Raw genomic sequence first — 72089 nt, forward strand, 5'->3', positions numbered from 1 at the left:
GGTATTGACCAAACAAAGCAGAATTTGCCTCAACGTGATCTGAAATACTGTTTCAAAGGTTTTGTTGAGCCCACATGATAGAAAATCACAGATAGGAGGGGTGAATATATTTATTGAAAAAAATTATATCTGTATATAAATGGGCCTATTCAGCTCAAACCCATGTTGTTCAAGGGTCAACTGTATTGTAATTTGAATGATTAATGATAAAAGATATTTGATGTTTTCCATCTCTCCTATTGCAGATCCACTTTTTGTACTGGTTATCTCTAGACTAGATACCTCTTTTATCTATATTCAAAATAGGTAGAATCTATTTTGAAGGGTGCAAGGTTCTCAATTTAGATATTATGTAAACCTATACAATAAATTAGTTAGATTCAGGACAATGAAATCTGGTTATTGAGACTTATTTGGCCCAGACCTCAGAGATTATGTAAACATGGATCTTGCTCCTTCCTAGCTAAATTGCAAATATATATAAATGATAGCAAAATGTTACTATAATGATGAATGGTCATCTTCTTTCCTTATGACTTTCACAAAGCTGATGAGGCTGCTGATTTTGGTGAAAGCGGCACAATTAGGTTCTGGGGTAATGTTTAGAAACATCTAGGCCAAGACAAAAAGAATTTCATAACACCATGGATAGAAATTTCATAAGACCATAGATTATTTTTAGGACATATGATGATAAAACATAGAGAACTGAAGGAGTGGTCAGTCTGACCTTTAACTCCTCAAAGTTCTGTTGGTATCCCAGCTTACCTCAGGGCCTGATTCCCACAGCTTCACCTCTACCCACACTGGTCTTCTACTAGACATTGTCCTCTGGGTGGTCCATAGGTATTTTAATTTGGCAAAGCTTGTTGCACAAGCTTCATGTCTGATTGTTTCAGCATCTGGGGTTTATGCTATACTCAGCTTGAAATAGGTAATTCAAATTGCCTTTGAGATCTAAATCTTGATTAAAAAAACAAAGCAAAACACCATAGAGGTTAAAGAAATGACCCCCTTAGTTGCTATATAGGGGAAAGATTATGCTGGATTTGACATTGCTCAGACTAATACTATTAACCATTAGAACAATGAAACCAACTTTCCTTTTCTGATTTTTATTCATCACTCTTTCTAGCCTTTACAGTGTGTTTTCCCCCAGATGTGGAATATTGGGCTCAATATTTAATGCAAAAATTCCTACCATGCTAAATAAACTTATCCAGAGCATGGGCTGTTGCTTATCATGTGGTAGATGTTCAAAAAGCTCTTCAAACGTCAATAAATAAATGGTTTTTAAATGAAGGAGTGTATGAATAATAACTAGAGAATCTGAAGTGTCCTTAAAAGTGCCTGGGAGCAGTTTTAGGTCTTTTGAAAATGGTGAAAGATGTAGCAACAAATTGTTCCCCCAAATGTGTAATGGGTTTCATACAATGATCAGTGCTCTGAAGAAAAAGATCAGGTAAATCATAGGTACATTTCAACACACTTAGGGTATTGTGAGAGGCTACTTTCCATCTTTCTCAAAGAAAGGCACTGTATGATATAATTAACATATTTTGGTATGTATCTCTCCCTTTGGTCTTGGTGGGCTGATAGGGCATGGAAAGTTCAGATTATGAGAGTTTAATTGCAGATTTTTATTTAAAATCCTGGAAAGGGCTTAGGATAAAACACAAACACTAGTTAATGAAGGAAGTATTCTATATTTCTCACTGTTACAAAAATAAAAGGAGACAAACAAAATTCAAAGCATGATTCTATGATATATTACTAAAATACAAGGGGAAAATACCAGACATTTTACTAGGAGGAGGCAAAATGAACTATGTTTGGATTATATTTGATGATGAATTATAATTAAACTCCTTTTCTGATTTTTTTGAGGTAGTACAATTTTATTTTACAGGAAGTTTCTAATTTTGAGAATGTAAAACCAGAAAGTAAGTAAAATTTACTTCAAAAATTTTATGTTCTCTTAGTTCTATATTGTTGAATGAAATGTTTTAGTGGTTTTCCTGTTAAAGTGCTTTTTAAAAATTGTCACGTACAAATCTATGTATGTTTTATCCTGCTACCATTTATCTGTTTATGCTGATGCATAGAAAACGTATGCTGTGACATTCCTGTAGACAAGGATGTGAAAATTAAATTTTCAGAAAAAGAAACATGTTTATACTAGGTTCAAATTAAAGTGAGAGCCTACTGAAAAACATTTCTATCAGTGACTTATTGATATTCTGAAGAATTCTTCCAATCCAAATAAAAATGTACTTTCAAAGAGATTTGGGTTATTTAGGTCAGCCTTGGCTTTACATTCAGCAGATCAAATCCCCAGAGGATGCGACACACACATGTAGCATACAGTAATGGGACTGGGGCAGGAAGTTGGTTTATTGGGAAATTTCCAGACTGGTTGCTGATGATACAGAAAAATGGGTTTCTTGCAACTCCACAATGGTCTGAGACTAAATTGTTAATATGTGAAATTTTCTTGGGATGCAGTTCTGGCCACCCCTGTCCACAGCCCTTGCTTACCCTGCCCCCACTCCCTCAAGCACTGTGTGTTTGTTTATTCTTTCCTCCCTTTCCTGCTCAAAGCTTTCTCCCACTAAGAATATAAAATGTGCCCATAGTAAGGTGGTAATTGCATGATTAATAGCTTAGAGCACCTGTCAGGCAAAAGTAGTTGTATTTTAGCCACAGTTAACTACTTAAAACTACAACAGTGTCATTTTAAACATGCTGGAGTGAAAAAGAAGTGTCCCCCCCAGTTTTCTTCTCAATCTTAAAATTCATCCCAATTATGTAGCTGTTTACTGTATCCACAGATAAGGAGCTCACTGATACCACATCAGAAACTTAAATAAAAATTACAGCTATTGGCTTATGATTGATTTATACTTCTACAGATTGGAGGATACCAACAGCTGGAGGTGTCAATGAGAATGAATGAAATGGAAAGTACTCAATGCTGACTGAATTAAGGATTTTTCAAACATAAACCAAGTCCATTAAAGTACTCCTCAGATTACAAACAGTTAAAATAAAATTGAGGACTCTTCTGAGTTCCTCAATATTTATTTATTTTTTTGGCCCACTACTCCCCTGAAGGGAATAACATCTCATGTTGTTATGCACCTAACTCACTTTATAATATTATAAATAGCTTTTTGGAACACTTGATATTTGCCAAGAAAAGTCATAAGCATTTTGCATTAAAAATTTTTTTAAATGGTTAAGAAAAGAAGAAAAATTACAGATGCAAGGTTTTGCTTAAAATTCTGAGCTTAAAAAAACAAAAGGTGAACCTTGCTTTAACTGAATGACTACTAAGAATATAAATAGTAGACTACACACAAGCTATAACAAAGTTAGCTATAAGACATGTGTGTTTTCACCAATACTTAAATTGATTAACATGGTTCAGTCAGCATACTTTTATTGTCTGTTTCTGTTTTAGACATTTTATTATGGAAAATTTACATTTTAGTAATACGAAGAGATAATGATCAAATCACTTCACCAAACTTGAACAGTTATCTATTTATAGTCCATCTTAGTTCATCTCTACCTATTTGCCTCTCCTCTCCCCGCAACTCACACTTTTTTTTTTTCAAATACATTTCTCTCTGCCCCCTCCCTGCCTCCCTCAACTCTTCCCCTTTGGTTTTGTCCATGAGTCCTTGCTATATGTTCCTTGACTTTCCCCTTCCCTTCCTTTTACCCCGCCCTCCTCCTTGCTTCCCTCTTGTCTCTGTTGGTTTCTTTTCCTTTCAGTGTTGCTGGTCTTATTTTCCTTGCATCTTTGTATTGTTGGTTAGGTTCCGCTTATAGGTGAGATCATATGGTATTTGTCTTTCGCCCCCTGGCTTATTTCACTTAGCATAATGCTCTCCAGTTCCATCCATGCTGTCACGAAGTTTAGTAGTTCTTTTTTCTTTCTACTGCGTAGTATTCCATTATGTACATGTACGATAATTTTCTGATCCAACCATCTACTGATGGGCATTTAGGTTGCTTCTAACACTTGGCTATTATAAATTGCACTTCTATGAACATTGGGGTGCATAGGTTCTGTAGTATTGGTATTTTGGGATTCCTAGGGTATAGTCCCAGCAGGGGAATCACTGGATCAAAAGGCAGTTCCATTTTCAGCTTTTTGAGGAAATTCCACACTGCTTTCCACAGTGGCTGCACCAGTCTGCATTCTCACCAACAGTGGACTAGGGTTCCTGTTTCTCCACAGCCTCACCAGCACCTGTTGTTTGTGGATCTGTTTATGATGGCCATTCTGACCGGTGTGAGGTGGTACCTCATGGTGGTTTTGATCTGCATTTCTATGATGGCTACTGAGGCTGAGCATCTTTTCAAATGCCTCTGGGCCCTCTGTATCTCCTCCGTGGAAAAGCATCTGCCCAGGTCCTTTGCCAATTTTTTGATTGGATCATTTGTCGTCTTGGCGTGGAGTCAAGTGAGTTCTTTATATATCTTGGAGATCAAACCTCTATCTGATGTATCATTAGCAAATATATTTTCCCATAAGGTTGGCTCCCTTTTCATTTTGCTGATGTTTTCTTTAGCCGTGCAGAAGCTTCTTATTTTGATGAGGTCCCACTTGTTTATGCTTTCCTTTATGACCCTTGCTTTAGGAGACATATCGGTGAAAAAATTGCTGTGTGGGATATCTGAGAGTTTCCTGCCAATGTTCTCCTCTAGGACTTTTATGGCATTGCGATTTATATTTAAGTCTTTTATTCATCTCAAGTTTATTTTTGAGTTTATTATGGTGTCAGCTGATGATCCAATTTCAATTTTTTGCATGTAGCCATCCAGCTCTCCCAACACCATTTGTTGAAGAGGCTATTATTGCTCCATTTTATGCTTCTGCCCCCTTTGTCAAATATTAGATGCCCATATAGACCTGGGCTTATTTCTGGGCTTTCTATTCTGTTCCACTGGTCTATGGGTCTGTTCTTGTGCCAGTACCAGATGGTTTTGAGTATAGTGGCATTGTAGTATAGTTTGATGTCCAGTACTGTGATCCCTCCTACTTTGTTTTTCTTTCTCAAAATTGCTGAGGCTATTTGGGGTCGTTTATGGTTCCATATACATTTTTGAAATGTCTGTTCTATTTCTGTGAAATACGTCATTGGTATCTTAATAGGGATCGCGTTGAATCTATAAATTGCTTTGGGTAGTATGGACATTTTAAGGATATTAATTCTTCCAATCCATGAGCACAGTATATGCTTCCATTTATTTGTGTCTTCCTTCATTTCTTTCTTCAATGTTGTATACTTTTCTGCATACAGGTCTTTTATCTCTTTGGTTAAATTTATTCCTAGGTACTTTATTTTTCTTGTTGCTATATCAAATGGTATTTTTTTTTTCTGATTTCTTCTTCTTCTCTTTCATTGCTGGTGTAAAAAAATGCCTTTGATTCCAGAATGTTGACTTTGTATCCTGCTGTTTTGCCAAATTCACTTATTAGGTTGAGGAGTTTTTTGGTAGAGTCTACAGGGTTTTCTATGTACACTATCATGTCATCTGCGAACAATGATAGCTTTACTTCCTCCTTCCCTATTTCGAAGCCTTTTATTTCTTTTGCTTGTCTGACTGCTGTGGCTAGGACTTCCAATAGGATGTTGAAAAGAAGAGGTGAAAGCGGACATCCTTGTCGTGTTCTCGATCTTAATGGGAAAGCTTTTAGTTTTTTCCCGTTGTGTATGATGTTGCCTATAGGTTTTTCATATATGGCCTTTATTACGTTGAGGAATGCTCCCATTTATTCCCATTTTGCTAAGTGTTTTGATCATAAATGGGTGCTGTACCTTCTCGAATGCTTTTTCTGCATCTATCGAGATGATCATGTGGTTTTTGTCTTTTCTTTTATTTATGTGATATATTATGTTTATTGACTTCCATATATTGTACCATCCTGCATCCCTGGGATGAATCCCACTTGATCATGGTAGATAATCTTTTTAATGTATTGCTGGATGTGATTTGCCAATATTTTGTTGAGGATTTTAGCATCTATGTTCATCAGCGAAATCTGCCTGTAGTTTTCTTTCTTTGTAGGGTCTTTATCTGGTTTTGGGATTAGGGTGATGCTGGCCTCATAAAAAGAGTGTGGGAGTCTTCCCTCCTCTTGGATGTTTTGGAATAGTCTGAGAAGGACAGGGGTTAGCTCTTCCTTAAATGTTTTGTAAAATTCTCCTGGGAAACCGTCCGGCCCTGGGCTTTTGTGTGCTGGGAGTTTCTTGATTACTGTTCCATTTCCCCAGCTGTTATCGGTCTGTTCAAGCTTTCTGTTTCTTCATCCTTCAGTGTTTGGAGATTATACTTTTCTAGAAATTTCTCCATTTCATCAAGGTTTTCAAATTTCTTGGCATATAATTGTTCAGAGTAGTTTCTGCCAATCCTTTGTATTTCTGTGGTATCAGTTGTTATTTTTCCTCTTTCATTTCAGATATTATTAATTTGGGTCCTCTCCCTTTTTTTCTTGATGAGTCTGCTTAAAGGTTTGTCAATTTTATTAATCTTTTCAAAGAACCAGCTTCTGGATTGGTTGATCCTCTGAATTGTTCTTTTCGTCTCTATGTCATTCAGTTCTGCTCTAATCTTGACTATTTCCTTCTGCTTGCTCTGGGATTTATTTGTTGTTGTTTCTCGAATGCTTGAAGTTGTAGTGTTAGGTCTCTTATCTGAAATGTTTCTATCTTTTTTAGGTAAGCCTGTATTGCTATGAACTTCCCTCTCAGGACCACCTTTGCTGTGTCCCAGAGGTTTTGGACTGTTGTCTGTGAATTTTCATTTGTTTCCAGAAATTTTTTGATGTCTTCTCTTATCTCATTATTGACCCATTCCTTGTTTAATAGTCTACTGTTCAGTCTCCATGAGTTTGCAAGTTTTTGAAGTTTCTCTTTGAGTTTGATTTCGAGTTTCAAGGCCTTGTGGTGTGAGAAAAAGTTTGGTATTATTTCAATTTTCCTGAATTTGCTGAGGCTTGCTTTGTGTCCTATCATGTGGTCTCTCTTTGAAAAACTGCCATAAGCATTTGAAAAGAATGTGTATTTTTCTTCTTTGGGATGTAAGGTTCTATATATGTCAGTTAAGTCTATTTGATTCAGTGCGTCATTCAGCGCCACAATATCCTTGTTGATGTTTTGTTTGGAAGATCTGTCCATTTTTGACAGTGGGGTGTTGCAATCCCCTACTATCATTGTGTTGCTATCTGTATCTTTTTTGAAGTCATCCAACAATTTCCTTATGTACTTGGGGGCTCCTATATTGGGAGCATATAAGTTTACAATGTTTATGTCTTCTTGATAGGTTCTTCTGTTAAGTATTATAAAGTGCCCCTCTGGGTCTCTTTTTATGGCCTTTGTTTTGAAATCTGCTTTGTCTGATACAAATATTGGTACCCACGCTTTTTTCTCTTGCCCATTTGCTTGGAATATTTTTTTTCCATCCCTTTACTCTCAATCTGTGTAGGTCTCTTGCTCTGAGGTGGGTCTCTTGTAGGCAGCATATGTGTGGGTCATGTTTTCTTATCCATTCAGCTATCCTGTGTCTTTTGATTGGGGCATTTAGTCCATTTACATTGAGAGTTATTACTGATAGAAATTCATTTTTTCTCTTTGTACCTGTGTTTTTCTCTTTCTCACTCATTTCCTTCATCTTCTTAAACCAGTTCCCTTAGCATATCTTGTAGTGCTGGTTTGGTAGAGATGTATTCTTTTAGCCTTCTCTTGTCTGGGAAACTCCTTATTTCCCCTTCTATTTTAATTGAGAGTCTTGCTGAGTAGAGCAGCCTTGGTTGTAGACCCTTGCTTTTCATGACTTGGAATATTTGTTGCCATTCCCTCCTGGCTTGTGTTTCTGTTGAGATGTCAGCTCCTAGCCCTATTGGGGCCCCCTTGTACGTTACTTTCTCATTCTCCCATGCTGCCTTGAGAATTCTCTGTCTTTGATAGTTGCCATTTTAATGATGATGTGTCTTGGAGTGAACCTCCTTGGGGCAGCTCTGTGACCCCTTTGGTCAGGGATCGACTATTTCTGTGGATCGCTCTGTACTCTCATGCTGGCTCCTTGAGCTCTCTCCTAGGCCCAGCAGGATCCCCCACCCGCCTGGGCTCATGCGTGCTTGCCCCAGCCCAGGGGGCTTATTTGTGATCTCACGTACTTGTCTGGCCCCCAGGCCGATGGGCACCCGGGCACTGGTCCGTTTAGGGTCTTCCATTGTGTGCTTTCCCCACTTTTGGCTCTTTGGGTACGTTGCTTGCCCTCGCCAAATGGAGACTACGGAAATGGGAGGAAGTCAGCTTCAGGACTCTCCGGTTAATACTGTCTCCAGTCTCTCCTCCAGGGACTCTGGGCAGCTCTGTGAGCCCTTCGGCCCAGGATCCACTATTTCTGTGGACTGCTCTGCCCTCGTGGGCCCCCACGGGTGGATTTACACCTGCCCTCGCTGATCTGCTCACTCCCTCACAGGCCCCATCAGTGCCAACCTGTGGGAGGCCTTGCCAGCCTGCACAAGCCCTTGCCAGCCCACGCAGGTCCACACACACGCTTGCCAACGCTCCCCGGCTACTCTGAGCAAGTGTGCGCGCCTGTACTGGGTGGTTTTGGGCTCTCTATTGTGTGCTTTTCAGCTTTTGGCTCTTCAGGGGTGTGGCCTCTTCCTGCACAATGGAGACTACAGAAAGGAGAAGGAGTCGGGACTCCCCGGTTCCTCCTCCTGTTCTTTCCCCAACGCCTCCTTCTCCAGTCTCTCCTCAAGGCTCTCCCAGCCAGTCTGCACTCAGCCCCCCAGCTCACATGCACAAGCTGTGTGCAGAGCACACAAAAGGCAGGTTAATTGATTCCCTTATGCCTGAGCGAGATGGTAGCTGCAGAGTGGGAGGTGCGTTATCATCAGGGCTCCACCTGCTGCCGTCTCAGTTCTCTTCACAAAGCTTTCCTCACCAATCTTTTCCCAGGCACCAGCCCACCCTGCTGCCACCTCTACCCAGAGATCAAGGAGGGCGGCTGCCACTGCAATTTTTGTGTTGGCCCTTTAAATGTCTCTTTGCATCCCCAGCCGCCTGTCTCTGGCAGAGAGCGCCCCTAAGCTTTTCGGGGTTGCGTTTTGTCTGTATTTTCCTGGTTTTAGCTGCTGTTGTTTAGAGGATCCTGTTTATGATTCAGACCCTGTTCTTCTCGGGGGGAGCTAACTGGCTGTTTTGATGTCCCTCTGGTGCTGGTGCCCGTGGGCACCCAGCCCACCCTCTCGAACCTCCACCGCACTTCTCACCCGCTGGGATGTGTGGGAGTTGAATCCACTGTCTGTTTGCAACTCCAAGGCTCCTCTCCCACTATCTTTCCATTGTTTTCCAGGTGATTACTCCACTATTTAGTCGCAATTCCAGTTTGGTCTTGCGGGGAGGAGGTCAGCGTGACTCCCATTCATTCCTCCGCCATCTTTCTCTCACTAGGTTTTTTTAAAGCAGATCCCAGACATATAGTTTCATGTTTCAATACATACTTTTAAAAAACAAGAACTTTTTAAAATAAGTAACCACAATACCACTACTGCACTAGCATGAAATGAGAAAAATCAGTTAATATCACCAAATATACAATGTTAAAATTTCTTTGATAACATCAGATAATTTTTATAGTTAATTTGAACCACAATCCAAACAAGATACATGTAATGCATTTGATTTATGCCTCTTAAGTTATATATCTCTTTTTCTATTTATTTGAAACTGTATTGCTTGTTCTAAGGAATTTTCCATATTGAAATTTTTTTCTGATTGCATTCTTTTATTTCTTTTAAAAACATATTCTTTTATCCTCTATGTTCCCTGTAAAATTTTAGTTAGATCTCGAGGCTTGATAAGATTCAAGTTTATCTATACATATATATATATATTTTTAAGTAGGTCATCAGTGACTATATACTTCCTGTTGCATTACATTGAAAGCCCATATATCTGGTTGTCTCTAATTTTGTAATTGAAACTGCTTAGTGGGTTCAGATAGTATCAGGCTGACCCATCCAGCACAAAATTACAAAACAGCCTTTTAATTAAAAGCTTTAACAGAAATTGATGTTTATTGCCCAGATCTATTGTTTTAAGGATTACACAATGGTTGTATTAAATTTGCTCATTCTTTCTGTATTTATTGAACATAATTATTTGAAAAAGAACATCTAACTATTTGATTATCTTGAGTTACATTCATGTAGAAATGGCCCAGTTTTTTTTTGGGGGGGGTGGTTAATGAATGTTAGTTTCTCCATATTGAATGGAAATTTTTAGGCCAAGGTTATACTTGTATTAACTGTGCTTTTTCATTTAGGGTCAGAAAAATACAGGACTATATATAGACCTTAGTTAGAAATAGAATTTATTCCTGTTGTTAAAGGCAGTACACATGTATCTAAATGATCTTATTTCTGTTAGATTAAAATACCATTATTTATTAAATATGGACTTAAATGTCTCTTTTATTCTTCTAGGTCAATCTGGAGATCTCTATCTGAAAGCAAAGGATTTGATTAGTAATTCATCAGATTACTCATGCAGATGAGTCTGTTTCCATGAAACTTCTTTTCCTATGCTACTGCCATAAGCGACAACAAGTGATTAATGAAAAACAAATTGAGTTGTCTTTAAATTTTATAGAAGAAATTTTTAAAAAGGGAATGTGATTCCATTCTAACTTTAAATTGCTAACACAAATCATTGACTGACCATGGTCAAAATGACCTCTTAGATGTCTTTTCAGATTTATGAATCTAGGAATAAATAAAAAAGAATTTAAAAATAGCTGGATTACAAAAGACTTTTCAACAGCATTTCAGATAGGTATTAGTTTCAGTTGTATAGTTTAGTGGTTAAACAATTGTATAATTTACATAACATTCCCCTCAATATTTCCAACTGGCACCATACATATTTATCACAATATTTTTTACTATATTTTCTATGCTTTATTTACTTCCCATAACTGTTCTTCTGTAACTACCAGTTTTTACCTCTTAGTCCCTTCATCTCTCTCACCCAGTGCCCCAACCCTCACTCCTCTGGCAATCACCAGTTCTTTCTCTGCATCTATGAGTCTGTTTCAATTTTGTGTGTTCATTTATTTTGTTCTTTAGATTCCACATGTAAGTGAGATAATATGGTATTTGTCTTTCTCTAACTGACTTATTTCACTTAGCAAAGTACTCTCTAGGTCCATCTATGCTGTCACAAATGGTAAAATATATATCATTCTTTTTTTTAATGGCTGAGTAATATTCCATTGTATATAGGCACCACAACTTTTTTATCCACTCACACTTTGATACACACTTGGGTTGCTTCCATAGGTTGGTTATTGTAAATAATGCTGCAATGAACATAAGGATGCCTGTATTGTTTTGGGTTTCTTTAAATAAATCCCTAGAAGTGAATCACTGAGTTGTAAGGTAGGTCTATTTTTAACTTTTGAGGGAACTCCATACTGTTTTCCATAGTGGCTGCACCAGTCTGCATTCTCACCAACTGTGTATGAGTGCTCCCCATTTTCCACATCCTTGCCAACACTGGCCATTTGTGGTTTTATTGATGATAGTCATTCTGACTAATGTGAGGTGATATCTCATTGTAGTTTTAATTTGTATGTCTCTGAATATTAGTGACATTGGGCATCTTTTCATATGTCTATTGACCAGCTGTACGTTCTCTTTAGAGAAGTATCTATTCAGATCCTCTGCTCATTTTTTAAATTGGATTGTTTGGGGTTTTTTTTTTTTTTTTGGCATTGAGTAGTATGAGTTCTTTATAAATTTTAGATATTAACCCCTTGTCAGATGTATCATTGGTGAATGTGTTCTCCCATTTAGTAGATTTTCTCTTCATTTTTTTTGTTTCCTTTGCTATGCAAACATTTTTTAGTTTGATGTAATCCCATTTGTTTTCTTTTGTTTCCCTTGCCTGAAGAGATATAGCAGAAAAATATTGGTCTCAGAAATGTCTGAGATTTTACTGCCATTTTGTCTTGTAGTATTTTTATGGTTTTGAGTCCTACATTTAAGTCTTTAATCCATTTTGAGTTTATTCTTGTATAAGGTATAACAAGGTGATCTACTTTCATTTTTTTGCATGTATCTGTCCAATTTTTGCAGCATAGTTTAGTGAATAGACTGTTTTTATTCCATTGTATGTTTTTGTCTTCTTTGTCAAATATAAATTGACCATATAGATGTAAGTTTATTTCTTGTGGCCTCTCTGTTGTGTTCCATTGATCTAAATGCCTGTTTCCATGCTAGGACGATGCTGTTTTGATTATTATGGACTTGTATTATAGTTTTAGATTCCGTGATTACATTATCCACAGTAGTAATAAAGGCAATTGATGATTTGTATTAATTACTTTTTGAAAGCTCGTGGATAATGTCTATCTTTTCCTTATAGGATATAGAGTGTCACTAATTATAAAACATTCACACTGGGAAAAATATCTGGATTATTCAGTCAATAATTCATTTTTTATGCAGTTTGTCAAACTTGAGGATATCTTTCCTCCTTTCTTTCTCTTCGGCAGAGCCTTGGAGTTGGATGTTCAAACTACTTTTTCCCTCTTTTCAAAGTCATATACCTGGATAGCTCTGAAAAGCTAGACCAAGGTGATGACCATCAGTGATTATATCTTCCAAGGGTATCTCCATTCTCATAAGACGCTATTCAGTTTACGCACAGAAGACTACAGATGTTTCTATCCTAACGTAATTCTTGATGATCAATTGACTTTTCTGTATTCAAACATTGAGAGTTTGTTTTCATTTGATGCTTTGATTATTTTTGCATAATTTAAAAGTAATTCTTCATTTCCATGCAGTTGAGTTCTTCACACATGTCCAGGGCCTTCTTTAGGTGTTGGGAGGACAAGACTGAGCAAATTTTGGTTCTTCCATTCAAGGATCTTGAATCTATCACAGCTCAATGTTCTCTCAACACAATCATTTTGTTAAAAACAATCGGTTGTTTCAGCAGCATTCTACCATATATGCTTGGGTGCTTATGTTGTTCATGGAAACAAATGGGAGCCTATAGGACACCTGGGACTGTCCATCACCGACTAGAACTTCCTAGAATGGACCACAGAGCTCTTGTCTCATATCATCCAGTTATAACAATGTGCAGAATTTGTTTTGATTTCAAATTTCTTATACTTAACTGTGAATTCTGCTGGCCAATCCTCTGCTTTACTTTAGAAAGGAAAACAGTCTATGACACAATCTGGCAGGAATCCAGCAAGCCTGAGAATGATTCCCACATCAGAATACTCTGTCAGCTAAAAGGTAATTGCTAAATTTAGTTCTGCTGACTTTGCATTTTCCCAAAGTAGTTTAAAGGGCAGGTAAAAAAATTGTATCTTTTCCCATTAAAATAAGCAGGGCATTATGGTCTACTCAAAAAGAGAGACAAATAAATAGAATATATATATTATTAATAGAATATAAGTGTGTATGTGTAGATACACAGAGACATACAGAAAGGGAGTAAAATCTAATTAAGTTGCCTGTTGAAGCAAAGAATTGAGTGCAAATAATATTTGAAAGTCTTTAATGTCTAAAATAATTTAAAATGTATTAAAAACTAGAACATAGAAATAAACCTATAAAATAACATGAATATATTAACAGTTGATATGTTTAGATTTTCTTTAAAAATTTAAGAGAAATAATATTGATTACTAATGAAAAAATTATACCATTTTATAATTTAAAAATTCCCAAAAGCAAGTTAGCAGCCAGGTATAAAAATTTATTAATAATAAATCACTTCAAAATTAAAATTACTTTAAGAAGGTAATGAATAAAATAAGTCACCAGAGTTTACAAAGATGAACAACAGAATAAAAAGTTGATTTAATTGGCATTGCCTTTTCAATGTTACTTGAATAAGAAATATTTGATTATATTAGTGCTTGATTATTTAAGAGTTTCTGATTTTTAACTAAAAAATATTTTTACTATCTTGGGAAAAAGGGAATTATAGTATATATTTATATCTGTTCACATTTTGCCTTTTGTTTTTTTAATAGAGCTTTTGGCTTTATAAAGTATGAAAATAATCATTTGCCCTTGAAATATTTCTATTTTATTAAACATTATATAACATTTTGGTAAATAATTTTAACTAAATTTTTTAGATGTTTACAATTTTCTCTATTTTAAATAAATACATAGGTGAAACTCTAGGGATTATTTAATTACACTATTTTATTTTGATTACAACACAGAAAATGTTTTAATAATATCATGTTTTGATTTGATTCTGTCTTCATCTCATGGATGCCCCTTATCTTCACTCACACTCTCAGGAGGTTGGTCAAACACCCGTCTATCCATTCATTTAATAAACACGTTACTTTTAGATTATTGTATACTGGTCTATGGATAAAGAAGGTATAACTTATAATAAATTACTTTTAGTTATAAGACTGGCCGTAAATCTCTTCAAGTATTGTAATTTCTAGACCTACTTTTCTGTGAACTTAAAAAAAAAATTTGTTAGTAATAGCAGATAATTCTATTGTAGCTATTCTGACAAAGCAGCAAAAAAATCTTAGACATTAGGTAAGGTGCTTAGGATTAGTGGTGTCAATTTTGTCAGAGAAGGAAGAAAGCCTTTACAGTTTTGATATTGCTCAGATTCTTGAGTGGCTGTGTGTTTCGGGGTCGTGTGTGTGTGTGTGTGTGTGTGTGTGTGTGTGTGTCTAAGAAGTTTAGCTGGCATTTCAGCAGTAGCAGCTGAGTCACAGGACATTTCCTAGGGATTAATGCTGTGCTAGGAAGAGTTGATGGCCTGAGACCAAGGCTGTTGATGCCGTTGTAAATTGAAGGAAGAAATTCAGTGGGGAGGGAAGGCCACAAGCAGTGGACTTGAATTTTATAGGGGGTAGTAGCTTCATTTGGAAGGCTTGTAGTATTTCTAAGCAATTAGTGCCCTCCATATTAACCCCTAATATTTCTTTCTCATTTTAAGCACTACTTTTTAACTGTTAATTGCATAATTACTTCAGAGTGGTTTACTATCTATGCCTGAGGATACACAGTCTGTGAAGTTCAGTGAGATGAAGATCTCAAGGTGCATTATTGCTGTCATCCACAGCCCACAATTTTATTGAACACTAATAATGAAATTTTAAATACAGTCTCAATGAAACAGAAGAAAATATATAGAGAAATAAATGGTAGGAGTGACATTAATTCCTAGTGAATGTGTTGCAAACTCCAAGACCAAAAAAAAAAAAAAAAGCCTTTCTTTCCATTTCAATTTCAAAATGGTATTTCTACATGATGCATATTAACAGCATTGCTATTATAAAGAATATTGGGACCTGATGAAAGAAACCCCCACAGGAAATATCGAGTGAAGGATTTGAGCCTGGAGTTTTAATTTATGAAGAAATTCACATAGCTTGATAACGTGACTGTTTTATCAGTTAAGACAAAACTTATCAGAACAAGTTGAGTGCCAGAAGAATAACATTTTTAGTTTATCTAGTCCAGTTCCTTCTCCTAAAAAGAATTTTATCTAAAAATATATCTGTGCTATTAACATAGACTACATCTGTAAAATAAATGTAAGGTAAATTGTGTGCTCAGGACTTTACATCTGAAAAGTTTACAAAGTTTAGGTATCAAGGAAAATTAATCTATCATTCATATTAATTGTCAGCATCATAAGCAGGAAAAATATTCATAATGTTCATTTTAGTAAATTAAAATCAATTTTAAAGTCTTTACATAACCTTTGTCTTAATTTTATGGGAATAAATCCCTTGAAACACAATCTTTTAAATCTATAAATTGGAATTTATCTAAAATCAAGTTATGATTTAAGAAGTAAAGATAATTTTGAAAACAGGGTTTTCATATTTTATACCAGAAACTACAAAAAATAAAAACAAAGCAAAAATAAAAAAAAACAAAACAAAACAAAACAACAAAACAGAACATGTTTGGAGATTTAGAGACTTTTTCAAACAATGTGCCTGCAGTAGACTTTTCCATAAAACAGAATATATGCAAACAAATCATGTTAGTAAAAGAAGTATAACCTGAATAAGGTCAGGTTAATTATGAAAGGAGTATTAATTCCACATACACTGCTGCAAAATTATTTTAAAAATAAATCTTTACATATGGTTTTGATGAAATTCATTATAGTAAACTGGTAGGGGGAAAATGTTGGGACCTTCTAGTTTAAGATTTGAGTTACCATTGGTTTGAAACCTTCTTTCCTGACTTCTAGTCAATATTATGATTGGGCCAACTTCTTCAAAGTAAGCAAATAAATATTTTTGCTTAATTTTTCCAGACATTATTAATTCTTTTTCTTTATTGTATTGATACCTCATTTTCAAGAAGGCAAATGTATAAAGACAAGTTTATTTACTGTTCTGTTTAATTTTCAGGAACCATAATTTAATTTAAAAATTGTTTCCCAAGAGCATGTAACTTAAGTCTGGTTAGAGTGGACTACTTAAAGAATGATAGAGAGAAGTCCTATTTCACACCTGAACGTCTGCTTATGATGTGGGAATAAATTCTCCAAGTGAAGGCTGCCTGCTAAGCGAACCTCTTTTATTTCCAAGGAAGCCTTTCTGAATTGAATGAGAATACTCAGAGTTCTAGTTTTTCAAACAAGTGAATCTTGGGGTGAATTCAGTCCTCTAAGGGGAGTCCTTAAGCAGAATATATTACCTGAGTATGGTCAGAAGTGTCTCTGTTAGAATAACCTAGAAGCTGATTAGAAATATTGTTTTTGTTTTGGTTTGTTTGCTTAACCTTATTTTTCCCTGCATCTGCTTTTGAGGAGCAGTTGGAGTCTGAATGTTTCTGTTGTATAGTGTATTTTTATACACACTCTTATCTGTGACCCACTTATGTAGTTTATATGTGCTCTTACAATCTGTTGCTGCAAGCAAACCACCCTAAACGAATGACATCAAACAACATTTTATTAGCCTCATGGGTGTTGGGGGTCAGAAATTCAGTCACAGCAGTGTTTCACGATGTCTGAGTCTTCATATGGGAAGACTTGAATGACTGGGGAGGACTTAACTATCTGGGGGCTAGAATCGTCTAGAGGCGTCTTCACTTACATGTCTGGTACCTGTTCTAGGATCATGGAAGGCTGTGTGCAGCTGGGATGGTCAACTGGAAAATCAATATGTGGCTTCCTCATTTGACTTAAGCTTCTCCCAGGTGATGGGCTAGATTTTAAGAGGGGAGGAGGTGAGAAGAAACCTCACAGGTCACACAGGGAAGTGTCTGAAGAAGAAAATCTGAAAGAAGAGTGAAAAGCTTCTTCTGACCTGTACTTGGAGTTCAGAAATTCTGTGGAAAGCAAGTCAGTAAGGCCAGGTCAATTCAATAAGAGAAAAATTAACTCCATTTCTTGATAGAGGAGTGCCAAGGTCACATTGCAGAATATGTTCTATAAAACATCTTTGAAAAAATACAGCTGCATCTTATCTAATTCAACTATTGCAACTTTGTTCCTACTTAGGACCAATTTGCTTCTGTCTTTATAAATGTTTTCTTGTAATATTTGGGAGATTACAAATAAATGAAAATGTATAAGACCACAAAACAAATGGCTTATCTTCATAAAATGCTATTTTCCTTGTGGCTCTTCCTTAGTCCAAAACCCTCAAAGTTTCCTATAGAAGATGTCATAAACTGGTAGCTCTATAACTGAACTTATTCTGAGAAAAAGCTTATGTGGGCCATTTATATTTTAAAAATTAGGAAATTTTGCATTAAGTTCCATATATTTACACTCTTTTGAAAAACAGGAAGGACTTGGACATCCTGGACTCTGAGTCCAAGGAGATTTCAGTTGTGAGGGCTGAGCTGCAGGGCTGAGCTTTAGCCGTGGCGGCCCTTCAGTTCAGCTCACCGCAGACCTCCTGTTGTCTCCCTGACAAAACCCGCTTCATTTAGTTACATTACATGTTTAACTTTTGCATTTGTAACACTGGTTTAGTAGGTTATGTCCAAATTTCTCTACCTGGAATTGAAGGGCCATTAAAATTTGGCCTTCTTACTCTTCCAGTCCTACCTCCTCCTACATTATGTTCAGAATTACATATTACAGGCCCATCTCAACTCTAAATGTAATTAAATATATTCTACTTATTTGACATTATAGGCCAGTGTTCATAGCAGTGTCATTACATTTTAACTTTCTTTTTTCTTCTACCTTTCCAAACTATATCCATTTTCCAAACTTCCACTGACTGGGCCCTGCCTCTTCTACAAGTACTCTGGGTCTCAGTGACCTCTTTTTGTGATAACCTCTGAATCAACCATTTCACGACCTTCCATTGTTATGCACAGGATGTAATGCATTGTGCAAGCTCCTCAGCTGCTTCCAGATTCTAGAGTACAAGTGACCGCTTTATTATTCTTTTCCAGCACCCAGAAGAATAATTAGAGAAGTTGCTCTCTAAAACTCATGTTAAAAGGTTCAAAAAAAGGAAGAGATAGAAAGGAATAAAGGAGAGGAAGAAAGAAAATTTTTTTTTCTAAATACAGAAACTAATAATAATAATAAAGCTGCAAAATTCTGCTTCTAAAATCTTGGCCTTGTGATGGAAGTTATTGCTTCAAAGAGCCAGACTACAAAACCAGCTCATTTTAAAATTTAAGCATTTTCTAGAATCCTGTAGTGCGGTTACTCTGGTTTTAAATATTTAGTAGTTGGAGTAAAAACTCTGAGACTGAACTGTGGATTTACCATATCTTTTAGCATTTGCTATGATGGGGATTTGGAGAAAAACTTGCACTTATTTTTTATGGGTCATGAAGGGTAAACATTACATACCCCTTCCTCCCTGACAGAGTGTGGGAATAAGGAATAATGGAAAATTAAGGTAATAACTGCAAGTAAAAAGGTACAAAATTGGAAGAAAATGTCACTGGCCTATTGTGGCCAGGTGACTTCTGTGGGTCTCAGTATCATCATCTGTAAACTATTCAGCTGGGATTAAGGAATCCATGAAGTCCAATTGTTTTTTAGCACACACTATTCTGGATTAAATAAATAGATCCCCTTTTTGCAGGTACTGAAAAGGATATGCTACTACTTTTTGAAAAATTTCTATTAGCTGCAAGTAAATAGATGCCACATTCCAAAGCTTTTACTAAGGCATGCACGGAACAATTGCAACATAATTCAGGGTGAGATGACATAATAATGAAGCTCAAAATGCCAGGGATTGAAAGTTTCATTTAACAGAAAATAGGTGAGGTGATAACTTCATGGACTCATAGAATTCTGGAGTCAAAAGTAGCTTTAGTGTCTGTGTGCTGCCCTTTTATTATTACCAATAGGGAAACTGAGTCCCAGGGCGGTTTCATGTCCTGTGCAGGTACACAGCTGTTCACAGGCATTCTTTATTTTTATTTTGTTAAATTTCTATTTTCTATTGACCTCTTTTGAGTATGAATAACATTTTTAAGAAAACAGTCACTTATGATCTAGTCAATATAGTGCCATAATGAACTAAAGAAAAACATAAGTATTATTCAATAAATTATACTCACACTTCGTAAATCCTATAATTTCTTATAACCTATATATAACATTAATCTCTTTTCATAGATTTACATTAAGATGATTTTCTTTTGAGTAATAACATGCATCTTCTTTAAGGAGAAAAACTATAAGATGTTTCCTATCAGGTAATGTGAATTATCAACATTTATATGGTGCTTTGTGAAAATCATCTTGTTATTCAGCTGTGTAATATGCTAAGTAGTATACAAGGCTTACTTAGCCTTGTAGCTATTTTGTATTTAGTTATTATAGGTTGTTTTGTAATTGATATGCTTATGTCTCTGTGAATTAGAATGTAAATGAAAAAATCAAATGACGAGTTAATAAACCATTTTGATTATGCAAAACATCATGTACTATAGCCTTTTGATAAGTAACTCTGAGCTGTTATAATTAATATACTGAAATTTTCTCTGACAAGACCTGTGCTAAGTGCTTTAGAACTATCTGGCAACCTTCAGCGTGGGGTACATGCCTTTTTCTTTTTTTGTTTTTTACATTTGCTATAAAAATGTACAGTGTGAATTCTGATATATCCCTTTAAAAATTGCATTAATTAGCCCAGAAGTTCCAGCAATTAAGAATGTCTGAAACTTGGGCCTCCCTAATAATAATAATAACAACATTAATAGCCAAATAGTTGCTATTCACCCTGTAACAAAATACAAATTATGTGTCAATAGGACCAACTCAGGCATTCTACTGATTTTTGATATTTTTCTGACACCTATGGCATTCTCTTTAATCATTCTGATAATTTTATTAGAAAATTTAGAGCTGACCTTTCATGGTGCAGTAGATAGATCAATGGGCCGAGTGTACATGTAACATATGAATTGTGAGGGGCTGATGTGGTGAGGAAAGGGAGTTCGAGTTCAATCCAGCCTAATTTCTGAGGCCGTCACAGGCCCTCCGATGAACTAAACAGTGGACCGTAGCTTTTGACCAACCACAGTTTCCGCCGGCCGTTCAAACGGTCCGAAGCGGTGGATCGGCGCTCCCAAGGCCGCTGCAACGCGGCGGCGGGAGGCCTGATCCCCGTCCGGCCGGGGGCTTCTCTTGCAGGGCGCGGTTGAGAGCTCTGGAACAGACGGCTCTGTTTGTATGTGTTCGGTCATTTCCTTAATCTCCTTCTGCCTCGGTTTTTATCATCTGAAAAATCAGTTTATAAAGCACCTGTACCTAGTGGCTGTCGTAAGAATTAAGGGAGATCCTTCATTAATGCATGTAGCTTCATGGCTGGCATTGAGAAGATGCTTTTAAAAAATTCAATTGTTCTCACTGAGGCTCTTCTCTTCTCCACCGCCCCCCTCTCCTTCTCTTATTCTTTGCAAGGGCTTTGTGACACTTTCACAAGCATAGGTGGCAGATTATCTCTGAAACATGCAGTCTCATTCTCCTAAATTTAGATGAGGCCCCAGATACAGTATCTAAGTGCAGCTCTGGCTGGCAAAAATAAGGCTGGTGTATAGTAAGAACCTCCCCAGACATACACTGTATCAAGAGAACTCAATCCTTCCTTAGGTTTTTAGTAAGAAATAAATAAATAAATAAATAAATAAATAAATAAATAGATAAATAAAATAGAAATAAAAATAAAATCGTCCCTTAGAAACAAAGAAAAAAAATGTAGAAAGTTTGTAGAAGAAAAGGGTTAAAGATCTTCAATCTTCACTCTAACACTCTTCTTTCTGGACATTTTAATTGGCCAAGATATATCCTTCTAGTGTGGCGATCGTTCAGGTGTGCTGTGCAGTTTGTCACCAGGATCAGTTGAAGCAGGAACTAACGCTCAGTGACAGACAGGCAGGGGCTCTCTAAATTAGGAATCTATATTTGGGAGTTGAGGGGTGGTCTTATCTGTCTTTAATCTCTCTCTTTTTATTCAGAGTAGGCATGCAATTGAACTTTACTTAAACACTTTTTTCTGTATGACAACACTTGAGTGTAACAGTATTATTAAATATTAGGAATTGTTACTTAAATTATTAATTTATTAACTCACTGTGACAGGAAAAGTAGAAGCAGTTAACCCTTTGAGAGAGAGGGCGAAGCGGGCGTCATTTCGCAGAGAAGTAGGTCCGACGTGAACCGGGAAACTGGCCCGGTGGAGGACGAGAGAATGGACCTTGGCACAGACGGGGCCCCTTGTCACGTGAGCGGGTGACTTAGAGCAGTGCTTCTCCAGGCGTGGCCGGGGGACTGTCTGTATGAGTATCCCTCAGAGTGTTTGTTAAAAATGCAGATTTCTGAACCACACTTTTGTCCAACTCAATTGTGTCTAGAGCCCAGGAATTGGTATTCCGTAAAAGTTCCCGGAAGATACTTAGTCTATGAACCAGGAGACGTGAGGCTCTCTGCGATCAGACAAATGGGGGACACGTGTCTGCAGACCCGATGCCCCCTGCATTTTTATTTTACAAGCCTGAAATGTCTCAGGCCTGGTCTGGAAAGACAGCAGCCTCCTGAAAACATTGAGGTTGAGTTTTGTTTCATATTAAGAGACTGATGTTTATTCATTTTTGAACTTTTAAAAACAATATGAAAATAGAAATCATGAAAATAATGAATAATATTGTTACAGAGTAAATCTTTTCATATGGCTGGCCATTTTACTGAATATCATTAACATGGAATAAAGTTCATAAGATATAAAACATATTAATAATTGTCATATGACCATACCTACAAAATATATTTTGAAGAGTAAAAACATTCAGAATTGCCCTGACTATGTGACTCAGTTGGTTGGGAGTCATCCCCTAAAGCAAAAAGTCACTAGTTCAGTTCCAGTCAGGGCACATGCCTGGGTTGTGGGTTTAGTCCCTGGTCAGGGCATGTACAAGAGGCAACTGATGTTTCTTTCACATTGATGTTTCTCTCCCTCTCTTTCTCCCTCCCTTATCCTCTCTTTAAAAATAAATTTTAAAAAACTTTTTAAAGCATTCAGATTAAATAAATTAATTATTAACTCAATTCCTAATCAGGAGACACTCAACCAGGTGAGTCTCCTTACTGTTCTCAAAATGTGAGGAAAGATCCTAGACATAGAAGAAGGTACAGGGAACCAAGCGGCGGGGGCAGTGGGAGACGTTTATGGAATGCTTTCTCAAATACCAGCTTTGCTCCATGAATATTTCTGACTACTTGGCCTGGGATAAACTTGCTGGAAAACCAGGCTTGCAAGAGAAGTGCTGATGAGGAGGGTTTGAAGCAGAGCAGACTGCTGCAAAATAGTGTACCAACCATAAAGAACATCTTGGGGTAACTTGACTCCCAGCATTTATTTTTGTATCCTTGGTCTTGTTTGTTCTTTTCTGGCAGCACTCAAGCTGATGGCTCAAACCTTTTGTAGCATATTGAAAAGGGTATAAAATATGCAGTAATACAGACTTTGGGCTAATATATTTTCAAAAGTGGTGCATGCCTCATTTCTCACGTAAATTCTTAGGTTGCATTCAGCCTTCAGAACGTCATTCATATTCATGATAGAAAAGAGGGATAACTTTTATTACTTTCACTGTTGGCGATGTTAAGCACTGTCAAAACACACCCACCCAGAACTGCACCAAAACATTTTCTTCCTGAGCTTCTTCCTTTCAGTGGAAAAAGTGTTACTGAGTGACAATTTTTTAAAAATGCATATGTATATACATATATATACACACACATGCATACATATAGTATATACATATACATATATACATCCAAAATAACCTTAGAGTCCCTTCTGTGGAAGATATTAAAGTACAAAGGATTGGATCACTCCACATCCATTTCAACTAATTTCTTTTTTTTCTATAAGGACTGTAGGATAAGCATTTGAATTCTCAGTCTCTGCTGTCATTCAGGGTGGTCATGGGATCCAATTCTGACCAATGAGATGTTATCAGAAATGTTTAGGGAAGCTTTCTTTTCTGAAAACAAAAACAAAACAAAACAAAAAGGAAAAACAAAGCATCATGAGGAGAAAGCTTTGTCCTTCGTCCTTCCAGCCTGGAGCTGACACATGATGCCTGCAGAGGCAGCAGCTCTCTCTCGCCTGTAAGGGCAGCGAGCATCATTGATGGTAGAGCTAACAATCACATGGAGCCTGAGTCATCAATGACATTCCTGAATGACTGCCCCAACACCAGACTGCCTATACCTAGAATTCTTGTGTGAAAACAGAAGCCTCATACCTGTGTAAGCCACTATAGGTGGGTTTTCTGTTCCTTAAAGATGAATGTAGTCCTAACTGATACAGCTTATTTTTAGAACTGTCCCTTTTTTGATGATGAACTCTAAATGCTATAAGATATTACATACCAAATTGTACTCACAGAGTTGGATGGTGTCTAGACACAGATCTGATAATACAACCTAGATTAGCCTCCTTTAGTTCTTATGCAGTGGAATCAACATCTAGAGTTGAGAATTAGTCATTTAATCTTTATGCTGAAAATCAGATTAATAACAAATAAACTATGAGCTATATATAGATTTAAAACTCTCTCCAGTGCAACCTACCATGTTGGGCAATGTGTATAGACTGGAGCAAAGCGGGGCTGCTTTTTGGTGAGTTTAACTGAGGTCACGACGCTAGGTGACTGGGGCAGAACTTCAAGGTTATACTGTGATCTGTTAACCAGCTGGAAAGGTAGATCCCTTATTAAGTTTTATCAAACAAATTTTGGGTGGTTCTAAATAACCTATAAAGAAAGGGGGGAAGGGGCCCAAATCACAGATTGTTTAAATACTACCTGCAAGTGCCAACCAAAAAATAGTTTTTATGTATTGTGTGATAATATAAAGATGAACTAATTATGTTGTGCATTGTTCTTATTTTCCAGTATTTTCTTATCCATTATGTCTCATTAGCTACTATATTACAATAGTTATCTATTGCGGCATAACAAATTACTCCCAAATTTAGGGCTTAAAACAATAAATATGCATTATCTCACAGTTTCTGTGAGTTAGGAGTTTGGGAGTGGTATGGCAAGCAATCTTGTCTCAAGGTCTCTCATAGTATGCAATCAAAATGCCATCTCAAGGCTACCTGTGGCTGAAGGATCTGTTTCTAAACTCCCTATCATGACTGCAGGCAGGAGGCCTCAGCAGCTTGATGATAGGTGGTTGGCACATCAGTCCCTAACCGCATTGGCCTTTCCTGGGGTAACTGGAGTGTCCTTAAAACATGTCATTTGGTTTCCTCCGGAGTGAGTGATCCAAGACAGAATAAGGAACAAGTCATAGTGCCTTTTAAGATATATTCTCAGAAGTCATACATCATTATTTCTACCTTAGTCTATTTGTTAGAACCAAGTTATGAAATCCAGCTCGTACTAAGGGGAGGGGCATAATGGATCCCTTTTAAAGAGAGCAGGGTAAAACAATTTATGGGTATATTTTCAAACCACCAGACTTACCTAATAATATTTTGAGGTTATAGATGGAGGAGTTTTCCTGCAAGAGGAAGATTATAACTCATTTTACAGATGGAAAAAATAGAGAGATCTATTTGTTAGCTAGAAGGAGAATGTAATCTCTCTCTCTCTTTTTAACAGAAGACTAAAGGATGGCTTTAGGTGGCATTAAAGGAACATTGAATGGTAGTACAAAATCTGCATCTTTGGCTCTGGTTGAAACAAAGTTAAAATCAGACTAGATTTTCTGATTTCAGTGTACAAAGTACTTCTTTCTCTCTCTCTTTTCCCTCTTCACGCAAGCAAAAGAGGTTAAGCAACTTTCCATTTTAATTTTTAGTTTACTCACAGAAAGGTAAATGACTGATTCTAACAAATATATTTTATAAATGAGCTATATTGTCTAGCCAAATTAGAACTCCAAACACAAGTGGATATTTTTTCCCTCTTGATAACCTTAAAAGGTTAATAGGAATTATTTTGGCATTTAGCATTATTCTCATTTTTAAATGAATTACAGAATTCAAAAAATGTCTAGTAAATACTTCATGGTAACTCACATAGTGCCAAGCAAAAAGTACTAATTGACACCTTTAAAATGTAACACAAACCTGGAAATGTCTTCTAAAAACCCATACACTCTGCCCAGGGGTAAAATAAAATCCACTCACTCAGTACTAGCTTCAGTCACTTCAGTTCCTCTGTCACTTTCTACTTCTTGTCTCTTGGTCTTTGGTTAGAACTTGTGGGACTTTTCCTGGGTTTTAGACTTCATAATAACCAAACTTGCTTTACTTTTATTTAAGTCATCTCCTGACTTCAGATACATTGTTTTATACTCTCTGTGCCTCAATTTTCTTATGTATTAACTGATGATAAAAGCTTCTTATGGTTGTTATAAATATTAAATGAAACAGTAAATCCCAGAAGATGTTCAATGAACATTCATGTTTTATCTCTAAACTCCTCGTAATCCTGTTGTAGGCCTTCCTCACAGAAGAAAACTTGAAATATCTTTTATTTCTCTGTTCTTAAGTTGATCAAATACCCTTTGCTACAGTCCTGAAGTATCCTTAGTAGAAACTGTGTTTGATACCAAGTACATGGATTTTCAAAAAAGAAGTTGACAGAAGCTTACAGTGACAAATACAAAACATAATAAAAAATATCCTGTGCTAAGACTCCAGATATTACCAAACTCCAAATGCATATTGGTTTGAGTATAAATGTATATTTACTTGTTAGAGTTTCAAAAATCGATGCCCAACATTCACCTGGTAATGAAGGGTAGGCACTAAGGGAATAGAAAACAGACTGCTTCTTAAACCATTTCCAGACCCTAACTCTCTTTCCACCAACCTTCTTCTGGGTTTGGACCAAGTGTAGAGGTTGAATAAGGACGGATGGGGAATGAGTCCACTATGTATATACAATACGTATACATACCTATATACATATGTTCATCTTTGTAGACAAAGGTGAAACCACTGAGGAGAATTAATCCATGTACTTTTGTAACGTGGTAATTCCTGTAATTGAGAAAATAAATCTTTTTCCAATTATTTTGGTAGGTTTGTGGAGTTTTCTTTAATGTTAACATCAATTTTCTTCTCCTTTTCTAATGTTAAAAAGGGTGACCTTTGAATGTTGGTGTTTACTTCACTATCGAAGACATGTTAAGCTTACTGCCAAGCAATGATAGGACATTTCTCCCCAGATAATACTATGTTTAAGTGGATTTGCACTTATTTCCCAATAATTTTAATGCCATGAGCACTCTTTTGTTTTTCATAATTCTTTATTGCGTTTGTTTTCAGCTGCTACAGGGAAGTGTTTCTATAGAACATAAAGAGTTTTCTGTATTGAGACATTTCCTGACCTATGAGAAGCATAAGTCATTCATTTCCTTCAAAGAAGGATGAGTTTTTATGTAAATTTTTTCTCTAAAATTAGCAATTTGTCGTGAGATATGGAAAATTTTATACTGTTATAAAGTGTATATTCTTTGTCAACTTTCTAATAATATTAAAATCCTGAGATCACATCAATCACTTTCCTTTGCTATTGAGCTATTGCTAAACAGAGATTTCATGGAAAGGACATGTTTAAGAAGGTATGGAAAATTTCTAGGACAATGGTGTACATCAGTAAGTCATTGTATTAGGGACTTGAAAACACTATAAGCCCTCTTTGCAGTTCTTTTTTCCACACTGTTTTTTGGGAACAGTGCAAGCTAAATTCTATGACTTTATTTGATTATTATTTTTTATAAAGATTTTTTTTTAAGAGAGAGGGGAAGGGAGGGAGAAAGAGAGGGAGAGATACATCAATGTGTGGTTTCCTCTCACATGTCCCCCACTGAAGACCGGCCTGCAACTCAAGCATGTGTCCTGACTGGGAATTGAACTGAAGGCCCTTTGGTTCACAGGCTAGCCCTCAATCCACTGAGCCACACCAGCCATGGCTGATTATTATTTTTCAAAATATAATATATATATTTAGTGGCAAATAACTATCTTCAACAATAATTTTTCTTTAGGTAGGCATGAATGTAAGAGTTTCAAGATACCTCCATTCATGGCCCTCTCTTCCCAAAGAAATTAACATGTTACCATCTAAGTTTCTCTAACAGTCTTCTTAACAGTAGTTTTTTGTTTGTTTATTTCTATTGCCTAAGAAATAAGAGCTATGCTAAGTAGGAAGAGGAGATGGAAATGACTATTTAAACATTACTTCTGTTTCCTGAATTACTGCACTTTGACCTTCCTGTTTCCCACGCCTTCTCAGGTTTTAATAACTAGTTAAATATCAAGGAGCTGTGGGAAAAAACAACTGAATCTCCATGAATGCCAGAAGGAGTTCTAGATGAAAATGAAGCTATACATTTTTCGCACCAACAAATAACTTAATAAGAAACAGAGTCAAGAGAAATAAATTACGAGACTTAGAGCTGCCACAGTCAGTGGTAGCTCAACTTTTTCTACTTTTTCTTTGATATTTTTCTGAGGTTCTAGAGTTTATACAAAGTAATGAAAGGAGATACTTAGTTTAAGGTCCTTAAACTTATTTTTAAAATAATGAATTTCTGTGCTCCAACTCCTCATTTTATCAGAGTGTAGAGGAGTGAGATGATTTGCTCATGTTCACACGACTAGTCATAAGGCAGAGAATTACAGCGTGGCAGTCACTTATCTGCAGACCAGGGCTGGTTTTTTAAACCAGATTTTCCTGACATTTTTTGCTTATTTCTTGTGTATATAAAATTGTAAGTCCTAGATACAAGGGTTGTATTTTTTTCCATGTAATTTCCTATACCCATCCTCCTTGTACTGCTGGTAATCCAATAGATACTTAATAAAAAATAATGTTTTAGTGGCTTTAAAGTTCCTATTGTCTACATTTTTTGGTCAGCTGGGAATGTACCCAAAAAGAGAATGTTAGGAACAGTTCTAGAAACTTCTTCAAAATTTCAGAGCAGTCCTGGCTGGTGTGGCTCAGTGGAACGAGTTCCAGCCTGTCAACCAGTGTCTCAGGCTCGAGTCCTAGTCAGGGCACAGGTCTGGTTTGCGGGCCAGGTCCCCAGTAGGGGGCATGAGAGGCAACTACACATTGATATTTCTCCCCTCTTTCTCCCTCCCTTCCTCTCTCTCTAAAAATAAAATAACTTTAAAAAAAATTTCAGAGCAGAGGATCTTACACAAGAAGTAAGAAAGATGTTGTTTCTGTGGCCTTTTCCCTTAAACCAAAACAGCCCCAATTTGCATCTCTGATTTGTGTAATCCTGGCAGCTTACAGTTGGGTTTGCAGTAACTCTGCCTTAAAGGCTGACTGCAATCTATCAGGATCAATGAGCAAAGACCATTCTTGGATCTCCATACAGAAGTGGAAAGAGATGGCTATGAAGTTGCAACTTTTTTGGTGCCATGGAAAAATAGATCCTGTGTGGTACCTTATTAAAAGACCAGAATTATATACTTCAAAATCTGCTTGAGAAGGAGAACAAGCTAGAGGCTTGAATTAGGACTTGAGTGGGTGATTTGTATTTGTATAGTGGGATAAGACTTTCATAAAGAATTTTGTTAGACATGCTTCTAACTTACACTGAATAGCTGTTCAAATATCTGCTAATCCCCTTAGTGGGTCCATTTTCCTTCCTTACCTTACCTGATGCAATCTTTCTCTTCTGTGAATAACATTTGATTTGTACCTCTCACATGGCCCACATTAACTTTCTCCGCCACATGTATTTTTTGACCAATTGTCCAGCTCATGTGTATCTATTAAGCATATTAGAGACCGGGTTTGAGATGTGCAAAACACCTATCACACCTCAAAGAACTGACTTTCTAGTGGTGATGACAGGCTCAGAAACAGATGACTGTTTCTTTTTAATCACTTGTTTTAAGCAATGAGTGTCACAAGGCAGGTAAAATGTCATATTTTCCTTTGCATCTCCCACAAATTAGGTGCTCAACAAATGTGTGTTGAATAAATAGACGAATGATTTATAAGCCTTCTAAGAGAATATCCTTATTCTATTTCATTAATTAATTCACTCATTGACTATTTTTATTGTGCCCAGCCCCATTTTAAGTGTGGGTCCAGCCTTAGTTTCTTTCAATTTCTATCACTGAAAAAAAATTGTAATTATATATAAAAATATCTCACATCAACATGGCAATGTTCCACCAATTGTTTCTACAATCAGTACTTTATTTTTGTAAATGAATTACTTTCAAATTGTCCTCTTACTTTGCTGTAGTTCCAAGGAAACAGTAAAAGAAACATCTGAAATAAACCTGTTTGTTTTCCTGTTTTTGCATTGAGTGATTCTGGTTTATAATCCTCTTAGTTTTATTACTGTCCATTGAGTTATTAAATGTTAATGGATCACTGTGATCTCCTAAATTATCACTGTGCTCTCCTAAGAATACTTTTTAGGTCCTATATAGAGAGTTTACTTTTACATAGAACAGAATGGAGATACAGCTTTGGGCTTTCAATAGTCTTAACATTTAAAGCTAATTTTTTATTTTTGTTTTAACCATGAAAATAACTCTCTCCATTTTATCCAGTCCCTAGTGCATTTTCTATTCAAGTGGCTAGGAACAAATTCACATTACACACACTGGGTTTTTCTGTTCTTCTTGGCAGAGCAGGTTTGATTACACCAGCCTGCATTCTAAATACATTTTTTAAGTTATAGAATTTTTCCCAATTATAGGAGTGATATATCTTCATTGTAGAAAACTTGGAAAATACAGAGAAAACATAGAGAAATCTAAGAAAATTTAGAGTGGTGTTTATAAATTTTATAAACTTATGTTCTGATTTTCATTTAATTATGTATTTTGACCATAAAATATATTTCTAAAGCCCCAACATTGATAAATATTCAGTTGCTAAGTGAAGAGTCATAAAACTAAGAAGCTCAGAGAAAATTGTTAATGCAAAATACATAAAACCATCTAAAGTTTCACTTAATGGTGTTCATTACAACTTTCTTTTAAAATAAACAAAGGTATTAATTTTTAAAAAACAAACTCTATTCCCTCTGCTGAAGAAATGATGTGAAATAGACATCAGGCGATCAAGCTTTTTTGATCTGAATACTTGTTAAAAGGTCACTAGAGAGGAAACTTTTTAAAATCAGAAATTAGGAACAAAAAAAGGGAAATTATTTTACTAAGCTCTATCACATTATTTTTCAACTTCCTTTTCATTAGTGGGATAAAGAGAGTGCAATTTGGACAGTTAGGCACTCATCTGAATTTAGTTAGTTTTCCTAAGCCTAAGTTTTTCCTATGTAAAAGGAAAGAATAAAATTGAAAGAGATTTAAATTTCCTTATAGCAAAATATATGCGAAAAAAAGATATACATGTATGTATATTATAAATATTTCAATATTTACATATAAAGAGATATATAAAAGAATATAAATAACAGAGAATGTATGTATAAGGGCATATATATGTATATGTATCCTATGAATCTGAGCATGTCTACCTGATGCTTATCCTCCCTATTGAGAACTATATTGAACTTGCAAATCAAAACCCTGAATTTTATTGGTCTTAATTTAGCTGTCAATACAAGATAACTGGTAATTATGCTGACTTCTAAAAGTCTAATGAGAAAGAATATTGGATTAAGTTAATAGAATGCTTGATCCTCATCATAGCTCCGTTACTAATAAATTTTCTTTTCTTGAATAAGCCACTTAACTTCTCTGGTTTTTCTTATTTTTAAAATAGGTTAGTAGACTTGATGTCCAATAAGTTTCATTTCAGCTCATAAAATATGATTGTAGGACTAATCCACAGTTCAATAATTCATTGATGCTATTTTCCAAAAATTATTTTATCATTCTAATAGTTAAGCAAAGTGTCAAAACATGAAGTACATTTAATCCAACATTTTTAACAAAATTTTACAATATTTAAGGAATGTGAACAAAATAATCTATAAGATATGTGTATTTATACTGTATATAAAATATACAGTGAATATATATACTATATACATATAAAATATTTAAATTATATTTATATATAATTGTCATTTTATGGAGAAAAATAATAAGTAAACGAAACAATAAGTGTAGCTCTTCTAATTTCTTAATTCTTAATCCTATTTTTAGCATCATTATATTTGAAAGATTAGATAGATTTTTACCAAATCAACTCCTCATCCATTTACTCAGATGTTCATTTCATATTATCATTTCAAGTAATTCATATGGAGTACCAGGTATCAACAATGCTATACACACTAAGGAACCTGTATGGTTCCTACCTTCATTTTGGAATCTATTGGAAAAGAGGGACACTGACAATGATAACACAGAAATACAGATCTGAAATTGTGATGAAAGTCAAGAAGGTAAAAGAATCAGGAACTAATTTTAATTTGGGAGTCAGGCAAAATCTCTCTGGAAAAAAAAAAATGACATTTACGATAGATCTCCAGGACTGAGGAGGAATTAACCAGGTCAGGAAAATAAGAATTAGTAGTTCGGGAAGGGGGAGCAGCATGTACAAAAACACTGAGAAAGACAATAGTCCTGGAGATTTGGAATCCAAAGGTCTGCACCTTGTGTGCCTGACGGGAGCCTTATAACCTAGTTAAGTATTTGGATTTTATTTTAAAAACGCTGGAAAATTTGCAATAGCTTAAGCAAGACAGTAACATCATTCGATTCGCATCTTTTAAAGAGAACTCTGACAATATATTGTGAGTCAACTGAAGAAGGGCAAAAGTGAAAAGAAAACCAATTAAAGAGTTGGCAATATTTTCAATTAGAGAAAATTAAGGTGGTAACAGTGGACGTGGAAAGAAAAAACCCCAGAAACAGATTTAAAATACATTTTGGAGAATAGACCAAACTCAGTAATGGAATAAATACACGTAAACAAAGGAGAGGTAAGTGGCAAAGGCGGTAATCAGATTCAAGGGCTGTGCAGCACGGTGGATAAAGACGGCTGTCACTGAGTTGAAGAAAACCAGATGAGAATTATCTTTAAGGCTCTAGAGTTCAGTCTTGACAATGCTTCGAAAACACAGTTAGATATGTGAGTATGAAGCTTGGAAGAGAGCCCTGGATAAATAAATTAGCAATCATCATCATATAAATAGTATGGAAGCTGTATGTGTGTGTGTAGATAAGAATTATAGTGAATTTAAATGAGGAGCCAGAGCTAGTTCTATAGGAATTTAAGCATTCAATCTTGAGAGAAAAAGAAATTTCATCATATAGGAGTTAGAGAGAGAACAGTCAAAAAATGTGAAAGAAAAACCAGGAAACATGGCATCACAGAAGCAGAGAAAAAAAAATGTTCCCTGAAGTTCATCATGATCAATATTGCTGACTATCAAGGAGTAATGGAGTTTGAAAATGGATCATAAGACCACAAAAGCAATTTAAAGGAATAGTAGAGACAAAAGTTCATTGATGAGTATATGAGGTGGGTTGAAAGGATGTGAAATTAAAGGAATTAAATTAAAGAAAGCATACATAGTTAACTTTTGAGAGAAACGTGCCCAGGAAAGGGAGTGGAAACAGTGGTAAATAAAATGGTGAATTAATGATTAATGAGATCAGAGCATGTTTACATGTTATTGGGAAAGGTCCTTTAAAAAGATGATCAAAATCAATAGAGAGGGAAGATGAATAATAATGTAGAAAGCAAGTTGTGTCACTCTCCTGACCTGAACAAAATACATATACCTCAACCAGGGGTGAGGGGGGCGGGGGATAATAGGGGAAAGAATGAAAGGGACAAGCAATAGAACATGAATAGAGGGCTCATGGGTAGGGACAGTGGGAGGGATTGACTTTGGGAGTGGTGGGGAGACAGGGTAGGGGTGAGCACTGGGGAAAAAGGTGGAACAACTGTAACTGAACAACAATAAAAAATATATGTATTCCTCAGCTTGCTCTACAAAAACCTTCTTTGAAAGTCCCTGATTAAGTCCGTGGCCTTATCACATTATTTTTTTCTTCCTCTTCCTTGGCCTCAAACTAAGAGTTATTCCAGGAATTCCAGCTTTAGAATTTTTGTACAAGCTGTATGCTTTTGCAGGAATCCTCTTCACTCTGCTATTTGCCTGGCTGACTCTTCTCTGTCACTCATGTCTCAGTGGGGATGTCCTTCCTGACCATCCCCTGAATCCAAAACCATCGTCAAACTTTTACATGTCTGGTTCCTTCTTACCATTCAGGGCTCAGTTTCAGTATCCTCAAGGAAATCCCTGATCACCCTAAGAAAATTGGTAAAATCATCCCAACATACCCACACAATTACCCTGTTAATTCTTAGAATAACACATCACATTTTCTTATTTATATACTTGTTTATATGTTTATGATATGTTAATCGCTCAGAAAATGAAGACCCTGTGAAAGCAAGGATCTTAGCTTATTTATTAATGCCATATCCCCGGAATGTGAGATATTGGTTGGTATATAGTATGTGCTCAATAAAAGTTTGTAGACTGACCAATAAATTAAAAAGCAATTTAATGTCTAACAACTAGACATTAAAAGGTACATTATTATAAATTTTAATCAAATTCAGAACAAATATACAGGTAACAAACAGAAAATTGTGAATAAAATTATTATTCTAAAATATTCTAGAGGATTTTTAATAGATGATACTATTTTTCTTTTTTAATTAAAAATTTTTTTTTATTGTTCAAATACATTTGTCTCTATTTTCCTGTTACCACTTTCCCTTGTACCACCCAGCCTCACCTCCCACCCTCAATCCTTCCCCACTTTGGCTTTGTCCACGGGTCCTTTATATGTGTTCCTTGACTTGACCCTTCCCCTTCTTTTCCCTATTACCCTCTTCCTCCTCCCCTCTCGTTACTGTCTGTTTGTTTATTCTTTCATGTAGCTGGTCATATTTTTATTGCTTGTTTGTTTGCTGATTAGGTTCCACTTATAGGTAAGATCATATTTGTCTTTCATTCCCCGGCTTATTTCACTTAGTATAATGCTCTCTGGTTCCATCCATGCTGCTGCAAGGGTAACAGCTATTTCTTTCTTTCTGTGTGTAGTATTCCACTGTGTAAATGTACCACAGTTTTTTGGTCCACTTATGTATTGATGGGCACTTAAGTTGCTTCCAGGACTTGGCTATTGTAAATTGTGCTGCTATGAACCCTGGGGTGCATAGGTTCTTTTGGATTGGTGTTTCCAAATTCTTAGGGTATAGTCCCAGCAGTGGAATTGCTGGGTCAAAAGGCAGTTACATTTTTAGCTTTTTGAGGAAATTCCAAATTGTTTTCCACAGTGGCTGCACCAGTCTGCTTTCCCACCAACAGTGCACCAGGGTTCCTTTTTCTCCACAACCTCAGCAGCACTTGTTTGTCGCTATGTTTACAGTGGCTATTCTGACCGGTGTGAAGTGGTATCTTGTGGTGGTTTTAATCTGCATTTCTCTGATGGCCCGTGATGCTGAGCATCCTGCCATGTGTCTCTGGGCCCTCTATATATCCTCCTTGGAGAAATGTCTGTTCAGATCCTTTGCCCATTTTTAATTGGATTGTTTGTGTTCCTGGAGTGGCGTCATGTGAGTTCTTTATGTATTTTAGAGATTAAACCCCTGTCTGAGGTATCATTGGCAAATACATTTTCCCATACGGTTGGTTCTCTTTTTATTTTGCTGATGTTTTCTTTAGCTGTGCAGAAGCTTTTTATTTTGATGATGTCCCACTTGTTTATTCTTTCATTTATGTCCCTTGCTATATCTCTCGTAATAATATTTAATTCTATCTTTCATTCCTCAGGTATATACTTCCTAATAACAAAAGATAGCTTTTCAGAAACACTTTACTATTGGAAAGTAGCCAATCTAATATATAAAGTTGGCTATAGGTAATAACCCATTTGGTAAATAAAACATATGTATGAAATTAAGAATGTGTTTAGAGTCAGCAAGCATTTATTAAGCCATACATTTCCCTAGTCCAAAGATTTTCAACTGCAGTGCGGCAAGAATTTTTAAAACATGAAATACCTGACTATTTAGTCAGGGGCACTGAGCTCTTTTCCTCTAGATTGTCCAAAAAAAAAAAAAATAAAGACAACAGCCCAAACAATAGTGGCCTTCCATTGTGAATGAATCAAAATTATACCTATATTTTTGTCATAGCAGCAAAAAATATAATATATCTTTCATGTGCTACAGAATTTTAGGAATTAGTTTATGTGTGCCATGAGCTAAAAAAGATTGACAATCTCTCCCTTAAGCACATGGGATTCAAAAATTAGTAAAATAGATTAGAGTGATCTCTATTAATTCAAAGATGAGAGAAGAATAATGGCAGAAAAGTTAACAGTACTGTGCTTTTAAAAACACTTATAGAGTTTAAACAAATAATAGTGGGTCAGTTTTTTTTAACACCTCTGGGACACGAAATCTCACTCATCTGAATTTATACAGTATAAAAATGTTTTCTTTTCTCCTAGGGGCAAATCATTAATATGAAGGTCAGTTACCTGGAGTATACCCCTTTTTTCTCAAATTAAGTGAGAGTCCTTTTCACAAAAAAGGAAGAAAGAGAAGGCTCTATGTGGTGCCAGTGTTTCAATGAGGTGATTAAGCTTTGGCTGTAATAGGAGGAGGTTGCCATTAGAAAAGAAGCATAACAAAAAAAAAAATACTGTGCTCAATGATTGTGCAATGTCAGCTTATTATTTCTGGAAGGCACTAGAGATTAGAAAATGGCTCTTCCTGAGTTGTAAGAGGTGACTAAAACTAAGTAACTCAAAAGCACCAAAAAGGAATACTGGAGAAAATAATACAAAAATAAATAGCAATACAAGTTATGTTGAACCAAGCATGACCTTTGAAAAAGGAAGAAAAATTTTGCATTACTAAGAATATCTTATCCAAGTTTTCTATGAAAAATGAAAATAATCTCAATATTTTCTCATTTTAGCAAACAGGTATGGCTTGCTCTGACAAAACATCCCATTTTTCTACTTATGTTCTACAATATTATGGAGAGATAGAACATCAGGTTTATACTGATTGTGCAAAGTCATTTCCCCTCTTTTTAAACCTAATTGTATTTATTTTTTAAATTTTTGTTGAATTTATCCAGGTGACATTGGTTAACAAAATTGTATAGGTTTCAGGTGTACAATTCAATAATACATCATCTATATATTGTATTGTGTGTTCATCACCCAAACTCAAGTTTCCTTTCATCACCATTTATCTCCCCCGTTACCCTCTTTTACCCCTTGCTACCCCGTTCCTGCTGGTAATCACCATATTATTGCCTGTGTCTATGAGTTTTTTTCTCTTAATCCCTTACTCTTCTACCCAGCACATCAAAGCCCCCCCTCGCCCGCCCTTGTCCCCCAACAGCTGTCAGTCTGTTCTCTGTATCTATGAGTCTCCTTTTCTCTGTTTATTTTGTTCATTAGATTTCACATGTTAAGTACAATCATATGGTATTTATCTATCTCTTACTGGCTTAGGTCACTTAGCATAATACTCCCTAGGTCTATCCATGCTGTCACAAAGGGTAAGATTGCCTTTTTTATGGCCGAGTCGTATTCCATACTGTAAATGTACCACAGCTTTTTTATTCACCCATCTTCTTATGAGCACCTGGGCTGCTTCCAAATCTTGGCTATTGTAAATAACACTGCAATGAATATAGGGTTGCATACATGCTTTCAAATCAGTGTTTTAGGTTTCTTCAGATATATTCCCAGAAGTGCAATCTCTGGGTAATAAGACAATTCTATTTTTAATATTTTAAGAAAACTTCATACTGTTCTTCCACAGTGGATACACCAATCTGCATTATCACCAACAGCGAACTAAGGTTCCTCTTTCTCCACATCCTCTCCAATACTTGCTGTTTGTTGATTTATTCATGGTAACCATTCTGACAGATGTGAGGTTATACATCTCATTGTGGTTTTAATTTGTATTTGTGATGATTAGTGACATGGGCATCTTTTCATATACCTAGTCATATGACATACCTATGTCATGTACCTATCTGTATGACTTCTTTGGAGAAGTATCTATTTAGGTCCTTTGCTCATTATTTAATTGGATGTTTGTATTTTTTTGGTGTTGAGTTTTATTAGTCCTTTATAATTTTTGGATATTAACCTTTTATCGGATATAACAATGGTGAATATTCCATTTGGTGGGTTGACTTTCCATTCTGTTAGCTTTCTTTGCTGTAGAAAACTTTTTAGTTTAATGTAGTCCTATTTGTTTATTTTTTCTTCCATTTCCTTTGCCTGTGGAGACGAATCAGAAGCAAAATTGCTATAAGAAATTGTCTGAGATTTTACTGCTTATGATTTCTTCTAGTATTTTTATGGTGTAAAGTCTTATACTAAAGTTTTTAAGTCATTTTGAGTTTATTCTTGCCTATGGTGTGAGAAAGTGGTCTAATTTTATTTTTTTGCATGTATCTGTCCAGTTTTTCCAACATCATTTATTGAATAGATTATCTTTATCCTATTGTATGTTCTTGCCTCCTTTGTTGAATATTAATTGACCATAAAGGCGTAGTTTTATTTCTGGTCTCTCTATTTTATTCCATTGCCCGAATATGTTGGTTTTATTGCCAGTACTATGCTGTTTTCATTACTGTGGCCCTGTAGTGTAGTTTGATACCTGGTGGTATAATTCCTCCAACTTTGTTCTTCTTTCTCAAGATTGCTGTGGCTATTTGGGATCTTTCATGATTCCATATTAATTTTGGGGGTATTTGTTCTAGTTCTGTGAAATATGCAATTGGTTACTTGATAGGAATTGTCTGGAATCTATAGGTTGCTTTGAGTAGTATGGATGTTTCAATGATATTAGTTCTTCTTATCCATAAATATGGTATGGAACTTCCATTTAATTTTGTCATCTTCAGTATCTTTCTTCAGTGCCTTATAATTTCCTGAGTATAGGTCTTTTACATCCTTTCTTAAATTAATTCCAAGGTATTATTTTTTTTTGATGCACTTGTAAGTGGTATTATTTTCCTAGTTTATATTTCTAATAGTTCATTACTGGTATATAAAAATGCAACTGATTTCTGGATATTAATTTTGTATCCTGCTACTTTACTGAATTCTTGTATCACTTATGTGACTTTTTTTGGTATAATCTTTAGGTTTCTCTATATACAGTATCATGTCATCTGCAGTAATGAGACTTTTACTTCTTCCTTGCCAGTTTTGGTGCCTTTTACTTTTTTCTTCTCTGATTGCCATGGCTAAAATTTCTAGTACTATGTTGAATAAGAGTGTGAAAGTGGACATCTCTGCCTTGTTCCTGATCTTAAGGAAAACACTTTTGGTTTTGGCTCATTGAGTATGAAGTTTGTAATGGGTTTCTGTCATGAAAGACCTTTATTATGTTTGGGTATGTTCTCTCTAATCCCACTTTGGTGGGAGTTTATATAATAAATGGATGCCGGATTTTATCAAAAGCTTTTTCTGCATCTATTGATATGATCATTTAGCTTATATTCTTCATTTTGTTTATGTGGTATATCATATTTATTGTTTTATAAACATTGTTCCAACCTTGTATCCTTGGGAAAAGTCCACTTGATCATGGTTTATGATCTTTTTAATGTATTTAATGTATTGCTGGCTCGTATTTTGTTTAGGATTTTGGCATCTATGTTCATCTGGGCTATTGGCCTATAATTTTCTTTCTTTGTAGTGTCTTTATCTAGTTTTGGAATTAAGATCATGCTGGCCTCAAAAAATGACCTTTGGAGTCTTCCCTCCTTTAAAGCTTTTGGAATAGTTTACGAAGGGCAGGTATTAGCTCTTCCTTGAATGTTTGGTGAAATTTACCTGTGAAGCCATCCAGTCCAGGGCTCTCGTTTGTTGGGAGTTTTTTAATTACTGCTTCAATTTCACTAATTTTAATCTGTCTATTCAGAATCTCTGATTTACCCTGATTTAGTTTTGGAAGATAGCTTGTTTCTAGGAATTTGTCAATTTTGTCCAGGTTATCTTATTTGTAGGCATATAGTTGTTTGTAACATTTTCTTACAATCCTTTGTATTACTGTGGAGTTGTTGCTATTTCTCCTCTTTCATTTCTGATATCATTTATATGGGTTCCCGTTCCTTTTTTCTTGATGACACTGGTTAAAACTTTGTTAATTTGTTTAACTTGTAAAAAAACCATCCCTTGGTTACATTAATCTTTGTATCAGTTTTTACTCTATTTCATTTATTTCTGTTCTCATTTTTATTATTTATTTTGTTCTACTCACTTTGGGCTTTGTTTGTTGTTCTTTTTCTATTTCCTTTGATTGTAAATTTAGATTGTTTATCTGAAATTTTTCTTGTTTCTTGAGGTATCCTGTAATGCTATGTATTTCCCTCACAGGACTGTTCTTGCTGTGACCCATACAATTTGGTTTGTTGTGTTCTCATTTTCATTTATTTCAAAGTATCTCCCTTCATCTCTTTTTTAACCCATTTATTTTTAAGTAACACATTATTTAGCTTGCATGTGTTTGTCAATTTTTCATGTGACCAATTTCTAGTTTCATACTATTATGATCAGAGAAGATGCTTGATATGATTTCAATCTTCTTAAATTCATTGAAATCTTATGCATATTTTATGTTCTAACAAATGAGTCCATCCTATAAAATATTCCAGGTGCACTTGAAAATATGTACAGTATGTTGCTTTGTGATGAAATGCTCTGAAGATATGAAATCCATCTGATCTAGCTGGTCATTTAAAGCTACTGTTTCAGTGTTTCTGTCTATAAAATATATCCATTGATGTCAATGGGATATTAAAATCCCCTACTATGAGTGCACTACTGTTGATCTCTTCCTTTATGTGCATCAAGATTTGCCTTACATAGTTAGGTGCTTCTATGTTGTGTGCATAAATGTTTACAAAGTTTATATCCTCTTATTAGATTGCTCCTTTTATCCTTATGTAGTGCCTTCTTTTTCTCTTTCAATAGCCTTTGTTTTAAAGTCTATTTTGTCTGATATAAATATTGCTAACCTAACTTTTTAAAAATTTTTTTTGCATGAAATACCTTTTCCAAACCCTTATTCTTGGTCTGTGTGTATATTTCATTCTGATGTTGCTCTCTTGTGGACAGTACATATATGGGTCTTGTTTTGTTATCCATTCAGCTACCCTTTGTCTTTTTATTGAAGCAGGAGTCCAAAGGGTGGAGTTATTTCATTCCTTTCCTTTGATCCTATAAGGAGGAGAATGTCCCCCCCCCCCCCCCGAATAAAGATGGTATCTGTGGTGCAGGAGAGGGAGTCAACCCAGGGGTCCTAATGGCTGTTTATGGTTCTCTCCCCAGAGCCACAAACACCAGTCTCTTTTTACACAACTTCCTCCACCAAAGCCCAGGTGAATAGCTGCTAACAAAATTTTGTGTATTGGCTGTTTACAAATGTGCCTGTGTCTCTAGCTGATTCCTGTCCCTCTGTGCAGACTGAATTCCTGCTAATTTTCATAGCTAAGTATTATATGGACACTTCTCCCAGGATCAGAGCCTTTAAACTGGGTAGCCTGGCTTGAGGTTAAGATCCAAGCTTCTTAGGGGGAATACCCCACAGCTGAGATATCCTTCCAGAACCTCAGCTGCTGCCTGTGGGAACAAGGCCAGCTGTTTTCACATTTCCATCCTTCCTACCAGTCTGCACGTGGCTTCTTTTGTAAATCCTTGGTTATAAGACTTCTGTTCAGCTAATTTTCAGTTGGTTATTCAGATTCATTTCTCTATATTTCAGCTATAATTCTAGTTTAGTCCTGGAAGGATGTGAATGTAATATCTACCTAGTCCACCTCCATCTTAACTCTCCCTCAAAGTCTTTCTTTTTACAAATTTATCTATGAGAGAGAGGAAAGAGGAACAGAGAGAGAGAGAGAGAGAGAGAGAGAGGAGAGACATTCCTGTCATTCTATTTATGTATGCATTCATTCATTATATGAACTCTGACTGGAAATCAGACCTGCAACTTTGGTGTAGAGGGATGGCATTCTAACCAACTGAGCCACATGTCTAGGGACCCTAAAAGTTTTTCTTAAATACCAAGAATAAAAGCCAAAAATAATTATTGGAAATGTTTTCATACCTGAGTTTTTTTTCTTTCAAAGTTTTTTTGGGGGGCTTACAGTCTCTCTCAAACAATTGGAAAGCACTATTGTAAATATGCCTCATTCAAATATATATGAGGAAACATATTATTTACCTTTGAAAGTTGCCATATCTATTTAGATGTCATTTATCAGCTGTAGTAGAAAGAATGAGGCAGAGAGAGGGGCAGAAGTAAATCTGAGTCCAGAGGTTTCTGAAAGAAAAAGAAGTATTCCTCTGTTACTTCATATAAAGTTAATATAACAGAATACAACTATTTTTAACAATTAGTATAAAACTTAGCATATAAGGTGTAAATATTCAAAATGTTTTAAAATTCTTAAGAGTAAGATATCTCTTAAAATAATCAGTAGTCACCCTGGCTGGTATGGCTCAGTGGATTGAATTCCAGCCTGTGAACCAAAGGGTCACTGGTTTGATTCCCAGTCAGGGAAAAAACCCAGGTTGTGGGCCAGGTCCCCAGTAGTGAATGCATGAGAGGCAACCATACATACTTTGATGTTTCTGTCCCTGTCTTTCTCCTACCCCTCTGTCTAAAAATAAATAAATGAAATCTTTTTTTAAATTTATTTTTCTATTTATTTTTTCAAATATATTTGTCTGTGCCTACCCCCCACCACTTTCCCTTGCCCCCTCCCTCCTTCCCTCCTTCAGCTCTTCCCCTTTGGTTTTGTCCATGAGTCTTTGCTATATGTTCCTTGACTTTCCCCTTCCCTTCCTTTTCCCCTTCCCCCCTCCCTCCTTCCCTCTTGTCTCTGTTGGTTTCTTTTCCTTTCAGTGTTGCTGGTCTTATTTCCTTTGCATCTTTGTATTGTTGGTTAGGTTCCATTTAGAGGTGAGATCATATGGTATTTGTCTTTCGCCCCCTGGCTTATTTCACTTAGCATGATGCTCTCCAGTTCCATCTATGCTGTCGCGAAGTTTAGTAGTTCTTTTTTTCTTTCTGCTGCGTAGTATTCCATTATGTAAATGTACGATAATTTTCTGATCCAACCATCTACTGATGGGCATTTAGGTTGCTTCCAACACTTGGCTCTTGTAAATTGCACTTCTATGAACATTAGGGTGCATAGGTTCTTTAGTATTGGCGTTTTTTTGTTCTTAGGGTATAGTCCCAGCAGGTGAATCACTGGATCAAAAGGCAGTTCCATTTTCAGCTTTTTGAGGAAATTCCACACTGCTTTCCACAGTGGCTGCACCAGTCTGCATTCCCACCAACAGTGGACTAGGGTTCCTGTTTCTCCACAGCCTCGCCAGCACCTGTTGTTTGTGGATCTGTTTATGATGGCCATTCTGTCTGGTGTGAGGTGGTACCTCATGGTGGTTTTGATCTGCATTTCTATGATGGCTAGTGAGGCTGAGCATCCCTTCAAATGCCTCTGGGCCCTCTGTATCTCCTCCTTGGAAAAGCGTCTGCCCAGATCCTTTGCCAATTTTTTGATTGGATCATTTGTCGTCTTGGCGTGGAGTCAAGTGAGTTCTTTATATATCTTGGAGATCAAACCTCTATCTGATGTATCATTAGCGAATATATTTTCCCATAAGTTTGGCTCCCTTTTCATTTTGCTGATGTTTTCTTTAGCCATGCAGAAGCTTCTTATTTTGATGAGGTCCCACTTGTTTATTCTTTCCTTTATGTCCCTTGCTTTAGGAGACATATCAGTGAAAAAATTGCTGCGTGGGATATCTGAGAGTTTCCTGCCAATATTCTCCTCTAGGAATTTTATGGTGTTGCGACTTATATTTAAGTCTTTTACCCATCTTGAGTTTATTTTTGGGTATGGTGTCAGCTGATTGATGATCCAATTCCAATTTTTTGCATGTAGCCGTCCAGCTCTCCCAACACCATTTGTTGAAGAGGCTATTATTGCTCCATCTTATGCTTCTGCCCCCTTTCTCGAATATTAGATGCCCATAGAGACCTGGGCTTATTTCTGGGCTTTCTATTCTGTTCCACTGGTCTATGGATCTGTTCTTGTGCCAGTACCAGATTTTTTTGAGTATAGTAGCTTTGTAGTATAGTTTGATGTCCGGTATTGTGATCCGTCCTACTTTGTTTTTCTTTCTCAAAATTGCTGAGGCTATTTGGGGTCGTTTATGGTTCCAGCCCACCCTCTCGAGCCTCCACTGCACTTCTCACCCGTTGGGATGTCTGAGAGTCGAATCCACTGTCTGTCTGCGGCTCCAAGGCTCCTCCCCCTCTATTGTTCCATTGTTTTCCAGGTGATTACTCCACTATTTAGTCACAATTCCAGTTTGGTCTTGGGAGGAAGAGGTCAGCGTGACTCCCATTCACTCCTCCACCTTCTTTATCCCCAATAAAATCTTTTAAAAAATAATCAGTAGTCAATATTCAGAAATCAATGACATTTTTGTACACTAACAATAAACCATCAGAAAGAGAAACTAAGGAAAAAAACTCATTTACTATAGGAATAACAACAACAACAACAAAAAAATAAAGTACCTAGGAATAAATTTAACCAAGGAGGTAAAAGGATAGTTTTACTCGGAAAACTATAGAACACTGAAGAAGGAATTTGAGAAATATACAAATAAATGGAAGCATATACTGTATTCATGGATTGCAAGAATTAACATCATTAAAATGGCCATACTACCCAAATCAATCTGTAGATTCAATGCAAGTCCTATTAAAACACCAATGACATATTTCACAGATCTAGAACAAATATTTCAAAAATTTATATGGAACCAAAAAGGACCCCTGATAAACTCAGCAATCTTGAGAGAGAAGACCAAAGTTGGAGGTATCATAATACCTGATATCAAACTATACTATAAAACCACTATAATCAAAACATTCTGGTGCTGGCATAAGAACAGACACATAGATCAATGGAACAGAATAGAGAGCCTAGAAATAAACCCATTTCTCTATGGTCAATTAATATTTAACAAAAAGGGCATGAACAAACAATGGAGTAAAAATACCCTCTTCAATAAATATTGTTGGGAGAGCTGGACTGATACATGCAAAAAAATAAAACTAGACCTTCAACTTATACCATACACCAGAATAAACTCAAAATGGGTAAAAGACTTAAATATAATCTGTAATACCATAAAAGTCCTAGTGGAAAACATAAGCAGTAAAATTTCAAATATCTCACATAGCAATATTTTTGCCCATATAGTTCCTAGAGCAAGGGAAATAAAGAAAAAAAATAAACAAATGGACTACATCAAATTAAAAAGCTTCTGCACAACTAAAGAAACCATCATCAAAATGAAAAGGGAACCAATTGTATGAGAGGACATATTTGCCAATGATACATCAGACAAGGGTTTAATCTGCAAAATGTATAAAGAACTGGATATGACTCAACACCAGGAAGACAAACAATCCAATTAAAAAATGGTCAAAGGATCTGAATAAGCACCTCTCCAAGGAGGACATACAGAGGGCCCATAGACATATGAGGAAATGCTCAGCATCACTAGCCATCAGAGAAATGCAAATTGAAACAACAATGAGATATCATTTCACACCAGTCAGAATGGCTATCATTAATAAATTAACAAACAACAACTGCTGGTGAGGATGTGGAGGGAATCCTAGTTCACTGTTGGTGAGAATGAAGACTAGTGCAGCCACTGTGGAAAACAGTATGGAATTTCCTTTAAAAATTAAAAATGAAACTGCCTTTTTGAACCAGCAATTCTATTGTTGGGAATATAACCTGAGAATCCAGAAACACCAGTTCAAAAAAACTAATACACCCCTGTATTCATAGGAGCACCATATACAATAGCCAAATGCAGGAAACAGCCTAAGTGCTCATCAATATATGAATGGATTCAAAAACTGCGGTACATTTACACAATGGAATGCAGCAGAAAGAAGGAATTCCCACCCTTTGCTACAGCATGGGTGAAACTGGAGACTACTACGCTAAGTGAAATAAACCAGCCAGTGAAAGACAAATAGCATATGATCTCACTTATAAGCGGAATCTAATGAACAAAATAAAGCAATGAGCAAAACAGAACCAGAGACATGAAAACATGGAACAGAGTCACAGCTGCCAGAGGAAAATGGGAGGCGGGGAATGGTGGAAAGGAGGAGAAGGGATTAGTCAAAGAACATGTATGAATGACCCATGGACATGGACAATGGTGTGGGGATGGACTGTGGGACTGGGGGTGGGGGGTGGAGGAGGAGAAAGGGGGAAAATTGCAACAACTGTAATAGAATAAACAAGAATTTAAAAAAATAAAAATATCCAGTAAAAGAAGTATAAATATAATTTGCCAACATTAAGCTAGTGAGAAATATTTCTAAATCTTCCAAGGAAACTTTGAGTCATTAATGAATGCAGGGCTAATTCTTTTATCAACATTTTTGCCATAATAAACCATATTAAACAGTGGCATTTATAATCTAAAACATAGTAAGCTGTGGCTGCATTTTGTTTTGCTCACTGTGTATCTTCTGGAGACCAAGAGGCTACTTTACAAAAGTATATTTAAAAACAAAATACCTTGTTCTTTTTACTATTTCACATTGAGCTGGAGCAAATCATTTATAGAAGGCTCAGGACTTAACCCATTTTGCTGCATTTTGAAGTAAAAAAAAGTAAAAAAATACCTTGCTTTGGTATGTCTGGCCCATTTTAATGTATTTTACAAGTTTGAACCCAAAAATGTGGCATGCTTTCAAGTTATTGTTTAAATTATCTGAGGGTACATGTTTTAGGAGCACATTATTTATTTCCCCATATTTATGATCTCTAACATTTTATATTTAATCTTTTGTGAAGAATTTTTTGTCTTTCCTTGAGCTGTGTTTGTACTAGGCCGTAAAACCAAGTGATAGCCCAGTGGAGTCACTGGGCACATTAAGAAATTCCAAAAACTGGTTCAGACCAAGAAAGCCAGGGTCTCCAGTCTGGATGAGATGAAATCTCCATTAATAAATCTCCATAAGTAAAAATTCAATGAGCTGCTAAAAATACTTTGGGGAAGAATTTATGTAGTATCTATTAATAAAGGCAGTTTTAATAAAGCCTTAAAGTAATCATTAAATATTTAGTTTATTTTTAATTGCCAAGTTACATGTGAAAGATATCCTCACCCTATTCCTGAATTTTGCCTTATGCCTATGCCCCATCCCATTTCTCCACCCATTCAGGACCAGGAACAGGGATAGTGTGAGAAAACTCTGGGTGATGATAAACAAGGCGGTAAGGGTCAGTATTGACCTCTGTTCCTATTCCTTGGCCATAGAAAACAGTATTTTATTTTATTTTTTTAGTTTTGATGTGAATGCAACAAATTGAAATGCCATGACATGCAGGTTTGATTTTCTTTTATTCAAAATGCCCTATTAATCACAACCTTTTCTTTACATCAGCTAAACATTTGAACACAAAAGAGTTGATAACAGTGCAATTTGCTATGAGTAGTATGTATTTCTACTTTCTGTAACTGGTTTACATATAACTAGAATTTTCATCATACCTTTCACCACATGTAAATATGGATCTCACTAATCAACTTTATAGTACTAAAATATATCTTTTACTTTTGTTTTCTCGGTCTTTCTTCTCCTCGCTTTTGCAAAATATTTCACTATGAGATATACTGCATGTATAAATCTCTTTTCAGATTGATATTAAAATAGAAAATTTTAGAATACCAACAGGGTTTCAGTCCATATCTACTGAGCTTTCATTCTTTAAAGCAAAGCAAAGATTTCATTTCTTTCTTTATGTTGCTCTCTTACACACATGACCTCCAAAAATTATAAATATTTAAGAATAGAAGCAGACCATATAATGCTTAGAAGATGCCAGGAATTTTTGAACTGGTTGTTTTTCAAATATCATTCACTATACTATTTGCATGAGGCTTTCAGTCATTCCAATCAAACTGACTTTAATCATTAAATATGGTTCAATTTTTCAGTAAATAAATATCTTTTTACAAAATAAATCATTTAATATACAAAAAACTTACCCTTTCAAAAATGCTATTATAAATTATTTTGTTAAATTAATTGACTTTCTGTTTTATCCTCATATTCATCTATTTCTATTAGATAAAATGAAGCATTATATTCATAATTCCTATGCATACAAATTACACTTATTGTCAACTAATTTTTCTTTATCACTCAGAAGATGAAGATACAACCTTGCTTTCCTGTATGAAATTATACAAATCTCAAGAAAAGAAAGTTAACAATATTAGCACAAGGAAGGAAGAAAGAAATGATGGAGTTCAGGTTGGATTCTCTTTCTGCATCACTGGCTAGGTCCAACACTTCAACTGGGTGCAACTTGGCAGAAATGTTATCTCACAGTGAAGGTGAAGTTCAGATGTACAACAATTGGAAGGCTTTTCCAGAAAAAACACTCTGGACGTGTGTTGATTTGGAAATTGCCCAAGTAGGACCCTGGGACAAATGTTTTTTCTATAATCACCACCCAGGTCTCAAGTCTTGTACAGATATGGATCTCCCATATTTGTGGGTAAGTCTGTAACTACAGAAATGTATCCTCTTATCTGGATGTTTGTACTGGCAGGAAAGAAACAGATAACAAAAGTGCAAATCAGTCAAATTTATCAGTGTCAGGAAAGTTACCAGAGCTAGTTATCTTTCCAAATAGCAATGCTGCTCTTGTGACTTTTGCCATCATGCTATTGTTGTATACATTTCTTGTTTCCCTTTTAAAAAATATTTCCATTCTTATTATTATATTCTTTTCCCAATACAATGTATCTCCTGTATAACCTCTTCCATCCGCACACACACACCACTTCCCACTTGAAATTGTTGCACTGTTGTCTGTGTCCATGGGTTCCTTTTCTTTTTCACTAGATCCCTGCACTCCCACAACACCAGCCCCCGCCCTACCCCCACCCCCAGTAGTCAGCCTGTTTTCTATCTATGGGACTGTCTTTATTTTGCTTGCTACTTCAGTTTTTTCATTAGATTCCACATGAGTGAAATCATATGGTACTTGTCTTTCTCTAATTGGCTTATTTCACTTAGCATAAAGTTCTCTAGGTCTATCCATGCTGTCACAAAGGGTAAAATATTCATTTTTACAGCAGAGTAGTATTCCATTGTGTAAATGTATCAACTGCTTTATCCACTCATCTATCAATGGACACAGACTGCTTCCAATTCTTGGCTATTGTAAATAAAGTTGCAATGAACATAAGAGTATATATATTCTTTTGAATCAGTGTTACGTATTTCTTTTTTTTTTTTCCATCATCATTCTGCTTTACTGTTCAAAAATAACAATGCTTCCCTACACAGATAGCTCTGTGTAGGCTATCAGAGGTCAGTTCTATCTTGATTCTAAAACTCTCTGCACTTGACACCGAATCAGTGTTACGTATTTCTTCAGATAATTTCCCAGAAGTGGAATTCCTGGGTTATAAAGCAGTTTCATTTTTAATGTTTTGAGGTAACTCCATAATGCTTTCCACAGAGGCTGCACCAATCTGCACTCCCACCAATAGCGCACAAGAGTTCCTCTTTCTCTACATCTTGCCAGCACTTGTTTGCTGATTTATTGATGCTAGCCATCTGAAAGATGTGAGGTGATATTTCATTGTGGTTTTAATTTGCATTTCTCTGATGATTGGTGACACTGAGCATCTTCTCATATGTCTATTGGCCATCTGTATGTCCTCTTTGGAGAAGTGTGTATTAAAGTCCTTTGCCCATTTTTTAAATTGGATCTTTTGTTACTTTGGTGTTGAGATTTTAAAAGTTCTTTATAAATTTTGGACAAACCTCTTGCCACATATATCAGTGAATATATTCTCCTATTCAGTGGGTTGTCTTTTCACTTTGTTGATGGTTTCCTTTGCTGTGAAAAATCTTTTTAGTTTGATGTAGTCCCATATGTTTATTTTTCTTTTCTTTCCCTTGCCTGGGGAGATAGATCAGAAAAAAATATTGCTATGAGAAATGTCCAAAATTTTACTGCTTATGTTTTCTTCTAAGGTTTTTATGGTTTCAAGTTAACATTTAAGTCTTTAATCCATTTTAAGTTTATTCACATGTGTGGTGGTCTAGTTATATATATATTTTTTGCATGTATCTGTCCAATTTTCCCAATACCTTTTTAAAAAATAAATTCTCTTTAGCCCATTGTGTCTGCTTGCTTTGTCTATCAAATATTAATTGACTATAAAGGCATGGGTATATTTCTGAACTCTCTATTCTGTTTCATTGAGCTATATATATTTTTTTGTGCCAGTACCATGCTGTTTTGATTACTGTGCCCTTATAGTATAGTTTCATATTAGGTAGTGTGACCTCCTACTTTGTTTTTCTTTCTCAAGATCTCAGTTGCTATTCAGGGTCTTTTTCAGGGTTTCCATACACATTTTTGGAATATTTGTTCCAGAACAAATATTTGATGTAATTTGTGTTTTGATAAGAATTGCATTGAATCTATAGATTGCTTTAGGTAATATGGACATTTTAATGGTATTAATTCTTCCAATCCATGAACACAACATATGCTTCCACTTATTTGTATCTTCTTCAATTTCTTTCTTCAGTATCTTATAATTTCCAAGCACAGGTCTTTTACATTCGTGGTGAAACTTATTCCTAGGTATTTTATTATTTTTAAAACAATAATGAATGGGATTGTTTTCTTAATTTCAGTTTCTGACAGTTCATTATTGAAATATAAAAACACAACTGATATCTGGGTATTAATTTTGTATCCTGCTACTTTGCTGAATTCATTTATCAGTTATAGTAGTTTCTTGATGGAATCTTTAGGGTCCTCTATATACAGTATCAAGTCATCTGCAAATAATGACAGATTTACTTCTTCCTTTCTAATTTAGAGGATTTTTATTTCTTCTTGTTTGCCTGTTGTAGTTAGGACTTCCAGTACTATGTTGAATAAGAGTAATGAAAGCAAGAATCCCTGCCTTGTTCCTGATCATAAGGGGAACGCTTGTAGTTTTTGCCCATTAAATATGATGTTGATAGTGGGTAGGTCATATATGGTCTTTATTATGTGGAGGTATGTTCCCTCTGTTCCCACTTTGTTGAGTTTTTATCATAAATGAGTGTTAAATTTAATCAAATGCTTTTTCTGCATCTATTGGTACGATCTTGTGTTTATCTCCTTCATTTTGTTTATGTTGTGTACTATGCTTATTGATTTGTAGATATTGTAAGCACCTTGCATTCTAGAAATAAATTCCACTTGATCATGGTGTAAGATTTTTTTAATGTATTGTTATATTCATTTTAATAATACTTTGTTAGGGATTTTAGCATTTCTGTTCACAGGGGATATTGGCCTATAATTTTCTTTCTTTGTAGTATCTACATCTGGTTTTGGAATTTGTATAATGCTGACCTCTTAAAACGAGCTTGGGAGTTTTCCCTCCTCTTGAATTTTTTGTAATAGTTTTAGAAGGGATGTTAGTTCTTTGAATGTTTGGTGAAATTTTCCTGTTAAGTCATCTAGTCTAGGGCTTTTGTTTGTTGGGAGTTTTTAAATTACTGCTTCAATTTCACTAATTTTAATCTGTTTATTCATATTCTTTGATTTGTCCAAATTTAGTTTTGGAAGATAGTATGTTTCTAGGAGTTGATACATTTTGTCCAGGTTGTCTAATTGTTGGCATGTAGTTGTTTGTAACATTTTCTTACAATCTTTTGTAAATCTTTAATGTGAATTGTTACTTCTCCTCTTTCATTTCTGATTTCATTTATTTGGGTCCCCTATTTTTTTCTTGATAAATATGGTTAAAGTTTTGTCAATCTTGTTTGCCTTTTCTAAGAATCAGCTCTTGTATTTATTCTACTTTTACACTGTTTTTTTTTAAGACTATTTATATCTCTTCTGATCTGTATTATTTCCTTTTTTCTACTCACTTTTGGCTTTGCTTCTTGTTCTTTTTCAAGTTCCTTTAAGTGTAAAGTTAGATTATTCTTTTGAGTTTTTTCTTTTTTCTTGAAATAGACCTGTAATGCTATGAATTTCCCTCTAAGGATAGCTTTCCCTGTCCCACATATTTTGGGTTGTTGTGTTCTCATTTTCACTTCTTTCAAAGTATCACTTGTTTTTTTTCTTTATGTCATTCTTAACCCATTCATTGTTTAATAATATGCTATTTAGCCTCCATGTCTTTGTGTATATTTTGGCTTTCTTCTTGTGATTGCTTCCTAGTTTGATAGCATTATGGGTAGAGAAGCTGCTTGATATAATTTCAATCTTCTTAAATTTGTTGAGATTTGTTTCATGTCCTAACATATAGTCTATCTTAACATGCAGTCTATCCTAGAAAATGTTCCATGTGGGGTTGAAAAGAATGTATATTCTTCTGTTTTAAGGTGAAATGCTCTGAAGATACTAATTAAATCCATTTGATCTTATGTATCATTTAAGACTGCCATCTATCTCCTTGTTGATTTTCTGTCTGGATGATCTATCCATTGATATCAATAGAGTGTTAAAATCCCCTATATAGTTAGATGCTTCTATGTCCATAAATGTTTACAAGTGTTATGTCTTCTAGTTGGATTGTTCCCTTTATCATTATGTAGTGCCCCCTTTGACTCTTACTATAACCTTGTTTTTAAAGTCTATGTTGGCAGAAATAATTATTGCTCCTTCAGCTTTTTTTCCTTCTTTCATTTGCATGAAATACCTTTTCGATACCTTTATTTTTAGTTTTTGTGTGTCTTTTATTCTGTTGTGGTTTTCTTGTAGATGCAATATATGCACTTCTTGTCAGCTACCCTATGTCTTTGATTGGAGCATTTAAGACTTGTGCATTTAAGCCTTGTTCATTTAAAGTGATTATTGGTAGATATATAGTTATTGCCATTTTTTCCTGAACTAATTTATCTGCTGTTTTTCTTTTTCTTCTTCATCTTAAAGCCAGCCCTTTGTTGAAACTCTGGTTTTGTGATAACAAACTCCTTTAGCTTTTTCTTCTCTGGGAAGCTCTTTATTTCTGCTTCAATTTTAAATGATAGTCTTGCTGGGTAAAGTGGCATTGGTTGTAGCTTCTTGCTTTTTATCACTTAGAATATTTCATGCCAATTCCTTCTAACCTGTAATGCTTATTGAAAAATCAGAGTGTAGTCTTATGGGAACTCCCTTGCAGGTAACAAACTGGTTTTCTCTTGCAGTCTTTAAGATTCTCTCCTTGTCTTTAAGCTTTGCAATTTAGTTATGCTGTATCTTGGTTTGGGTCTCTTTGGATCTATCTTGCCTGGGACTCTGGGCTTCATGGACTTATGTGTCTTTTTCCTTCACCAGATTAAGGGAGTTTTTGGTCATTATTTCTTCAAATAAGTTCTCAATCTCTTTGTCTCCCTTTTCTGCTCTGCTACAAACTGTGATGTGGATGTTTTATGCTTCCTCTTGTCCCCAGGTCCCGAAAACTATCTATCTAACTATCTATCTATCTATCTATCTATCTATCTATTTATTTTGCTGCTCTTACTGGGTGTTTTCATTTTTACCTTGTCTTCCAAATCACTGGTTTGATCCTATGCTTCATCTAACCTACAGATATTGCAAATTTTATTTCTGAATAGTCTTTTTTTGTAGTCTCTATGTCTTTTTTCATGCTGTTGAGCATCTTTATAATCATTACATTCAACTCTGTATCTGATAATTTGCTTACCTCTATTTCATTTACCTTTTCTTCTGGAGAATTCTCTTATTCTCTCATTTTGGGCTCTGTTTCTTTTTCTTTCCATTTTGGCTGCCTCTTTGTTTTTGTTTCTATGTATTAGGTAGATCTGCAAAGACTCTGGTACAAATGTATGTCAGATGCTGCATATGACGGGCCTTGGGCAACCCGTTTGGAGCTATCAGTAATCCACAGCTTGTGGTTCGCTCTGCTGAGCCTGGGTATGTTCAGAAAAAAGGAAGCTGTGCACCAAGCTGGTTTTATCTACACTGGGCCCAATGGAAGGTCAACTAAAATCTCAAAGCACACACAGATCCACTGCTGCCTATAGGCTGTTATCTTTAGTCACTGAGAGAGCTACAGGCTATACTTCTCAGCAGGGTTTAAGCTTGACAGTGTGGTGCAAGAGGTAATCCTGCAAGTGGAGCTATTGCTTCCCCTCAGGTCGATGCTACTTGAAGGGAAGTTCTGCCTGAGAAAGATGACTTTTGTGGTATGGGTGATGACTGAGTACAGAGATACTGGGAGCTGACCCTTCAGCTCTCTCCCCAGAGCCAACAATCCCGACTTTACTTATGTGACTCCAGTCTGCTCTGCTTTACCCTCACCATAGCCCAGGGTCTTTGGTCCTTTAAAAGTGTGACTGTGTCTCTATCCATCTTTCCCTGGTGGGAAAAACTCTGCTGCTTTTCAGAGCCTGATGTTATGTGGGTACCTTTCCTGGTTCTGCTGTCCATGCTGGGGAGCCTGGAGTGGGATTTACAACACACATGTCTCAGAGGGAATCCCTGGCCACTGAAATATCCCTCTAGAACTTCAGCTTCTACCCTTCCTACCAGTCTTGATGTGATGTGGTTTCTTCTGTAAGTTCTTGGTTTTAAGGCTTTACTCCAGCTAGTCTTCAGTTGGTTATTCAGGATGATTTTTCTATAATTTAGTTGTATTTCCAATTTGGTCCTGGGAAGAGGTTAGTGTAACTTCTACCTACTCTGTTGCCATCTTGGGTGGATCTCCTGCATATATTTCTTTGTGTTCAAAGAAGCTACTGCAAAATATTTTCCAAGGATGTTTTTTAATTGAAGGAATACTTGGGATGTCAATTCAGATTAAAAAATATGCATTGAATTGCCTAAATAATTGCTATTATCATGGTGTTTTACTAACAAATAATATTTAATTTAAATGAGCACTTTCTTTTGGCTACAATTCTCCTAAGCACTTTACATGTATTATTTCACTTAAATCTTTCAACAATCCTGTAAAGTACAGAGTATTATTCTAATATTAATTACCCCCATTTAACAATTAAGAAAAGTGAGGCACAAAAAAGTTAATAAGAGGTACAATGTCACAGAATTTACATGAAGTGAAGCCAAGATCAACGACCTAGATGGTCTAATGCAGATATCCTGCTTTTAGCTAACACATTATGGTATTTCCCATTTACTAAGCTAGGCCCTAAGGCCATAATGGTGCAATAGAGGGCATCAACTCTGGAGGTAGACAAATTTGGGTTTGGATCAAATCTATGTGATTTGTGTAGCTTGAGAAAATTATTGAAACCCTTAATCTTAATTTTCTCAGTTTTAAAATGGAAGTTTTAATATTAAACTCAGTATAACTAAGAAAGAAAATTAAATTACACAACTATTCAGAGACTTGAATGCCTAATTAGTTTTAGCTTGATTGTCAGTTACTTAAGGCATGTATTATACCTTTATTTTTCCTTTATGTCACAATAATTTGTGTTTGTAGTTAATAAGTGGAACAAATTTGTATATACAGTAGCCCTGCTCTATACCATTTTGCTTTAAGAATCAGTGTCTCATTAGATAAAGAATATATTTCATGGTTCATTAGAGATCTCTGAAGAGGCTTATTCTCTCTTGTAGGGTTTTGTTTTGTTTTGTTTTGTTTTTTACTTTTAAGATTTGTGGATTAGGTTAGGTCTTTGCAGACCAGAGCAAAGGTAATCTGTGTTCAAAGTGCCACATTATCTATTACAGGTATCTAGCAGCAGCCTTGGACCTGATGCAACGGCTCAGCATTAATTATTTTTAGGAATGTCTCTCCCATTTCCTGAGTTTTCATCTTCTCTTTTGGGGCTGCTCTACTTTTCAGCTTCTTGGAGCAGTTTAGTAGAGAGCTCATGGTAATATAATTAGGAGCTGCTTTCTGAAGACTCCCTGACAGCTTCAGAATCAGGATAAAAATTAATGACTACTTGGAAAGTGGTTAAGCTGGTATATAAGATTCTGAACACAAATAATTAGCCCTGGCTGGTGTGGCTCAGTGGGTTGGAGCAATAGCCCATAAGTGAAAAATTGAGGGTTCAGTCTCTGGTTGGGTGCATTCAGAAGACGACCAATCAATGTTTCTCTTTCACATCAATGTTTCTATCTCACCCTTTCTTTCTCTCTCCCCCTAAAATCAATGAAAAATGTCCTCAGGTGAGAATAAAAAATAAACAAATGTTTAGAGCTTACTACAAGAATTAAGTCTGAATTCCTTAACTGAGCATTTCTGGATTGCAGCAGTCTGGCTTCAGTCTAATATTTCAGCTTTATTTACTACTTCTTCATAAATTTCCTGCACTGGACTGCCAACCTGAATTATTTGCTATTTCTAATAATTGTAGTGCACTTTCTTGCCTCCCTATCTATGTGTTTATGTATTGGCCTCTTCCTGGTATGTTATTCTCTCCTTTAAAACCAGTATCCTCTTCCTTGAGACTCAGATCAAATACCTTGTCTGCTAGAAAGCCTTCCTGGGACATGCCAGGTAGAAATAATATCTCATTCCTTTGAACTTCTAGATCATATAATGGCATTATTCATTATATATTCATGAAACATACTTCGGTATGTACCATGTGGCAATCACACTATTAGATACTGGGGATATAAACAGTACATACAGTGCCCTTTCTTCATGGAGCTTAGCTTACTTCACCTTGCCGTAGAATTAGTTGGGCATTTGTTTATTTACTATAAGTAATTTATCTTTGCATCCTCTATTGTCCCAAGGATGTCATGGGCTTTTAATAAATATTTAAGTAAAATTTGCTGAAAAAATGAATACAGTTTTAGAAATCAATAGATTTTGTTTTCATAGGTCTAGATAAAATATTTCTTTTCATTCTTGCACTTGTTATTATATTAATCCAATTATACATAAACTCTGCTATAATGTTTATGTGAGTGTTTATGTATGTGCATGTAAATTTAGGAATGTGCACAATAATGATGCTTTTAATTTTTTATTAAGGTAGTTTTGTCTATTTTAATATATTACTCAATAATTGAGTTTTATGTGCAGAAGGTCAAACATGCTGCAGAATGCTCAGAATTTCAGCTGATAACTTTCAGTATTTGTGACAGGAAAACCTCAGTGGATTTGAAGAGAGGGTTCAAGAACATGTTAGAGTGAAATTGGTTTGGTAAATGTAATGAGACCACTTACACTCAGGGATTTGAGACATTGAGTGAAAAAAGTTGGTTGAGTGCAAATTATTATTTTTATATTCTACACATATATCTTATAATAATAACAAGTGAAAATATCCAGTTTCATTTTAGCATAGCTGGTATTTTTTTCTGTAATAATTGCAGGGTTATTATTTGGGTTATCCAGAAGGCAGAGAGTATTGAGGGAAAAGATGTGCTTCTAAATGAGTGTTACTTACTATCAATGACAGGTAGCCAAAGGTGAGTTTCTTGCAATTTTAAGTTATAAAAATGTGACAATATTTTTTAAAAAATGTACCAAGATAGGCAGATATGTTGGAGCTGGTCCTAAACCCCCACACTTGAGGTGAAATACAACCAATCCACAAACAAACTTATTTCTCCTATACTTCAGGAATTTCAGCAATAATGGATTCCAGTGTCTTTGACCCCATTATCAAATCAGGCTTCTGAAACTGACCTGTCTTCCAGAAAGTACTCATTTACCCAGATATGACTCTCTGCTGAACCCACTGTAGGCTCACACTCTCAAGGCTGGTTCTGGTGGAGCTGCGTTAAATGCCAGCTGTAACAATGCCAGCAGAATCAGCTTGAGCAGTCTCTTTGCCCTCCTAATCCAATAATTCTAATTCTTCACATTGCTTCTAGACCCTGCTCATCCTTTTTCCTCTGAATGACTCTCCATACTAAAACCCCCCTCTATGCAAAAAAGGTTATCAATATCTACCAGGTAGAGCTATTGGGAAAATTAAATAAAATGATATGAGAACTCACTTGATAGCAGGTAATATTTATACCAAAATCAAAGAATCCAGAGGCTTGTGCTAGGCTTAGAAAGAAGCAACATTTTATTTAGCTGAGGTACTGTAAACAAATTGAATCCAGACAGGGAAATGTATTATATTGTGAAGGCTCTTCAGAGAAGTCAACTGGAGAAGAACAAGACACACACAGATATTTAACATGCGGTTTAGTTGTTTGTAAGGTTTATAGGAACTGGAGAATGGGGAAAGATATGTGATTGTGGAAATATAAATCAAAAAGGTAAAAGGTCAGATTTATGAGAGCATATACTCCACAAGAGAAATGTGAAAGGAAAAACTACTTAAGGATGTGGGTCTTTTCTAATATCTAAATGAGTGGTGTTGAGACGGTATTTCAGATTCCTCTTAAGAAAGGTAACAGTGGAGGTAACCAAAAATAATATTTGAAGCCAAGTGTTTAGAATCAATTTACTAGAAGAGTGATTGAAGGGTACTTATAAAGCTCTGTATGCTAAGAGATTGAAACATCTTAACAAGGAGAGGAAAGTGAACCATAGACTTGGTTGGGAATAAGGGCAAGAATGAATAAAGTTTGTGTTGCTAAGATGATGAGGCCTTCCTTTAATATAATACTATGATAAACATATTTTTCAAGATCTGGAACAGTTTTTCAGATTTATAAGAAGGAGAAACAAATTATTTCTATAATGTTAAGAAATAGAAGTAATCTTGGGATGCAAAATGGGAGCAAATATCCATTTGCCCCTTCAAATGTCACAAATATTTTGACATCTATTTTATAAAAATAGATTTGTTTATGGGTAATATGTTTATAAAGTGATAATAAAAAATAGTTCCAGGAATAAAAGAAATCAAAGACCTGAAAAAGCAAAACAGAGACCCATACATAGAAGAATTCAATTGCAGTAGAGAGAGAAAAATGATGATAATGAGAATCTAAATTACATAAAAATCAAAGAAAAATGAGTGAGTCTCAAGGTGAGAAATTAAACAAAGCTCTACTTAATGCATTTTAAAGTGCCTAAGAGGATAATAAGAATGGAGGTTGAAGGTCTTGTTGGAGTATTACAGGCACCTGTCAAAATTGTGCCAAAAGAGAAAGTGTGGATAATGGAAAATTTCTTTATGGAACTGTTTCAGTGAGAGGAACAAGATGTGTGCTAATGTCAACCAAGAAATACAGGAACAAAGATTTTACAATTAATCTTTCAATTCAAATGGTGAGTAGAGGCCTCTAATTTTTGACATAGGAAAATTCTCTTGAGACATATACCCTCAATTCTAAGTGGTATAAGAATTTTAACACTGCTCAAGAAAACTTCTGATCTATGGGAGAGAGGTGACAAAACCAGGATAAGTTATTTGTGTCTGTCCTCTACTTTGTATTTCTATTTTCAGCCTTGGCAATCTCTCCCAGGCTCTCTGACCCTAGTCTACTTCCTTCAATCAACGTGACACATCGTTACCAGATTAATCTACCAGATTAATTTACTTGACTAGTCTACCTGATTAATGCTAGCTGATTAATGATTCTGAAGGTCAAACCTATAATACTGCTGCTCCCTACACAAACCTCTAAATGTCTCCCTAGCATCACAGCATCAAATGCAGATGCATTCAGGGCAAACCAATCTGCCCGGTTACTACATAGAGACCCCCAAGTCTCTTTTACACACTCTCTGTTGTAGGCAAAGTAATATCATTCTTTGTCAAACACGATGCCCCCAACTTATTTTAGCCTTTCTTTCTCTTCTACCTATACGACAAATAGAAGTGTAACAGTATTGACAGATGAGTAAGAATTCATGCTGTACACTTGAAGAAATATATGAAAATAAATGAGGATTGAGAAAAGCAGTAAAAAGAGAGTAAGAAAACACATGGTTTATAAAAAAGGGAAAAATTAATTTCATACATTCTATTATCATTTTCATTGTATATTAGTGATGTTATACTCCTGTCAAGAGGTCTCTGTGGTCCCATTGATGGAGCTATTTCTTTCTGGCCCAGTGAGCAAGACATGCCAAAAAGATTGCTACATATCCACCCAAAGAAAGGCACGCTATGAACCATCAATGAATAATTCTTCATAGTTTAACGCCCCTGTGTTCATCTCTGACAGCAAAATCCATTTCTTAGAACAGCTTAGACTTTTATCTGCTTATGTTGGAATTATGGCAGGACAGTAAGAGAACATGTCTCAATGAATAGATTTGGACAACTTGTGAAAAGGAAGGCAGAGTGAGTGATAATCTGGACTGAGAAATTTTTTAAAAAATGAAACTGTGATACAAAAAATACCAAAAGATATCTCTACTTATTACACTCTACACTGGAACTGCTGAACTTGAGAATCAAGATTCTAAAAATAATTTTAAGTGCCTAAATGAACAATAATGATTAATTATGAATATTTTACATGACAAGTTTTTAGTTATAGCCAGTATGTTTGATAGAAGAAGAATTAATACTGACTTCAGAGAAGAATTTGAAAATAGGAGATGCTGCAATAGCTTATTCATCCATCCATCCATTTATCCATCTGTTCATTGACTGATTAGCAAATTCATGTCCAGTGCTGCATGAGCCACTCAGTCTATGAATATGAGAGCTTAGAGGTACATGTGTGGGGGGATGGACAACCTACCATTTCAGATTTACAATGAGAATTTATGGGGTCTCATTAAAAAGAAAAGTAAAAAAGGAGAACAAATAACCATAATTCTTAATATAAAATTTTATTAGGATGGCAAACACATTGCAGTACTTGTATATAAAGTAATCCTAGAAAAGAGTTGGCCATATGCACAAAAATATTTTATATTAAAAATATTTTTAAAAGAAACACTTAAACATGAGAGATAATAGTGAAATATCAGATTTATGGAAATTACTTAGGTTGAGCATGAGAGAAGTAAATTGTAAATGTGCATAAAGTATTCAAATGTATTTTCTAATAAAATCTTGTATAATAAAAATAAAGATAAAATGAGAAAATGTAATTGTTTTATGTGAAGTAGTATTCTGAAAGTCTAGGATTAAAAGATATTAAATTAGACTTTTGAGGCAGAGCAATGTTGAATGCAAACCAGTCTAACTATTTGGGTTGATGTTTGACTTTTCCTAATTACACAAACCTCATGTATATCAGTGAAAATAACAGACTGTGATCTAGTTCTAGAACTGTTACAGAAATCAAAAATCCCTCTCCTTCAGGAATTGGTCTAAGTGTTTTGATGCCTTATCTCTTTATATGTTTGTTTTTGTTTTGTTTTCATCTGTACTTGTTTACTCAAGTGCATCAAATGAAGGAGAAAGTTTAATCAGTACTCAACAATAAAATCCTTCTAGTCATCATAATTATTTGTCATTTAGAGTTTTCATGATAGTGAAATAAGACTCAAGATAATCAATTATAACTACATTTTGGCTTCCACAAAAAAGTTAAAATTTGTCTCATTGGATCCTCAAACAAAAGGAGAAGGACAATGAATGTCAACTCATTATATTCATTGATCACGGGAGACCTAAAGGTCTTACTTACTTAATGCCTTAATCTTTTGTACGGTTCAACAAAATAAAGCAAATCACCAAAGCTGGACATTGACCTGGGAGGTGAGCAGCTTGAATATTATAACATTTTATGTAATGAGTCTTAGAGAACACACCAAGTGGGAGAGAGATAGCTCATAATTCAAACAGTGCCAGCCATACTAAAGACGAAGATATTTTGAGTGTGTAGCCTGATGAGTCATAGACTGTATTATCTAGCACAAGAGCATAGGTCAGAGGCAGGAGGGTCAGGTGTAAGCTTAACTGCCACTTACTAGGATCTCTTTGGGTCAGTTGCTTAATTTCTATGGTCTTATTCTGCCTCCTCTTTAGAATGATGGAGAGCTATTAATGATATTTAAGGTTCTTTTTATCTTCAATATTTTGGGTTACAAGGACACACGGAAGAAAGTGAATTCCATAAGCAAATAAAGATTAGTACATAAGGATTTTCTTTCAGCTTTTTCAAAACAACTATTTTCACACTCTTCAGATGACCCATGTTGACCTTATTTCTCAATATTTTATTTACATAAGCTATTTTAAGTTTTGGGTTTTTTTTTTTTCCTGACCAACTGCACTTCCTTTATCCTGGCTACTTTCATTCTCCCTCCTGTTCCTAACCAGCAACAATATATAGGAATATAATTTCACTTGAGATACAACCCTGTTGTCTGAGCCATAAAAAATTTCTCCATGAAAAAAAATGTTTACATTTCCATTTTTAGGAACTAAGAGGTTCCTACCACTGAAAAAGAACTACTTTAATTGTTATTTTGGATGCCATTTTAGAGGACTAAATTCTGCTTTGAAAAATGGATGGGCAAAATTTAACATTGTAGAGGGGGCAGAAGAACGAGGGGCTAGGGAGTATGAAGAGTGCTGTTGGAGTGAGACACCCTCTTTTGCCAGAGTCACCCATGACACACACCTCCTAGGTGCCATCTTGAGAGGTTTGGGCCTTTGAGATCTTATTCTGATAATGCAGACACGTTGATATAATGATAATCATGGCCTCTTTGGACTTAGCGCTTGACTATATTTCAGTTACTTTTACATATGCTATCTTTGTGCCATGACTCAGAAAGGTGGTATTACTTTCCCCATTTTACTAATAAAAATCTGAAGCAATGTAAATGGTGAGCTAGATTTTAAGTCCAAATATATGCATCCAAATTTTTCTTGCAAAAATCATGCCTATGTAACTTTTGAAACTAGACTAGCAACTTCTCTGTTCTTTTCTCATCTGTAAAAATAAAGACATTTAGTCCCTAACTTGCAATTAAAAATGAAATGGTGATCAGTAACTGAACTAACAAGCAAAACAGAGACAGACTCACAGATAAAGAGCACGATGACAGGTTAGGGGCGGGGAGGTTGGGAGTGGAGGGACTGAGGAAAAAGGAAAAAGGACTCAGGGTCATGGACAACAGTGCAGTGATTTTGAGAGGAAGAGTGTATAAAGGGACTAAACAATAATGGAAAAATACAATAAAATATTTTTAAAAATGAAATGGTGCATATGAAAGTATTGATTCAAGGTACAGACTTAATAGCTCAATAAACAGAGTCCCTGAATTCTAGGTCCAATGGAACATGTCTCACTTTTTATCTTATACTAGCTCCATAAACTATACAAAACATTATTGCCACTTTAAAGATGGAGAAATTGAGGCATATGAAGATTAAGTGGTAAAATACCACTTAATACCTGAGGTCTCACAACAGGTGATGTCAGAGATAGTACTGAACATATACATCCTAAGTCTTAGTCCGGACTTTTTCTATTACTAAGTTGTCTTTACATTTCTTTTTTTTGCCATAAAGATAAATAAACACGGTGGTAAAAAGGCCCAGTACATGGTAGGAACTCCATGACTGTTGGAGCCAAATAAGTCTAGCTTCAACTATATCCTCCCTGTTAACTGTCTGTGTGACTAAGTTACCTAATTTTTTAAGTTTCAGTTTCATATCAATGAAATGGACATAATGAAGATTTTGTTATGGAGTTCTTATAAGAATTAGGTGTAAACTATATAAGTGACACCTACTTGGAACTTAATAAAGAAGAGCTATATTTTTAGTGCATTTATTACTATTTAATTACAACTTATAATTATAGGTGTTTATAATTACTTATCCCTCCTGCGGTGAACAACAGCATAGTGTCTATGATATGCCAGGTGTTGTCCTGGGATGTGGGGCCAAAAAGATGATCAATACTTGGCATTAGGGTGGCATTAGGGATACCCATTAGGGTATCAAGCAATTCTCAGTACTTTCTTATCATATGACATATTGTTGTATTAAATGTACATTACTACTTTTCACAGATTTTTAAGATTTTTAAAATATAGTTTGCTCAATTTTCTCCCTTGAGATAAAAAAGCCAGAATTACCTAGTTCAAATGTTCACAGTGAGTGTGGGGTAATATTCTGCTTTTAGCAGAATATCCTGGACACGTACTAGTGACCACACACCTGCGAACCTCTGAGGCATACAGACAAAAAGGAGGGAGGGCTGGGGGTTCATGTGCTGGGCTCATCATTGTTCTTTTTTAACCTTCCAAATTATTACAGTTATCACTTCTCTAATTATTAGTGTCTCACATGTATAAAATGATTTTATCTTTTTAAAATGCCTTTTATATATTTTATCAAGACATATCAAATGTTCATGTCATGATATTATATTTCAGAGTCAGAATATAACTCTCAGGCATAACACACCTTTTTCAGAAGAGAAGAAAAAAGAGAAATACAGAAATTCATGTTCCTTCTTTTTCCTGGGAAGTTGTAAAGCAACTGGCTGAATTCACTCTAATAACACTTATCAATATTCAGTATAAGACCTTTATGTATCTCATGGTTCTCAGCTATTAATTATAACCATACTTATGAATAACTGGATTAAAAATACTTATTGCTGCTTACCTCAGACCCAACCTTAACTGATGTCCACATTTCACCCATAGAAAGGTGTTTTTTAGCCAAGGCACAAAATGTATTAAATTCTGGAACTCATTTATTTATTCACTCAACAATTTGTTTTGGAGTCTTTACAATGTTCCAAATAAGAAGGATAAAATGTTAGACAAAAAAAAGTTACTGTGAACCTTATAGTCTAATGATGGACACAAATAGAAATAATTCCATAAATAAACATGAAATGATACTTCAGTAAGAGCTGTAAGAGCTCCATGGTTCTATGAAAGCCAATAAAAGGCAGATTTGAGCGCTGACTAGTGTGGCTCAGAGGATTGAGTGTTGGCCTGCGAACCGAAGGGTCATGGGCTCAATTTCCAGTCAGGTCACATGCGTGGGTTGCGGGCCAGGTTCCCAGTAGGGGGTGCATGAGAGGTAACCACACAGTGATGTTTCTCTCCCACTCTTTCTCCCTCCTTTCTCCTCTCTCTCAAAATAAATAAATAAAATCTTTTTTTAGAAAAGGCATATAGTAAGGAGTCGGGAAATGCTTTCAGGGATAATGATTACTGAGTTCAAATCTGGTGAAAAAAGCAGGAGTAACTAGCCAAAACTAGGGAGAATGAAAAAAGGGTCAGAATGACTGGGAAGGAAAGCAAGGAGATGAGGAAGGAGTCAGACCACCCATGGCTTTATATAGGTTATGCTAAATGTTGTCATGTATCCCCTTAAAGCAATGGGAAGCTGTATATGAAGTGTTTTAAGCCAATAGCTTGGCTTGTGTTTGTTTTCTTTTTGTATGTTGAAGGTATAAGATACTTGCTTACATTTATATTTTGAAGAGATTATTCTCTGTACTGTTATGAGACTAGATTGGAAGGGACAAAAAGGTTACTTGAACTGTGGTAGTAAGAAAAAAAAGGATTAAAAAATCTCAGGTTCATAGACTTCTGTCCTCAACATACACATTTCTCCAAATGAAAGAAATGTCAGTTTTGAAAGTCATCTTTTGTGATGTAAACCAAAGAGTCCCATTCATTTTTGGAAATATGGTCACAAATGACAATAGAGAAGTGAAACAATGACCCAACTGCACGTTACATATCTGTCCTTTAGTTTTTAGAACTTAGAAGCTCATAGTCACCACAGTGACTTAATGGGATCATTACCAATGGATAAGGAAATGTCATCTGTTTGCCTCCCCTGACTCCACTTGGACATAGGCCACTGTTTCTAACAAATAGTTTGGAGCCATGCAAGGTTTCAAAGGAAATTGGCCTTTCAGAGGGGCATACAAATAGATAATGCATATTGCCACTATAAAATCTCTAATGAATATTAAGGGTGGCTTTCATTTGTGATGATTGAAATGAACTCATAAATTCTCACTCTAGGATGCGAGAATTTTTTCCTCCCTGTGGAGAGTTTTAATGGATTTGCAGCATTCTGAATGATTTGGCAAGAAATCAGAGGTATCTGCGCAGTCACCCACAAAGGGCACTTAGTTTCTTGCATGTGATAGTCACTGCCACAAAATATTTTCTGTAACAACCTAGAATGATTGATGCAACCCACTGTAATTCATGACAAGATGTCAACTGAAAAACTGGAAAAAGAAGTGTTTAAAGACACCTTAGCTTTAAAGACACATTTGACTTTTAGAGTAGGGTTATTTCCTTTTAGGAAAATAGATAGAGCCGCCACCTGCAAGAAATTTAGATCAGTTGTTTGTGGCAAGGACCATCATATTTTGAGGCCACTGAGAGCCCCTACTGCTCTCTGTATGGAGTAGATTAAACTGTTCCCACACAGTGATAAATATATCACAAAGAGCCATAACAGGAATACAGTATGTTGTAACAGTTAATGGTACAACTTCCAGTTAAAACAATATTCTTTGTGTTTCTTTGGCCAGTTCCCATTTTTTTGTGTGCTATTTTTGATAAGTTAATTTTTCACATTTGCTAAATCAATATCTTTCAAAGTTTTACAGGATTGAAGAGGAAAATTAAAGGCAAGAGGTCCAGGGAGCTTGGCTAGCTGTGTGGGCCTGCTTAACATTCTGAAAAGTACAAAAATAATCTATGAACACAGCAGATGAGGGTTAAGATTAAAAATATTGAAAGCTCTAAATTTTCTGTATACTTGGAAGGAAAATGAAGAAATAACCCAAAGCAGCAATTATCCAAAAGGCATTCAGATTTTACCGTGGAATGCGGCAGAGAATCTCTTCAGAGAAAGTAATTTTTAATGCTAGATGTTTAACACTTGAGGTAAAAAGAGTGCAGGTAATTTTGTTCTGTTGGAGGAGTGTATTCCTTTGTGGAATGAATCTATGATCCTGCTACACATTTCAGGAGTTAGATACTCTGGAGGACATTAATCCAAATGTTCTGCATCCTTTTTATATGAAGAAATTATTACTGTAATTTAAGACACTGAATTCTTCATTGACACTGGATAGCAGAGCTTGTTCAGGGCAGTGGGGGGAATTTTTCTGAGTGTAGACTTGACTCCCAATTGGGCTTCCCTTGAATGGGAAAGTTCTTCATTTTTGACGATGCTAGATGGAGGACAAAGCAGATGGTGTAGGTTATAATTGCCTTAGCTGTAGAATAGATAGATAGGACCAGATGAAAATAAGACCTTTCTCAGGGATAATATTGAATCAACTTTGTGAAGGAATTAATAGCAGTTGTGGATTATATTAAGCCATCATTTGGGTGGATAGGAGGACCTGACTCCCATGAAAATACTTTCAAGCTCAGAGTCTTATATTTTAAGCGGTAAAATGGTGAATAACTTTCATTACCCCCTTTTGCAATAACTAGACAATAGACAATGTGCAGTGTTCTTCTGACTTGGATGTCTTTCCATTGCACATTTATTACTATGGTGCTTAGATGTGAAAGGTTGACATACATAGTTCTATTTATGAAGGAGAATTAGAGAGTTCATTCTACATGAAAATCAGAGGCTTTTGGAAGCCTGAAATTTTAAAGGAAAGAAATGATATTAGAAAAAAGAATTACAGCACATCTGATGATCCCCCAAAAAGCAATCTCTGTTTCACAATTTTGTTAGAATAATATTATGTTACAATACAGATTTGTCAATGTGTGATTCCATGAACCAACAGAATCAACTGAAGCATTTGTTACTAAGGTGTGCCTACTCCAGACTTACCAAATCAGAAATTCTAGAATGGATGTTCTTTTATAAGCTCTTTAGGTGATTTTTTATGCTCACTAAAGTTTGAGAATCACCTCTTAATCAAAGAGAACAATTCATTATTCCTTAATTTTTCAAATTTATCTTCACCTATCCAGAAATCTTCTTGAGATCTCTCTCTCTCTCTCTCATTCTTTCTCTCTCTCTCTCTCTCTATACACACACACACACACACACACACATACAGAGAGAGAGATAAAGCAGGGACTATAGATAGATAGATAGATAGATAGATAGATAGATAGATAGATGATAGATAGATAGATGTATATATAGATATAGTCCCTGCTTTAGGGCCAAGCTGGGATTTTAGTGAACGTCTGAATTCTATTCCTATGAGACAGTCAAGTCACCTTAGGGACCTCATGCTAATCTCACAGCAAAGAGATGCACGAGGCAGTCCTTGGGGATTCTCACGACTAAGGTTCTTATGATCAACCTCTGTGAAAGTGTGCAGAGCTTCTAATGGGTGCAGCTGATAAATCCCCAGAGGCTGTTTTGTGCTTTCCAAACTGACTTGGTCAAAAATCCCATCACAGAGTGTTTGGGGCTTTTGATAAATCACGGAGTAGAAAAATCCCCAGACAAACTACCAGGCCACTGGAAGATATATCTTCCAGACTTTAAAAATGCTTTTGAATATAAATAGCACTTATGATTAAAATAACATAATCATTTTCTTAGTAACTGTGAAAATAGAATCTGACTTTCTATAGTGGGTCATTGTCGAGTTCTTTCAAGCTTAACAACCAAGCTGGACTGAAATCCATTCATCTGACTCATTTGTGAAAATTTCTCCAATTTATGGGTATCATTTATTTTCTGTGCTTCAGTTTTTCAACCCTCTCCTTTGCTAACTCCTCCTTATTGGTAAGGATGTTTTAGTGGATTGTCTTCCGGTAGTTCTAGCAGGCATGGAACTCCCTGACAACACTCTTGTATGAGCTCAGACCCCTAATACAGCATTCTACCTCATCACTAAGGAACAAAAGTCATCCCTTTTGTCTGAGAGTCAATGACAATTCCAAATTTTGATAATTATGCAGCTCAATTACTTTAGTAAGAGTTCCAAATATAACTTGACTACGTATGCTAGATCCTAACATAGTTGAACCAAGATGATGTGTTTGAAAGGGATCTCAAGGCAGCATGTATATGTATATATGTGCATTTCTGTATATCAGATAACATTAACCTAACTAAAAAATATGTGAAAAAAGTTTCATTTGATTCACCGTAACCAAACTTCTGCTTTTATCTTTATTTTAAACCAGTTTTAAATGTCTTCATGTGGTGGTAGCCATATAGGATGCAATAGGTTTTTAAAAAATATTCCTTTAAATATCAGAATAGGTTGTGGAAAATGAAGATCATTGGTATTAAATGGGGAAAAAAACTCTAATGATTTTGAGATATTTCTGTAAAAAGGCTTTTTGAAATTTAGTACTTACCTTCTGTAATGTGCTCTTCCTAACAGCCTGCAACCCGTGGATATCCTTACTCACCACAGTTAGTAAGTATGATGGTTGTACTTATTGTACATTAACTTAGTTGAAATGAAAGTGATCAAAAGTCTCTCTTAACTAAAGTACAACTGACTTTAAATTCAATCATAGGAACTGCAGTGCAAGTGTGGTACAAATGCTGGGCAAATTGTTAGAAAGATAAGATCAAGTCTTTACCAGTAACAAAAACAGAACTAATTAGAAAGTCAGTTAGTATATATGAAATTGGAAATTAATAAACTATGATATGTCTCTTTTCTTTCTTTCTATTGTCTAGTCACATGCCCCACTCCCCACCCCACTGGCAAGGAGACAGCACATTGGCTTTCCTTTTGAAATTATACCTATCAACCAATTACCAAGATGTATTAAATCCCTAGTATTCACAAAACATTCTTGCATTTTAAGTGTGGCTAGCATTGCACTTGCCATGATGTTTAGAAGTTTATGCACCATGGTAAAAGGGGAAGGCCATTAAGCTTTTAAGGGAGAAACCCGGAGTTTAAAGTTGGAATCCATGGCACACATAATCACATTATTGTCTGATGCCCAGTTCCTCCTTCTGTGCAGCAGGAAAAATAGAGCTTCTCTCTCAGGTTTATTGTTAGGAAAGTAAGAACCAATGTGAAAAGGAAAGAAATACACTTTATTTATTTATTTATTTACTTATTTATTTATTTAAAATCCTCACCTAAAGATATGTTTTATTGACTTTATAGAGAGCTAAAGACAGAGAGACACTAATGTGAGAGAGAAATATCTATTAGTTGCCTCTGGTACACACCCAGGCTGGGGAATCAAACCCACAGCCTAGATATGTTCCCTGACCAAGGATCTAATTCTCAACCTTTTGGTGCATGAGATGATGCTCCTACCAACTGAACCCCCCTGACCGGGGTGAAATATACATATTTTAGAAAGCTGCATCTAAAAACCAGGTACAAATGAAGCACTTTGTTGAGCCCTTTGATTTGCTTTTGAACTTTAATATTGTCTCTAAACTTCTCCGTATAGCTCCTGGTGTAAATATTATCAATAGAATAATGAATATAGGCATTTTCCATACACCTTGAGAAGTTCTGCTCAAATGGCTCTCTTATCAGCTTTACATGTTCTCTGGGTGTCTCTTTGGTGTCCCTCACCACGCAATTTCAATTACTTCTCCAGTGGCTTCTCAGTCTCTTCAAAGTCTGGTAAGAGTGTGCTTGCTACAACTTCTCCAGGGTTGATTTTGAGTTACCCTCCTCTGCTTTCAATTTCCTCCCCTGGCCGTTACTGAAAAATCATCTTTTGGGGTCTTAGGAGGAAGTGACAGTATACTGAGTCCTTTGAAAAGAATTATAAAATACATAGACAGTGGGAAAAGAAAGAGACTAGAAGAAGGGAAAAAGGAGAAAAGAGAGGAGGTGGTACATTCTCTAGTGATAAAATCGGAGTTTATCCATACAGCTGACTACCACAGAAATGAGTGGGGGAGCTTTTGGCTTGCAGTTTTCTCCCTAATTTGCTTGTGAGTTTTATTCGGTATGAAGTGTTTGGCCATGTGGCATAGTGGAGTCAGACAGGCCTGGGTTCAAACAGGCCTTTACTGCTTGTTAGCTTTTTCACTTTAGGTAACTTAAGTACTTTGTGCCTCCTTTTCTTATTTGTAAAAGAGGAGACAGTAACATTTTATTTGATTGTTAAGAAAATTAAATGAGATGCAGTGTTCTATAGCAGGTTATCAATAATGTTAGTTTCCTCTTGCAAGAAATCGCCCCTCTTGTCCAATTCTATACTTTATTAATAAACTAGACTATGTGAGGAAAGAAATAGTGGCCTCTTAATTTATAAGCTATATTCTAAAAAATATAAGCTATATTCTGTCTGTCTGAGGTCTGTCCAGAAGGTATCCAGCCACATAATATGAAAAAAAGAGACATTTATTGAAGAAGGTACAAGGAACAGAAACATTGTACATAGGACAACGATACCTCAGTCCTCTTCAAAGTAGACACCTTGGGACTGCACACAGTTCCCCTAGTCGCCATCAGCTGCCCCATCATATTTTCCTGAATCTCATCAGTGGTCTGAAATCCTTCCCTTTCAAAGGTGATTTTAGTTTTGGGAAAAGTCATAAGTCACAAGGTGCCAAATCTGGGCTGTCAGGAGGCTGAGTCACCTGTGTGATTTGATGTTTTGCCAAAAAACCCTGCATGAGACTGATGCCTGAGGGGCACGTTGTCATAATGATGCTGCCAATCACTAGTGGCTCATAGCTGCAGCCTTCTGAATCATCCGAATAGTTTTCGTGGACGAGTGTTCAAGCTTAATGCAAAATTTGATGCAGATTTGTCGCTCTACTCGCTCACTCATTTTGAATGCAACGGCCACATAGTGCACATGCTCACTCAGTGGTGTCTTCCACCCCCCCAGCCCCCACCGCCACCAACTAGTATAGTGAAGTTGTCATAGTTCACTGTTCAAGCTTGCTCATTCCAGTTCACTCTCCTTGGCTGCCAGATTACACTAATGTCACAAAAACTTTTATTATATTAAAAATGGTTGCAATTTTTCCAGACAGACTTTGTATATCCATTTAACTTTTCTTTCAAGTCAGTATTTTGAAGACATCTAAGTTCTTCTCTGTGATTATCTAATTTGAAATCATTTGCATGGATTCAGAACTAGCCATCTTCTTCCTTCTAAAGTCATAATAGTTTATACAAATCAGACATGGTTTACTGTGGAGATTTTTTTTTTTTAATGTTAGGCACATAGTAGAACTAAAATATGGTGTTTGGAAGAAAGAGTGGAAAAAAATTAATGAATACCAGTAGGTAAGAATACCTAACTCAAACACTCCATTAGATATAGGATATGTTTGGTTTACTTTTGTTACTATTCTAAATTGTGACTATATTACTCATTCAGTCTTTTCCTATTTTGGTAATTGTACCACTACTGTAGCACTACTTACACAAATGTCATTTGCAGAGAGACAGGGCACTCTTCAATCAGTATCCGTGTTCACAATCCCTCCCGAATATTTTATATCTGTTCTTCCTTAGAGAAAATGTGTTTTGAAGGGTAAAAAACTTTCATACAGTACGAATTAAGGCCTCCAATGTCTCTTAAATGTTATTTTGTGGAAATCACTAAGTACAGAACTCCTGTTGTTTGTGTAACCACAGTTCCTGGTGGAAGACATTCACATGAACGTAGTATGGTGCTACATATGCACCACAAACGTAGAGACTTGCTCTGGACCCAGTGCTGCCTTAGCTATCTTGGTTTCCTTA

The sequence above is a fragment of the Pteronotus mesoamericanus genome, unplaced genomic scaffold (assembly GCF_021234165.1).
Source record: "Pteronotus mesoamericanus isolate MK-2021 breed Mesoamerican mustached bat unplaced genomic scaffold, CSHL_Meso_final contig_82, whole genome shotgun sequence".
Lineage (NCBI taxonomy): Eukaryota > Metazoa > Chordata > Mammalia > Chiroptera > Mormoopidae > Pteronotus > Pteronotus mesoamericanus.